The sequence below is a fragment of the Ixodes scapularis genome, unplaced genomic scaffold (assembly GCF_016920785.2).
Source record: "Ixodes scapularis isolate PalLabHiFi unplaced genomic scaffold, ASM1692078v2 PGA_scaffold4__175_contigs__length_147842914, whole genome shotgun sequence".
In the NCBI taxonomy this organism is placed as follows: Eukaryota; Metazoa; Arthropoda; class Arachnida; order Ixodida; family Ixodidae; genus Ixodes; species Ixodes scapularis.
Window position 1 is genome coordinate 67,342,768 of NW_024609879.1, and position 72,089 is coordinate 67,414,856.

Below are 72,089 nucleotides of genomic sequence, written 5' to 3' on the forward strand. Positions count from 1 at the left end.
GCGAAAAAATAATGCTTTTGACTTTCTAATACCTTTATTTTGGCTTTCTAAGCGATGCGCGATTAGTAAAATCCCCATCTAAAATACATTATCCCAAAATTAATTATGTAGTTCCTTTAACACCGCTGCTTGGAATGTCGATGAAACGTTCAACCATGCTACAATTCTCAAGGTGAACGCCAAAAGAACGAAGTGCAAGATCTGTTCAAATTTTTCGACTATTCTTCTAAACCAACTTGTCTCCTTTAAAACTTTAAATTGTACAGTCAAAGGCCGCCGTTAAATCTCCAACTTCATTCTCGGTGCAGCATTAATGCTTTCTAGCACTGGCGACAGCAGCAAGCTGAAGAGACTTGCAAAGACGGAGTGACCGGAAGTCACTTGGGACGCAAGCGGCAGTTCATGTTTGTTAACAGCGAAGGGGTCTATACTTTGTCACACCTTAGCATCGACTATTGTTATCCGCGCATGCTAAAAGCGCGAGCTAGTTACTTTAGATGAAGCCCCTGCAGCAGCACGAGTGCTCGTGCAGCATGCAAGGGCTCCAGTCAAGGCAGTCAGGTTAGCTGCTCGCGCTTGCACAGCCTTTGCAGTGATACTCCGTTGACGCATAAGCTGAGACTAGAAGCTCCGCTGGCTTCCGTGAGCTCGCTGGCTTCCGCAGTGCTTTGGTGGCGCATGCCTGCGCGTTCGCAGTTGTGTTAGCAAGAGCAGAAAGCTTGCGCAGAAGGCGGAGCTTCTAGTCTTAGCTTAAAGGGCCCATGAATCGATTTTTGGGTTGGGATAAATCATTTTAGATTGGGATTTTACTAATAGCACATCGTTCAGTGGACCAAAAGTAAAAAGGTAGAAAGTCAAAAGCCTGACTTTCAGTGCGAAAATTTGAAAACAGAGCGGACTATTTCGTACCTCCTCCCCTTTGCAACCTCTCTGCCTTTTCACTGTGATACATCCGCGGTCCCAAAAGCGCGTCAACGGGTCCAAACTGACGTCACACGTAACCGGACCTCACTTATTCCCTTCACCCCTAAGCTGACATTGTGGTGGAAGCTACGGGCTTGCCGGACCAATCAACCGCCTCCCTTTCATCACCTGACTTCATTCTCTGCAGCCACATTTGCCACGCTCACGTGGCAAGTGTGGCTGGCCCAACGAGCACGTAGCTTCAACAGCACTGTCAGCTTCGGAATGAACGGTCTGGGGAAAGCAACTTTTGTTTGAATTTTGAGCGACGGGCTAATCTTCTAGGGGAGAATGGATGTGTCCGGATTACACAAACGAGAGTGCGAGCAAGAGGGGACTCCCCCTTTTCGTCTTCTTTAACTGTTTGGTGGAATGCGCGATTTATGAGTTGAGGAGGAAAGCTAAACAGGAAAAAGTTGGAAAAGCGTTTCATGACCCCTTTAAGGGTGAAAGGAATATAGTCTCAGCTTAAGGGTGAACGGAGTATAGTCGATGCTAATGTTGGGCGAAGTATATGTACATGCCTAAGACTAGACAGATAAAAAACAAACAAAGATAAACGCGATGTTGTTTAGTTTTATGATTTATCCGCAAGGCCCATTGAAGCTTCTACGCTAATATGAGACTTCTGTGGCGACTTAATTTTATTTCAGTGTCGCGAACATGCACATTAGATCGGCTTAAGCGAGCATACGTTCGCCCATTCTTATTTTCAGGGACACCAAAAAGGGGGCCTACGAAATCATGGAGCGAGCGCGTCGTGCAATCAGCAAGGTGGTCCCCTGCGACGTCCTGGAGCCGGGAGTGCTTCCAGAGGAACACAGGAAAGCATTCGACGTCGTTCTTTCGTGCAACTGTTTGGAGGCGGCGACGGCAGACCCAGAGTCGTTCGGGCGTGTACTGGCAAATATGGGTTCCCTGGTGAAGCCTGGAGGTTTCCTGGTCATGGTCGGCACGGGAGGAATCACCTGGTACGAAGTGGGCAAGGAGCCCCTTCCTATGATGGTGCTCACCATAGAAATCGTCAAGAAGGCAGTGACGGATGCAGGATTCGAGATCAAGAGGTTTCGCACTGGAGAGTATGACGGTCCCATTTTACAAGACCGAGGCAAGCGATTCGGATGGGCCCTGGTGGCCCGCAAGCCTTAATCGTACCCGGGAAGAAAGAGGAGAGCGGGTGCCTCCCATTACGTGCATCTTCAATGTAGGATTGGACAGTTTTATGAATTTGCCTCGTATATTGCAAGATAAAGACCGCCTCAAGCCGTTCGACGACGATGATAGTAACGATGAAGAGGATGAATAATGTCCTTACGTTGATGCTTGGGGGCTATGGAAGAAGTAGGTTTTCGTTACAATATCTATAATAATTTGTATTTATTGACCGTTCACAGGTGCCTCATAAAATCGTGTAAATCCAAGTTGATTGGGTTCTTTTTTTGACCTTTGGACGGAAGCGGAGCATTTCGCGTTTCTCGAATATATTTCCGACCTTTAACGTTGCTGTTGACTACTCGGAAAGAGAGAGCGAGAGAAAGAGAGAGAGAGAAAGTTCTATTTACTCCATCCATGTCCGGGCGGCAGTATTGTGCCCGTTACTTAAAATAAGTAGTGGAATAGCGTTACTCATTAGCTTTGAAAAAAGCTAACGCGTTTCAGAGCTCCGTCAGCATTTTGCAGACGTAACGAAATACCGGTGTCGTGATGCCATGATGAACGGGCGTTACTTTTATGTTAGTTTGTCATGACTTTGTGTTTCACTGTTAGTATATGACAGCTGTTTATAATTAACCGGCTCTATCAACTTCGGCAACGATACACTTCTTCAGACTAATTATTTATTTATTTATACTTCGCAGCGCCAAAGTATTCCAGCAGCGGAGTGGGATACAGTCACATTTGCACGTTGGAAACTCACACGAACAGCACAAGCAGACAGGAATTCTAAATGATGGTGACGTCCTTCTGATGACGGTCGCCGTCCAATGTTGCGATAACCATGCCACTTGTTAGCTGGGCGAGCTTGTTTGTCTGGCCTTGGCGGGATGAGTAATGTATATCCTCGAACACTTGACGCTTCGTCAGCGCGACTCGGAGAATTGAACCTTGCCCATAGCACCTGCCTGGGAAGAAGAAACCGCTCTGTAAAGAACGTCCGAATGCATGCCACGTAACGGACGCGAAGAATTGACCTCTTCGTGTAATCAAAGTGATTCCGGTAAAATAGGCGTTAGTTTATCCGTTCACAAACCAACATCGTATTTCCAATTAACGACACGTCAGCACCCGGCCACACTTGTTTTGGTTCAAAGCGTGGGACCGTCAACGCTTCCAAACCTAGAGTTTATCCTTTCTGTTGTTGACAGAACGATAATTTATTTGTTTTAAAGAGAAGCATTAAAAAGCTGGAGTAGCTAGGGACGCTGAGGTAGAATCCTTCGAGCGGCGGCAGGCTGTTGCCTTCTGAACGGATGTCCCTTTCCAGCGACACGGCTGCTCAGGGTACGGCGATGGTGATGGTAACGCGCAGCGATAATATCGCGGCTTCTGGGCCCTGTCGTGGGAACGTTAAAAGCGTCTTCCAGAGTTTGAAATGTTGACGCCGCTTATACATAGCTTTGTTGGGTTTCCTTTGCCAGTTTTACGTAGTGTACGGTATAAAAATTATTTTGTTTTCAAACAAGCATGCGGCCATTTTTAATCAAAAGTAACGAATAACGGGTTACGTAGTTTGATAGAATATACCGTAAAAAGAGAACGGCATTCACTTTACTCGTTAGTCATTTGGGATGCTAACGAGTACGTTAGTACTTTCGTCAAAAGGCTAACGCGTTACCAGTAACGTCGTGACTTGTAACGCGTTAGTTCTAACACTGCCGGGCAGTGCGGACTATACTCTGTCTCGCTAAAACTGTGTAGTACAGTGGAAGCAATGAGGTGTCAACAGTCGGGTTCTTTCGGTATTTTTCCGTGTCAAACTATTTAGGCGCGCAAAAACATTAAAACAAATTTTAAATGGTCTTAAATTATGTATTTGTTTACTCAAATAGCGTGTAATCGGCTCAATATTGTTTTTCATTCAAGAATATAGTTCGGTTGCTAAGTCGCCAGTTTGCCACCGTGGTTCGGATCTGCGAAAGCATTTCAGCGTGAGTTCAAAGAATGCGTCACCAAAAGGCAAAAATAATAATTACGGAAGTGGATATACCAAGATAGAGATCCGTCGACGGACCGTATTTGGAGCGCCGCGGAGGGCGCATTTCATCGCGTTCCTCACCGCCATGCCGCCATGGCTGACATCGGATCTCCCCGCGCCGTTATCGCGGGAAAGCATCTTTTTATCCCACGCGAGCCAAGCAGATAGCTTTAAATAGCTCAGTAAGTGAAAGGAAGAAAACGTGAAGAGTGCTAGCGCCGATTTCCGAAGGGCGGCAGCGCTGAGCGGTGTCAACAAGCGAGCTCTCTACATGTGGGCAAGTGAGTACAACGCGAGAGGCAAGGTGGTCTCACCAAAAAAAAAAATCATATCGAGCTGGAGCCAGGGCTGTGGGAGAAAAAAGAAATTTTACGATTTTGACCTGGGAGTTCCAAGAAGAATTGTTCACGCTTTGTTTCCGGGGTAATGAAATTCCGACGGTCGCAAAGATTAAGCGGAGGTTCGGCGACGAGGACAACCTACCTAGTGTGTCCAAAGCAACCCTCCATTGGATGGTCAAGAAGCTGGGCTTTAGATTTAAGTGCCGCTGTCGCAACAGCCGTCTGATCGATACGACATAGATTGTGCTGTGGCGATGCCAGTACCTTCGACGGATACAGGCGTTTAGCAGGGCAGGGACGGCCAATTTTCTACACTGACCAGACGTGAGTGAACGCCGGGTACGCCCTCTCGAAAGTCTGGGCCGACGTAACCCTGCTAAGTGCGCGTGAGGCCAGGCGCTCCGGACTCTCCACCGGGTTGAAAAAGCCCAGCGGCAATGGTGGGAGGCTGATCGTGAGCGATGTTGGCAACGAAAACGGGTTTCTTGAAGGTGCGGGGGAAGTTTCTCGCACAAAAAAGGCAAGTGGTGTCTAGCTACCATAACAAGATGGACGGAAAGCACTACGAAAAGTGGCGTGTTGACATGCTGCTCGCTCTCCTACCTCCAGCGAGTGTGGTGGTGATAGATAATGCTCCCTACCATTCAAAGAAGCTGGAGGAAGTGCCGAAGATGTCAGCTCTCAGGAGAGACATTTTTCAGCAAAAGGTGAAGCCTCGAGCCCTGACATCATCAAGGCAGAGCTGCTGAAGATTGTGGCTATGACCAGTTGAACCCGATCGAGTTTGCATGGGCGACATCAAGGGTTATGTTGCGTCCCTTGAAAAAGAATTCAAGATGGCCCAACTGGGACCTCTAGTAGATGAAGCTATTAATCAAGTGACTGCAGAGAAATGGGAAAATTTTGTGCGGCACGCGGTTGGTGAGGAAGCGGCACTGAGGGAGGTTGACACCGCATCATAGATATATCTTTCTCTGATAGCTTCGACGATGACCTGGGATGTTGGCCACTGTAACGGGGTCAAATTCAAAGTGTACTGAACGTCATACAAATAAAGAAAGTTTCTTTTAAGGTGCAACCTCACCCCTGGTTAGTGTGATTCTGAACCAACAGATGGCGGTGGGATCGCCTTCCAGGCCTGTACATTAATGCGAGAAATCGTGTGTGGTGGCGCTTCGATACAGTTAGATATTCTTCTATATCCAGAATTTGACATCCCTGGTTCCTTGCTTGGTTTTCTCTGCACGAGCTTCCTTTGGAACGCGCACGGCTGCGCCAGTTCTCGTGCAAGGGGGCCAGTTGCCACGCTCCGAGCTCACGTCTCCAGCAAATGTAGGCAAAACAAAACGCGAAAATCGTCCTGAGCCAAATGGCGAGACACATGCACAACAAAACTACCGACGCGTTGAAAAATATAAAATTGCCTGTGCGCCGTTATCCGGAGATTTCAGAGGCCAATGACACATATTACAATGTGATCAGATTTATACTAACACGAATGAAGGTGACGAGAGGACAAACAGTGAACTGAAAAATAAAGGTTTAATCGGCGAACTTGTTACAAAAAAAAAAGACTAAACAAAGAGCGTCGAGGCAGCAGAAAAGAAGGCGGCGATTCGGCAGCGTAACAAAGAGCGAGAGCGAGACTGACTCGACAAGGTCGCTGGCAGCTGCTTATCTAGAGTGCGTCACGTCACCATCTCGAAAGTTCGGCAAAGAAGGTTCGAGCGTGAGGATGAACTGGCACTTTCGAGGACAAAAAAACAGGGCGAAAGTTCCGTCTGTGCAATAATGAACGCGAATCTTCCAGAAGTCCGTGACCGAGCGTTGCTTTCTCGGCTCTGCGGGCGGCAATATGACGGGCTGGCCCTTTTATCGTGCATATGTTTGGATCTTTGTGGATTTCCAGCAAAACGTGATGACGTCATAGTTTAAATTCCAAAAATCTAGCTTGAGGAATTAACTACATAAAAGAAAAGACTATTTTTGGGCGGTCAGGTGTCTCATTTAGGTAGCTGGGAGTTTATTTTGACCCAAACCACGAGACTGAAAAACACAAAAAATGACACTCAGGTTTAGATGTTGAGTTTGGTAAACCCGAAGTAGGACTGGTGCGGGGGTCATAATAAAAAATGCCTAGGTTAAAAATAAACTCACAGCAATAAAGAATAATTATTAATTTTAATACGAATTCGGTGATAAATGCAATGACTGACCAGGCAAAGATTCTGGGTCTGTTGATAGCTTTTCCACATAGTTTAGGCAACTTGCAGGGTGTCACAAAAGAAAAAAATAAGGGTTTCTTTTTACCGCAAGAATAAACTAGGCATCGCCGAAAGCTCATTCTCCGCCCATAGGCAGCGCTAGAGGTACAACCAGATGTCAAAGTTTCAGCCCAATACGATACCTTATTCAAAAATTATAGGTGATTTTCTGAAAAGTTCAATGGGAAAATAGCGGCCGACGGAGTTTTCGAATACATGGGGCTCTATGGGCACCAGAAACGAAAAACAGGCCAAAAATGGGCTCCAGTTTTCACATTGGAATTTTTAGAAAATCACTTATAACTTTTGAATAAGGTGTCCATTCGGGATGAAACTTTGGCATCTGGTCGTGACTTAGCGCTACCTTTGGGCGGAGAATGAGCGTTAGGCAACGCGTAGTTTATTTTTGCGGTAAAAAAAAACAACCCTGTAAATTGTTTTTGTGACTTCCTGTGCCAGTCTTAATTTAGTGATTCACGCGCGCAAGTAGTGGTGTGCAAAAATGAAAACGATGCAGACGGGTAGGCTTTGACTTTGTATAAAATATAGTGTAAGCACGCACATGGCTACGCTGATTAAGAATGAAACAGCCCTACGTTTTACACTAGCGTTGAGCGTGTCGAAAGTTAAGGGTGCATTAAAAGCTAAAGCTTGTACACATATACTGCTCAGGCCATTGTGTTTGAATGCTCATAATAATTTATTACCCTCAGATTTGCTGTAAGTTGTCTCCTGATTGCTTACAACAGAAAGAAGGAAACACTCTAACTCTGGGTTGGTAGAAAAACTCCACCTGCTGACGGCCACCTATCATCTCGGCGCCGATTATGAGTATTCACTGCATGCCAACGGTCGCGTGCTCAGAAAGAGTTTTTCACACGTGATTTCATACGGTCGCAATTGTTCTTGACAAACAACAATGTTTAGTCAGGCAAGCGGTCATATGTGAAGCTTAGAATACTTTCTATTGGTTGTGGCACACGTGGCAAGTGGCATAGGTTTTTTTTTGTTTTTAGAATCCGCGAAAAAGAATGCTCTTGGGTTACCTTGGTCGCTAATAATTCATGTAGCACACAAAAGAGCACGAACTGAATCGCCGAGGGAAACGAAAACAATAATGATAAACAAGCATGTAATCACGCGAAAACTGAGGGCATTGCACATATACAGAAGGTAAGCTTTGTTTCACTAAATACATTACCAATAAAGTATTTGGTTTTATCTTGCGAGCGAAGCGGAACATACAAGTGCGAGCATACTGTCCTGAACTACACTTCCAGTGAACAAGCGCACCATCCAAAGCACCGAGCTCGCTTTTATAGCGTTTGGTGCGCTCAACGATCCCCCACTGGAACCAGCGCACCATTCAAAGCACCGAGCTCGCTTTTATAGCGTTTGGGGCGCTCAAACCTTTGAAAACAAAATTATAATAAATTCTATTTTTTAAATTATCTTTATTAAGTGCGCCTATGCGTTTTTTTTTTGCGTTTACGTTTACGTGCCATTTTCTTAGTTATATAATATGTTTCCAGAAGTCTGACAACTATAGTCTGTTTCATTATAAGTAAGAGCCACATAATCAAAGATGTATACAAAAAATAAAAATAAAAAAGAACGGGAACACACATTAAAATGCGATGTAACTGCGTATTCAAGATTAGTCGTTAGTTTTTTAGAGAGCAGCAATTTCGTAGGACGACATTGTTACCCGATGAAGGTTATAAAAAGTGCAGTGCAACTGTTAGCTCGGGGTCTTTAACGTGCATTGCGCAGTATATGTGATACACGATCGCACGACGGTAGGATGCAGATGGGCGACTGAACCCAGGGTCCCTGCTAAAGCCCCTTGATAAAGGCGTTTTTTACAAGTACCGCCAACCATTATTGTGAAAACGCGCAAGACACATGCCACGAGCGGGCGCTCCGCCGCCATTCGCTATCAAGGGCCACTTATTATATACCCGTGCCCACGGTGCCCGTGCCACACGGGCAACTCGAATTCCATTTACAACGAATGACATTTGAAGGATCGGACAATCAGCGCGCGACACTGCGAGCGTGGGGCGTTCCACGCGCGACAGATCGCGAGCCGATTCGTTGATCAGATGAATGTCATTCGTTGTAAATGACATTCGAATTGTCCGTGTGGCACGCGTGCCACACGGGCAACTCGAATGTATTAGTGCTGCGTCGCCATTTGTGTCCAAGGGCCGGTCGAGACACGGGCCTCGTGCACTGGCACCTTTGAGGTTATTTGAAAGACCAACGCAAACACATCGAGGGGATTTAGTTCCTACACGCTCTGCAGCGTGAGCTCCGTGCTTTGAACGGAGATCGCACTCGTGCATTTCTTCACGTGCTCTGATCTGCGGTGCCACAATACACTCGGCCAACAATCCCCCACCGCACTTGATTTATCCTGTGAGTTAGACCAAATGAGCTACACTTAAGGCCTGTTCACACATGTAGCGGAGCGCTACAAGCGTAGCGCTGACCTCGCGCTAAGCGCGTGCTGACGGGAGCGTTCACCAGCTTTGTGTGGCACCGTCAACGCTGTTGTTCATGGCAGACAATAGGTAGCAGAAGACACGTGCGAAGCGCTACATTAGCGCTTCGCTGCATGTGTGAACCGGCCTTAAGGGTATCGGCAATTTTTCTCCCGATATGGTTTTGGGAGCCGCCATGTTGGTGGTTAGGGATAAATCAAATGCAACTTCCGGTCGTCATGATTCAAAAGTGCGACTTCCTCGGCAATAGTTTTGGTGTCAGGAAGCTCACGTAATATTGCTTTGCTTTGTCGCCAACTGTTTAAACATTTGTGGAAGACGGAAAAGCGTTTCCTGTGATTTCAGATAAAGCTTAAGATAACTGAAAAGCATTAGGTATCCATATCTGTATGAAGCGTAGCTTATTTAGTGGGTCTAGTTTAGCCCGACCGCATAGTCACAGAAAGAGAACGAACAACTTATCGCGCTCTTGGCGCTGCTTCAGTGGATTCATCAGCCGCAGCGTTGGTTGCGCTCCGAACTATGGTAAAGCAAAGCAAATATTCAGATCTTAGGGTTTCACAAGCCAAACCAACAAAAAGCACTTAACACGCCCCCCCCCCCCCAAAAAAAATTATTCCGGGTTTATTTTGACTAACCGTAGATCTTTTGACGTGCAACCGAAATCTCAGATTGGCCTCCGTCGGATTGCGGGCACCTCGGTCGATATTTAAACCCGACAAATATAGATTCATGGGCCAGCGCGTTGGCTGAGAGGAACTGAGACGTTTTAATGTCATTGCCACTCAAAAGCCATCGAGGTGCTTTTTGAAACAAAATATGGTCGAACCATTCCGACCAACATAGTTTGATATCGTAAATGATTTATGCAAGTAATAAAAAACATTAAAATGTTTTCGCATACGTGGCGGAATATGAAATGGCAGAATGCATTTCGTGTCGCCCATTTCATTTGGATCGCGTCGGGCATGTGTACCGACGCACAGTAGAACGCGCGCAAAAGTAGCTGTGGTGCACCCACAGCCTCGCGCTTGTTGTTCTAACATCTCTGGCCCGCTCACTGCGGGCATCCAGGCAACTGACACCCTGACATCTAGCGCTTTTCCTGTCTTTCACGTGGCGTTCCAAGCGGCACACGACGGAAAATGCACATCAAGCTGTTCTTGAACACGTGTCGCCATCTGTACTTTATATTAAGAAACTACAATTCGCCGTAACTGAATGGGAAAAGTTTGAGGTTTTATAACATTCTTAACGTGTAATATATCGATATGGAAGTTCTGGAAAATATAATATCAAAGGATGCTTAATAATTTAATGTCTCGTTATTTTGATTAGTTGACGTGATTCCGTTTTTATAGCGCCATAAAATATTACAATTTTAAACTTTATTTTTTATTTTAAAATATACATTATCTGTACAGTTCGTTGCTTACTTTTTTATTTTCTTACATCTAACCGAACGCTCACATAAAATATCGTGGACGATGGGACGTTATAACTCGAGAAATAATTTTTTCAATATTAGAGACTGGTCTATTAAAAGCCAAATAATTAACTAACAACTGAAAATAATCGTGATATCAAGACATTAAAGCATTGTTGAAAAACTGCTCTTTAATTTGACACTAACTTTATAATTGTAAGATACACAGAAAGAAAGTTATAAGCCGTCGGAAAAGCACCAAAACGTCGTGCACGGTGGGGTTGCACCTTAATGAGCCAAATGCCAGTACGAATGCTTAACCAAGTTTTGCTGAAACTGCCTAGCGTATGTGGAGATGTGTTGTTTCCAAAAGCTATCAGACTAAAATTATTCCTTCGATGAGATAAAAATTACTGTGAAAGTGGTCGCCTTAGAGGACTCAAAACTAATTTAATAAACGAACAATCGCCTTTATCTCAGTTTCTCCTGAGGTAGACTTGGCTTACTTGGAAAATACTCCTCATTAACACATCACTACCATGTAAAGTCATGCTGCAGGCATGACAAGTGTGGAATGCATTGCTAAGGTGCCAACAAGTTACGTCCAAATAGCTTTATTTTTTGTCTGAATAGTAATTTTGGCTCTGAGAGACGTGTATATTTACACAATCATTCTTCTATTTTAGCACTGGCACAGAAACACCCTGTGAACTAAGGCCCTCTTCTGCATGTTGCCAGGTGCAATAAAGTTTGCTGCTCTGTGATTTCAAAGAAAATGCAAAACCTCTCGGGGCAGATAACGACAGGATATTTTGGAACAAAGTCTGCTCAGCTTATGTTGCTTATCGTGTTGAGCTTCCGTGCGCACATGAAGTCCCATGTTGTTAAGTGAAATTGTCTACTGAATTGCCTAGACAATGTTTATGAATTTCCGAGGTCCTCTTCTTTCAGTGAGGCTCACCATCCACATCAGACGGGGAGTCCTGGCAGTTCTACTTGGCTAACAACTGACGTGAAGAAGAAAGATACGAGCATCAGTCGCATGAAAAGTAGTATACGAAGGGCTCTTTCAATTAGTTATTTTTTCATGCGGCCAAGTCGCATGTCATAGCACGAATTTAACTTTATGTGACAGCGATTTTAGCCAGATAGTCAATTCACTTCGTTAGTTCATACTGTACTACGAAATGGAAACCTTGTTGTTTTGCTTTCATCTCATTAGTATATTTCACCGCACCTGGGGACTTCGTATGGTTAACAGCGATATTAGTCCCCTGCAACACATACAAGGTGCAGTTGACATTGAAGCTATATGATTATTTGTGACCAGACTCGCACACGTTACTGAAAAAAAGTAAGGTATCACATTTACAATTACTCAAGGCTAAAATGAAATTAATTACAACTACAATTAAACTTATATAAAAGTAAGTGACCGTTACTTCAAAAAGTAATTCGTTACTTTCGTGGCGTTACTTCCAGCATTGCTGTGCTGAGGAAAAGAACAATGGGAAGAGCGTTATTTAGGTGTTTATTGTTGCCACAAGTCCCAATGATTGTCCTTGAGTATTTTTAGCGACTGCTGGCTCTGAAAAGTCTCGCTATTCATCTTGACTTATTTCTTTGTGAAGATGTTGACTGCAACGCTGAACACCCTTTCAACTGAGGTACTAGATGGGAGTACTACCATATATTGTTCCTCATGAATGCTTGAACCAGTGCATTGTGCTTCTCCAGCGAAGCGATGGAAGTGATCTTTACCCTGAAGAAAGAGCAGCTTCATCGTTGCAAAATATTCGTGAATCACGTGAGTCTGAAAGCCTGTGCATATTTCTGTATTTTCTCCCTTTTGGGACTCGGACGAAGGAAGGAAGGGGGCGGAACTACTTCTGGACTAACATCAAAAAGATTTGAAGGAAACCACAAAACACACAAAGATCACGACCCTCGAATCATGATGAAATTGTGCCTGCTCTTCACAAAATTCGGTGCTGTCGGTTAAGCAATTTCAAAGGCATCATCCTCGATCTAAGTACTCCGCCTTACTTTCTATCAAAGCCAAGGGCACAATTATCAGTGCTCGGCCCGGTTATAATCACAATCCCCCTCAACTATGTCTTTGTTAAAAATTAGAACTACGAGTGTACGGCACATATTTTTTCGCGGGATACACGTGAATTGCGTCAGGTATATATCTAGAAACAAATATAGAAAAAGTTGAAAGAATCGTACATTTGAGTGCACGATTTAATTTTTTCTGATTTTAGGTGCTTCTCTTAGGTTTCTGTAATGTTAGAAAGATGTAGACGGAATTGCTCAAGACCTGACGAAAAATTGCTAAATTAGGATTCTTTTTATAAAATCTACAACGATGAATATGGTTTAAACAAACAAATTATACATTTTGCCACCTCCTCAGCGCTTAGAAAAGTTAACTCACTAAAAAAATATTAGATAATACATGCCTTAAAATAACACATTTAAATACTCATTTTTTTTTTTGTAAGACTGTCAACGGTTGGAATTCACTGCCGTCTGACTGCGTACATGCTCCAACTTTTGATACTTTTGACTCTTTTTTGAGAAATATGATGTCATCCTTCCCTGCTATGATCGTTAAAAACCATTCGCAGTATTTGTTAAATAAAAAAAAATTGATGCAGTCTCTTAAATTAGTGTCACAGTAAAGTCAACAAAGCTGTAGAATGTTTGTGTTTTGATTGCACATGAAGGCGCTCTTGCTCCTACCGTACCGCTGGCCGAGCAGCCTATTTTGGTTGTTGCGTTCGCGAAGTCCCTTCACAAAGCAACGGGGTGGGGGGTCAGTGAGGCAGTATTAGCAGGCGTTAGCTGGGGCCCTAAGGAAAGCACAATAGTGTTTTCTTTCTATTTTTAGGAGTCCACTTTGTCCCCCCTCCCACCCCCCTCCTTCTTCGTACTTTTTGAGTCTCCTAAGGTGGCAAAGGCAGGCTGCACGGGCCACGGTCGCGTCGTCGAGTTGGATCTGTTCGGGTGCGTCGGTTGTTTACGTTGGATTGTGACGACTCAAACGCTTCTACCTCGCGTAGATCAGGGATACAAAGCCGGGACTGTGGTGCGCGGTAAATCGTAAGCGCTGACATCTGTTATCGTGATAGGAAAAACGAAAAAAAGAACGACATAAAATCCGGAGGCAGACGCAAGGTTAGGCCTGCTCATTCTGCAGCCAATGATTGTTTATCTTTTTACACTGCATTCCGCCAGCGTTTTCCCGTTCAATAAAGCAAGAAGAGAGTAGGCAACGACTGTGCAAGTGATGGTTTGTTACCTCTGTGTTTATTAAAGTCGCACCAGAAATCTGAACTCCACCGCTGGCAATCAATGTCCGCGCGTGCCCCGCCGCTTCAAGGCGGCCGAAAGGTATGTGACGGTGCCGAACGCGGACGTCTTCGTTATTTGTGACATGGACGCCGTGGTACGTATAATTTCGCCCGGCCTGTGTAGCGTGTTACTTCTGCAGCTAAGCAGTGACAGTTGTCACTGGTCGTCGGAAAGATTAGTTGGCTGAGGCGTTGGTGGGCTTGTCAAGTTCAAGCAGCGGCCATTTTGAACGGCGGAGGGGGAAGCGGTGGGGAGGGTGTGGGGGAGGTCGCTCCAAAAAGGCGAGTTTATCTTCACCTTGTCGATTCGGAGTGGGTCCCACGGAGCGGAATTTCGCCTCCCTCGCGGGTTTTGAAAAGCGCTCCGGATCTACGACCGGCATTCACCATAAGATCCTGACCTGTCCAGAAATCCTGACCTTTCGTACAAAGTAGGTTTTCTGCACAGAAAGGACCAGACGTCATCGCGTTACGAGGTTACGTGCGCCACGTCACGAATGCTTGTCAATTCCCATACTACGCCAATCCGCCGAGAGCTGGGGATAGTCCGGCGAGAAAATACCACGGCGTCGAAAGACAAGTTCGATGTTGTTTGTAAAAAGCATATTGGGAACTTAAAGTCGTCGCCTTCTTTCACCAACAGCACCAAGGTTGATAGTCTGACATTGGGATTAATTTTTTTTTCATTGACGGAAATAGAAGCCGCATTAGACTGTCAACTTTGACGTTGTTGGCTTAAGAATGCAGCAACCTAATGCATCTACAGTACTTTTCATGCACATCATTAAACTGATCGAACTCATCGTTCAACGCCATCTTCCTTTCTCGCCGGATTAGCACTAAAAATGTCAGAAACGAACCATCACTGTACTTCACATGGGTGTATGCAAGTTTTTATTTACAAAAATATAAAACAAAGATAAGAAGTCTTAAACGAGTCATTAGGCTTAGCGTGCGTGGAGAAGGGGCAGTTGGAAAAGTGCGAAATTCCAAGATAGGTACAAAACGAGCGTGTTGGTAACAGTAATTAAACATGAGGAAGATACATAGAAAGGGGGGACGGACAGCGAAGACGGACAAAGAAAGACCGTCCTTCCCCCCTTTCTATGTATCTTCCTCATGTTTAATTCTAAGATAGGCTTCTCGGCGTAAGCTTTTTTTATTATCATAAGGCAATTTTACTAGATGGACTTTTTAAACTCAAATGAAGGCGCGGGATTGGGCAATAAAGTCAATGCGCAGGCGAGCGTAACAGTTTACGATGATGATTTTAACGTTGTCTGCCCCTGCTATTTTCTCTTCAACTGTAAAAAAAAATATGTTTCCTCCTCCTGTTCGAGTCTCGGGTTTGGAGTCGAATTTTCAATAAAAAAAAAGTAATGCTCTGGCGGAATTCATATAAACGACTGCGCAAACGGTAAGCTTGGTGGCTTCTTTTTTTACCCTCATTGATCATTAAAGCGGTCAAGGCGAAAAGTGGGGTTCCTTCCATCTGTGGGAGACCGCATGTTTGATCGCTCGATATGCTTTCACTTCTCATACTACTGCACTATAACTCATTGTGATACTTTCAAGATAGGCTTTATGAGGCTTAATACACAAAAGAAAACTACTATTTAAAAAATATTGAAAAACACAACTAACTTTCTTCTTTTGATGACTTTTGACATAGTGTGCAAGCTCTTACATGGGACCTACAGAAGGTATTTAAATAAACTTGATACCACGAAAAAGCTCAAACTAAGCTTTTTTGGTGCTCATAAATTCAATAACATATGTGCAAAATAAGGTCCGTTAATAGGCGTCCACCCATTAAAATCAGTTTTTTTCCCCGCCAAAATAAACTAGGCAATGCCGAACGCTAATTTTTTGGCAAAATGTAGCGCCAGGAGTTCCAACCAAATGCCAAAGTTTCAGCACTAACCGATTTTTTAATAAAAATCGATCGAACATTTTATGAAATACTTGAAGAAAAAAATGGCTCCCGACAGAGCTTTTGAACACATGGACCTCAATGACGAAAACGGGCGAAAGTGGGCCTTACTTTCCCAATTAAATTTTGCAAAAATCACATATTTTGTTAAATAAGATAACGGTTAGTAACTTTGGCATCTGGTTCGGCCCACTAGCGCTACATTTGGGCGGAGAATGAACGTTCAGGGATTCGGAGTTTATTTTTGCGGTGAAAATGACTATTTTGTTTAGGGGCACGCTGTACGTTTGAATGAGCAAATGTTAAGGAAACTTAGCAAATTTAAAACATATTGTTTTTTAAATTTTTTTTGTAGGCTTCGAGTTTTACTAGTAATGTCGTATGATCGCGTTTTGGCATAAAATATGAATAGAAAGTAAATATAGTATTTTCTTTGTATGACTGCAATTGAAACTTGAAACCTATAAGTGGTTCGTTGTGACAGCTTCCATAGGTGATATTATGGACAATATTGTGCCATTAATATAGCTATTTACCTAAAACTAATACCCAACACGTAAGATTAAACATACCTTAAATTGTGCGCAGTGCGAAGAAAAAGTGATTTTACTCAGCATACCGTTTCCCGTTTTCCAGCTCACATTTAAAATATATTCGAGCTTTATTTCCGTTTATATACACAAAATATTATGCATTTTATTTATATTTTGTGATAGAGCACGATCATATTTGCCCACGACATCAATCTGTTTCGCTGTGTTCGGTCGTGCTTGGAGTGAAAACGTTTTCAGGATGACGCGGTGGCAAGTGCAGGGTAATCTTTGATATACCATCTTTTTCTTAATGACAAAATTAATGTCCCTGACTAGAAAGGGAGATTCACTTGTGTTTCTTTACACAATAGACAACAGTGTCATCTCCCGACTGTCTGTTATTCGTGATCATGGAATTTTGGTTGATTCACTGATTTCAATAATCAAGTTTCAGCTATATGTAACACCTCTTTTAAAACTCTTGGGGTGATACCACGTTTTAAGAATCAATTTTCTTCGCTTAGATTGTCTTGTGCGTTTATTTTTTGCTTATTAGTTCCTACAAAGTTGTAGTTTGCTTCAATTGTTTGGAATTATATCAACCACGCTGCTTCATGCTCTATTGAGCGTGTTCAGAGACGCTTCATAGGCATAAGCTATGACAGGCATTTCGTACGCAAGTGTTCTACAAATTAAAAAAAAAAAAAAAAACTAGGGTTGCGCACTTTGCTCGATAGAAGGCGTTTACACGATTTTATGTTTTCACATAAGGTTGTGAACGAAAGAATTCGATTCATCACTTTTGTTAAGGACTGTTTGTTTCCATGTTCCCTTCCGGTTTAGTCGGTTTCAGAGCCCGTTCTACCCCCTGCCTTTATCTGATACGTCTCCCTTAACAAGAATGCCTCTGGAACTTAACAGGGTTGACCAATCTGCTAAAGACATTGTAGTGACGTGAAAACTTCTCGACGTACACTGGAGTCCATAATTTGTGCATAATTTTGGATCTATGCTACTGTCTGCATTTAAATTCCAATGACGAACTGAGCACCACTATTGAACGTCTGGTTGTCTTTTATTTGAGTATCAATTATTTTACAGTATTCGTAACAACGGAAAAATATCGCACAGCGCTACATTCCTGTGCTCCGCACGCAAACGCTAACTCGCCTGCTGCGCGCAGCGGCCTCTTATTTTCACTGCCACTCTGTGCCGCCCTTCGCTCCCGGCCGCCACACTTCTTCTTCTAGACACCACATAAAACGGATGGGGCCAATGATGAGGAGGGGCTTTTGTAGCGTGAGCTACACTGGCCGAGGTCGAGCAGTTTCGCGTGACTCCTGGAGAGCCGTGCTGCGCATGCGCGAGGAGCAGTGACGTCACACGGCGCACAGCTGGCGCGCCGGAGCCGCCGCCGCGGACGCCTTGCCGGTCTACGCCTTCCAGAGGAGTGACGTCATAGCCGCGGCAGACGCACTGGCGCCACCGCGTGCCCAGCTGTGCGCCTCCGTTGCGCAGTAGCCAAGTCTGACGCTGCACCGGAGCCGCTTGATAGCGCCTCTCATTTTTTTAGACGGATCGAGGCTCCTTGTGGGGGTCTTGGAGGACGGAAAGTGTCAGGCGGCGATGTCTGGTCGCGCTCCACCACTGTCAGAATACTATATTAAACAAATCTATCTAAGTGAAAGTCCAATGCCATCTGACTGAACTTGACTTCGCAACGTGTTCGACATCAGGCCCCTTGTTACAAATGACCGAACATCATCACATCAACGACCTTTTTTGTAACTGTGCCGCTCGTCTTCAGGCCATGCAGACCTCAAATTAGCAACATACCTATCTTACATAATTACCACATAACGAAAAGATGCAGCACATAATTGATATATATCTTGTTGTCCATCATATATCCGACCAAATGTAAGGAATGCATTCAAACTTTTATTGCAAAGTGCTGCGCAATTCTATTGCATTCGTGAAACGTTCTAGCATCACGGGACATCAGGTGACGTGACATCAATTTTTACGCGGAATTTGTGGGGAAACTGAACTGGTGTGTAAGTCACGTGACGTTAATTTTCTTCCTAAATTGAGAGGAGAAACTAAATTGCCGTATAGGTCATGTGACATCAGGTCATGTGACGTCAATTTCTCCGCTAAATTTAGTGGAAAACTAAATGTGTACGTAGGTCATGGGACGTTAATTTTCCGGCTAAATTTAGTGGGGAAGTAACGTGACGTGACGTGGCGTGACGTATACGGCAGTTGAACTTTCCAACTAAATTTAGCGGAGGAACTGAATTGGTGTAGGTCTGCGAATCCCCTAATGCATTACTGTGCGTATTGCATCATGGGACGACGTCACAGGCCATGGCTTCACGAAATCTAGAGCACGTTAAAAAATAGTGTCTCCCTCTGGTTGGCAAAAACTACGTATTTGACTGTTATCCCTCTATCAGTTTGACTTTACTGGAAGCGTGTGACAAAACAGTGGTGGAACGGGTGGTTACGGGCCCGGGGGGGAGGGGGGGGGTTAGAAGGAAGGAAGGGGGAGTGGGTTCTTGAGAATTATATGTAAAGGCATCGGGTATATCGACAAACCTTATTTTCTAACCAATGTCAGCTTGCCAGAGCACACAACCCTGCAAAACGTTCAAAACCACAGCCGGGGCTAACTTTCCTTTTTTTTTTTTTAACAAATGGCTAGGAAAACGAGCACACATTCGGTCCATGCGCTGGTGAAAACAGCTGCGCTGAAATCATCTCAATCCCGGTACGTCTACTCGACCCGTGTCAGTGAGCGAATAGCCATCTGATAATAAAACAAGAGAGAGAAAAACATTTTTTTTTTTTGAGTCTCAGAAAATTGTGAGCGTGAGCGTGCTGTCGTGTGAGCTTGCGTTCTGAGAACTCATGAATGTGATTGTGGTGAGTGTGAGCGTAAGTGTGTGAGGGTGAGTTTTGAGAATTCATGAGTGTCTCGCGGCGAATCTTTCACGAGTCAAAAAAGTTATATTGGACATTTGAGTGATTTATGCAGCGTAAGGTTGGTCTGCCAGTAGGGGCGACACTGGTTTACACTGTAGATGAGCAATTTAGCCAGTGCAGTACAACCGCTAACCCGAACACTGGTGCGCACACCAATACGGTGGAGGGCACCTAGGCCCACGTCAAAAACTCTCTTCCATCTGGACGGCGCGAGAGCCACCATTTCACTGGTCCCCTTGCAAAGTTCATGTTTTGGAGGAGAGAGAGGGCGCGCGGAAACACTGATAGATACCAGTCGTTCGTCGCCGCGGCCGCCAAAATCTACAGCCCCGACGCAGAGAGGGACCTTCCGCATTGCGCGGAGGACGAGGATTCTGACGGCCCCGATGACTTCGAGTGATCCGCTGCGCTGAGCCCGTCGCCCGCCGGCGTGCATAAAGATGACTTATGCGCCAACCGCTCGTCAAGTGCTCGTTACGTCAGTTATAGGTACTGGTAGCGGTCTAAACGGCCCTTTTCAGGGCCCCCATATTTTGCAAACGGAGCTGTGTTTTGAATGCGGCTACCCGTGTCTTTGTAAAAAGTTCACAGGAAAGACCCAGCAAAGATATGTGGTCCCCAACTTGGATATCGCGTGTTATGATTCAAATAAAAGTTGTTCTTGCTTATTTCGCTCCTTTGATCCCAATAAATGCCGCAGTTGCAGTCGTCCCGCGGTGCTGTTGCTCGCCCATTCGCCGTCGGCGTGTCTCAGCTTCGTCGTCTTTGCCAGCGGCGCACCGGCGGAAGCGGTTGATCTGACACACCGCGTTCGGCTTTGGCTAGCAGACGGCGTTCGTAAAATGGCGTCAGCTGTTGCTGGCTTCACGCGGCGGTAGTGTGCGTGCTTCTATTCATTCGCCGTTCGTTGCCACGGTGACGGCGAGGAAAGCAGACGAACTTTATGGTGCGGAAGAACGCTGCGGCGCTCAGCGATACCTGGGGTGCTATGTTGCGCTTTTTGCACTCCCAGGAGACTTGGAAGAGGGAAGTGACGTCAACGACACAGCAAATGCAGATTGGATGTTGACAGAAGAAAACAAAATCAACACCCAATCTGCGTTTGCTGTGTCGCTGACGTCACTTCCCTCTCCCTAGTCTCCTGGGAGTGCAAAAAGCGCAACATAGCCCCTCAGGTGCGTTCTAAGGCCCTTCCCGCATGCTTTTCAATGGGCGGAAGGCGAACAAAAAGAGTTCGAAATAAGGACTTAACGCAGAAGGCTGCATTTCTCCAGCGCCTCATAATTTGACGAGCCTTAAACAAAAAACGCGTTTTTGTGGCCATCACGGGTCCTGTTTTTTCATCCGTAACATGTGTCTGAAGTATCAAACTGCCCTGCTCTTCGTTATACTCTATTTCACTTTATGGTGTACCAGCTACAAGCGCGAGCTCCTTGCTCAGGGGCATATCTCGGCGGCACAAGCTATCAGCTCGCGCTGTAGCCTTCGCATCCGGTACAAGATAAGGTGAAACGGAGTATAGATACTTCCGTTTCGGCTCTCATCTTTCGCATATATCAGCATCGAAACCGCACTCGCTGCCTACATGGTAAAAGTCCATGATGACTGTGGTGATTGTTGACTGACCCACGTGCGACGTGGCTGGCACGATAGACACGTGCGGACGGCTCACGAGATAAAGACGTTCTTTCTGCCTGGGAGCCTGGACTGGATGGTCGCTCATTTCACAACTGTTGTGGGCACCCCAACCTAGGAAACTCGACATGGTGTCAGAAGTGGCCACGTCACGCCAAAACTGAGGACCGATGGCAGAAGCCGCCAGACAGAATCCGTGAGGATTCTTCGCCTCCCTCCAGCAGCCGCCGCCACTGCATTTCAATAATTCGTCGGAGTGGCCTAGCTCGATACAGCACTTCAATGACTATCACTACGCATCTGGTATCAACGAGCGAAGTGAAGAGGCGCAAGTCCGTACCCTGCTATACTCCATGGGCAAACAGGCAAGATACATTTTTGCAACGTTTGACCTAGCAGAAGCAGACGCAAAGAAATTTGACATCGTAAAAAAGAAGTTCGATGAATATTTCGTCAAGGAACGCAACGTCATGTTCGAGAGCGCGTGCTTCCACCTTCGGCAACAAAAGAAGGGCGAGACGGTCGATCAGTTCCTCACGGCGCTGCACGTGCAGGCTGAACGCTGTGACGTCGGCGAAATGAAACAGCGGATGATTCGAGACCGATTCGTGGTTGGCCTTCTCGACGAGAAGCTGTCGGAATCCCTGCAGGTGGACACCAAGCTTACTCTTGCCACTGCGACAGCCAAGGCGAGACTGAAAGAAACAGTGCACAAGCAGCAACACACTCTCCGATCAGCCGATCCGCCGCCGTCCAAAGATACGCAGGACTCTGACCTTGATGTCGACGCTGTGCGCCGCCACTCTAAGCTGCCGGGCAGGAAGAGCAATATTCCGGACGAATCTTCTCTCCAAAAGTCGTGTCAGCTCCGCGGTGGAGACCAGCACCAGCGCTCCCCGTGTCCTGCGAAGAGCCAGAAGTGCTTCAACTGCCAGAATAAGGCACACTTCCGCCAGTTCTGCCGAAAGACATCTCGCATACCTAAAAAAAGGGTACCGGTTTCGGCCATCGACGAAGAGACGGGACACTTCTTTCTCGGAGCCCTAAACACAGAAGGTGCGAAAGCTAGGTATACCCAAATAGTTTTTCTCAATGGGGTACCAGTTTTTGCAAAGACTGACTCAGGCGGCGAGGTAACCGTAGTACCATCAACCTTCCCAGGCATTTCAGGCCAGCTGGAAAAAGCTGACGTAGCCTTAACGGGTGTGAGCGGGCAGAGCCTAAATGTACTGGGAAAGTTCAGGGCCAAGTTTCAGTGGAAAGAAAACCTTTCATTCCATACCGTGTACGTCATCAGCCCACTGCGCCGCATCTTGCTTGCGTTGCCAGCGATTAAGTCCTTGGGAGTCGTGAAGTTTGTAGACGACATTTCGGAGGATAAAGATCACTTTGAAGCGCTATACCCCCAGATGTTTAGTAACCTAGGGACAATTCCCGGCGAATACACTATCCGCCTGATTCCCGACGCTAGACCATTTGCAATAAGCACAGCTAAGCGAATTCCGATCCCGCTGCGTGATGCGGTGAAATGCGAAATTGAGAAAATGGTAGAGATGGGGATAATCCGTCGGGCTGAGAGGCCTACAGAGTGGTGCGCGGGAACAGTGCCGATGCTCAAACCGTCCGGAGATGTACGAATATGTGTCGATCTCACTCAATTGAACAGGAGCGTACGAAGGGAGAGATTTGTTCTCCCCACAGTAGATCAAACGTTAGCTTTGCTCGCCGATGCGTTTTTTTTTTCAAAGTTAGATGCAAACTCAGGGTTTCATGAAATCAAGTTATCAAAGGACTGCCAGGAGCTCACGGCTTTTATCACGCCGTAGGGAAAGTACTGCTTTACCAGGCTTCCGTTCGGAGAAGAAGCCGTAGCATCCGAACGTTTGTTTCCACCACTCTGTATATATTATCTTGAATAGCAATCCTGATGACTCACAAGCGACTTGCCAACTACACATTTGCGCCACGGACTCGACTACCGCTATTGTCATTCGGCGACCTCCAGTCTGGTGACGGACTTCTACCTTTCTACGGGATCACATTCGTTCTCAATATGCTAGGAACGACCCAGGTATCGCATCACTGAAGCTGACCGTCTGCTACCCGCACCTTCAAGAGCTGCGTGGCTCTCACCGGCAACAGTCATCACAAACGAAGACGTCTGCCTCAGCCAACTGCAGCAAGTATTCACACTCTTCGTTTGACACTTTACTATGCCTGTGAAAGAGTGCATAGCATGCTCAAAACTGCTGCCTGATGATTGACGCTTTCTAACCTGCGTGGGATGCTCCTTTCCGTACCACATGGGTACTCCTTGCTCAGGTGTGGCGGAATCTACGTTCCAGGTTATGGGAACTACGAAACGAGAAAAATGGCGCTGTCGGTCATGTCGCGCGAAAGACGGACGGGAGTCATGTGCCCCTGATAAGGTCTCCTCGCAGTTGGATATTGCGAACCTCTCAGCTCAGTTTGCTGAAGTGAACGAAAAGCTGGATCAACTTCTTTCACTTTTGGACAAAGTAGATAGTCTCCTTGGACTACCAGCTCAAGTCAATGACCTGTTGACCTTAAAAACAACATTCGAAGAAATGAAGGCCACTGTGAACGAGCTGAAGACCTCCGTGGAGTTCAACTCGGGCCAATATGACCAGCTACTTGTCGAAATGACAACAAGTAAAAAGGAAATAAAAGACCTGAAAGCAGAGATGACTCAACTGAAAAATATTGTGTCTGAGGACGCTGCATGCATCTCAGATCTACAGGTCGAGTTAAACGACGCTGAACGGTACAACCGCCTGCCTAATTTAGAAATCCATGGCATGCCGGTGTCAACCAATGAAGACCTAAAAAAATCCGTCTTTGACCTCGCAGACAAACTGTCAATCACATCTTTTCAACCTTCAGACATGGTGACTGTCCACAGGCTCCCAAGCAAAAAGGATAAGATGCCCCCGATTTTGGTTCGAGTTTCGTCATGAGCTGCACGAGAGATATGGATGAAGGCACGTGGCGGTCTGCACGAACTCGCACAAGCGAGAACTCTACTCGAGCTTTATTTTAACGATAATCTCACCCAAATCAACCGAAACCTGTTCTGGAAAGCTTGAACACGGGGAAAGGAGAAAAGATTTCAAGTATTTTTGGTTCGAAATGGCAAGATCTTTGCCAAGCGGCAAGATGAGGCAACCCCAGTGCGCGTCAGCTGTGAACACGATTTTGAACTGATAAACTAAAAGGATATTGGATTGCATCGATAGTGACAGATGGGCCAGTTGGTACATGACTACTTTTTCACAAAATGCGCCGCAAGACAAGGACAGAGTAAGTAACACAACACGAAGGGCTTCGTGTTGTCTCACTTACTCTGCCCTTGTCTTGCGGCGTATTTTGTGAAAAAGTAGATATTGGATCCAGAGAGGACCGTCTGATTATGGACTGTGATGACTTTCATACTTTTGTTTCCTTTTCAGAAGTACAGAACTTTTTTACAAGTTTCAAACGTAATACTTTTCGAATTACCCATGTTAATATCCGAAGCATCCGGAAATACTGGGACCATTTTCTCGCATTAATCTCCCCTTTTTGCTCTTGTTTTGATGCTTTTGTACTGATCGAGATTAACATTTCTTCGGACAGTTCCACTAAGTATAAAATGCCAGGCTATCAGGCGTTCTCTTATACTCGTCCAATGGGAAGAGGAGGGGGTGTGGCTGTGTTTATAAAAAATAGTTGGTCGGTGACCGAGTTAAAATTTTAATTCGAACATGCAGAAGTAGTCACGCTGCACTTAAGCGCTCCATTGTTATCCCCGGTCCTTTTCTCAGTCTATCGTCCCCCGTGCTGTAATGCACGGTTGTTTCTGGCCGAATTTGATTTAGCTTTGTCCTCTCTTTCATCTGAAGAGCTTGTATGTGTAAATGGCGATATTAATATCGATGTACTTCGTCCCACAGTGACCATAGTCGCAGACTATCTCTATGTTCTGTCTAAATGGGGCTTACAAGCAACAATTCAGAAGGCAACACGGGAGGAATTTATCTCTGGCCAGTTGGTGGTATCTAACATTGATCATATAAACGTACGAACTCAGAACGTAGTAATGCAGTCTGCAGTTATTGAAACTATACTTGCTGATCATTATTTTGTCTGTTGTTCGTTAGCACAGATATCTAAGCGGTTGACTTATGTTGGCGCAGTGAGGCAGTTGTTAATAGTTGATCCCAGGCACTCGAGAAACTCGTAGAGAAACACGATTGGAATACTTTCCTTCTAACTACATCTCCAGCTGACGGTTATGAACAGTTTGTAGCTCAGTTTAACCTTTTAAAAAGGCGGCTACACACACTGTAAAAATTAAACATAGTAACATAGACCAGAAATGGATGTCTTCAGAAATATTGGCAGCCATCAAAGAAAAAGATCTATGGGCACAGTCAAAACGCTCCCCCGGTAACACTATGCTACGATTGAAATTTAAGCAATACAGAAATAAGGTTAATGCCATGATTCGTCAGGCCAAATGCATGCACTTTAGAAATAAATTTAAGGACGCTCGTTCTGATATAAAAAAAAAACTTGGTGGCTCATCAACGATCTCCATGGTATGAAGAAGTGCATTAAAAGCAATGATAGCTACCTTCTTTTGCAATTCTCTACAGATGGACAGAGTATTGCTAATGAATTTAACAATTTTTTCTCTCAAGCATCAGGTATTGCAGGACAACACCCAGCTCCATGTACACTCTCCGGCAATATGAAAGACCCACTGGGAGCGCGTGGCCGAGGCGGTGGATGGCGGGGGCGCTGGGAGCGCTCCGGGCAATTCCATTCTGCTTCGAGGGGAGGACGCTCACTCGGGCTCAGCTAAAGCGAAACGCGCTTATCAGATTGTGCTGAGCCCCGAGTGAGCGTCGTCCCCTCGAAGCAGAATGAAATTGCCCGGAGCGCTCGCAGCGCCCCCGCCAGCCACCGCCTCGGCCAAGCGCTCCCAGTGGGTCTTTCATATTGCCGGAGATTGTACTTTAAACAAAAGTGTCTTAGACTCGGCTTAGCTTCATCTTCTCTCTGAAGAAGAGCTTAGGTCAATCCTTTTTAGCCTTAAGCCCTATAAATCTCCAGATATCGACGGTATTTCAGTTAATGACTTGCGCAGAAACTTTGAAGGGATTAGGGCTGTTCTACTTTTGATTTTTAATAACATTATATCTAATGGTATCATTCCATTAGCAATGAAAACAGCTTTGGTGATTTTATTATTCAAGGGAGGCGCGCGAAATGACGTAGAACATTATCGACCTATTTCCATTCTGTCTTGCTTTGCTAAAATCCTGGAAAAACAAATGTGGATAACCATGAATAGCTTTTTAGATAAACACAGTTTACTATCTCCTTATTAGTACGGATTCACAGAAGGCCGAGGTACTCAAATGCTCCTTGAGGACTTTTCTGACATGCTCAATTTATCTTTTGAACGAAATCAAGTTGCCTGCGCACTGTTCCTTGATGTCCGCAAGGCATTTGACAGTGTTAACCATCACATTTTGTTAACAAAGCTTTCAAAGTTAGGCTTTCGAGGTTCTTTTCTAAATTTACTGGAACACTTTCTACAGGCACGGCCGGACTGGAAGCCCGCGCTCTTTCTCTTCTTACGGCCTTTGCAATTGGGGCGATCGCCACCTCCCGCCGCAATTCGCGAAGGGGGGGGGGGGGGGGGGGGGCGCTGTCACCACACCCCAGGGCTATACTCTGTTTCACCTCATGATGTACCGCAGGAGAGACTACAAGCGCGTGCTCTGGGGCACATCTCGGCGGACAAGCTCTCCAGCATTAAAGGCAGCTGCCAATGCTATGAGCTCGCACTTCTAGCCTTCGCTGCGGTACAACATGAGGTGAAACGAAGTATACCCTTTGCACAGAGCGCGTCTGACAGTGTATTTCAGCGCTGTCACAACTTGCGGCCGAGATTTTTATAGCCTTTGACACGTGATCCTTCCGTTTAGACCTTCAGCCACTATCCAATGCGCTTCTGATGAGCCCAAAACGGTGAATATTTGACGCACATCTCCGAGAGATTCAGGCGAAAAAATTAGTAAGTAGAGACAGCTAGTGCAATTTCAGAAAAACTATACTCGTCTTTACCCCCTGGACTTCTGTTGCAACCCAAGAACCGGAGGAGACGGACCCCTTCTACGTGGAGGAACTTTAAATGATAAGTAATTTGTACACCCTCGTGAAATGTAAGCAGGCCCAATCTATCTATTGCCGTGCTCTGTATCATCATTTCATAGGCCGCACATGAAGTCGGTCAGCTGCTCTAGACGAAAGTGTAGTAGTCTACAATATTCGCCCAGTGCATATTACAGCCTAAACTGCTTCCTCGATGGTTTGTGCACATACACAGATGACACGCACAACACACACGCACAACACACACGTGACGACACACACGCGACGACACGCTATTGCAATCGTAACCCTAAAGCCTACCCATGCGCCTTTTATACTGATCATATGAGAGGAGTCGTTTTTTCAGTGACCATCTCAACCGTGAAAGATGTTACAAATATGGTGCTGCTTTCGCACCAATATTGTTCTCCAATATTATTGGTAAACTTTCCAAGGAGTATATCTCTTACTAAGAAGTAATGGTACACACCGTAATTATTTGCTACAGTAAATAAAACAGCGTCCCCATAGGCTCTTGGCAGCCATGTTCTCGCTTTCCCGAATAGTCTGCCGCGTCTCCGTGGTAACCGCATCGTCTCTTGCGAGAAAAAAAAATGTAAAGAATACAAAAAGAAAAGAAACCAGAATTTATCTTATCTATCTTTGGAAACGTTTTACCACGCCCTACGTGGTAGAAACATTTCTCTACGTTCCAGTTAAACCAAAAAGAAAATATAAACGCTTTGAAAGCACGTTCAAAAGTATGCAAAGGGGAAGGACGCAAGGACAATGGTCAAAAGCCGCATGGCCAGTGCATCAACAATGGCTGCGCTTGAGTCAGCGGCGGCTTCCACGACGAGCTGGTATGGAGGCTGCTATCGTTATAAAGTCAGCTTTAACCCTTAAACATGCCCACCTTGCAATTTTTGATGCTACGATTGTCTGTAGATACCTCTCGCTGCGTTCCGAAACAGTAAGTGCGTCGCAAACGCTGGCCATCGGCGGCGCAGCAGACGCCGCCATCTTGTCCGCCCGTCTTTTGGTCCCGCGCTTTTGCTCCCGCGCTTTTGCACCCGCGGTTGCTTTTGCTCCCGCATGCATGTCGGTTAGTCCTGGTCGAGTACAGTTAGTCCCCAGCATTTGCGCACAGTACCTAGCTCGAACCAGATGGTCTCTTCGGGGAGCAAATGGGAGTTCAGAGGACCAAATGCTGCCGTTAGTCCTAGGAGACCATTTTTTCGTAGAGTGTAGAGGCGCCCCTAGTATGTACGGCCAGCCGTTTTGTGACGTTTGTCTTCTAAAAATTGTAGTTCCAAAAATGCCTCAAAACGCGCTAAAAACAGTCAAAACGGCCATATTTCTGAATTTTATAAAAAAAAAACTCCAGCGCTCCAAAAGAAAAATCCAAGGGCCGTACAACCTTCATTACGTTATCATAAGTAACCCCCGAAAGAATGAACACTATCGTGCATTCCTCAAACTCAGGTTTGTGTAGCGAAATTCGCCCATTGAGTGACGAGCGGTTGAATCCCCCCTAAGTTTCTACAGGTTCCCTTCTGCTAGCCTGCGCCCGACGAAGCGGCGGCTGTGGATTCAAGCGATCCTGCCCAATAACCCGGACGGCTCGCCATGGCAGCCGTCAAAGCAATCGCGCGTTTGGAGTTGCCACTTCGAGAAAGGTTCGTGTTTTGATCCTTTTTTTTATTCGTGCAAGTTCAAGTTAGCTGATCGATTATGTTTGATTATGTATGCTGTCGTGTTGATTGTGTGCCACGCAGAGCGAGCGCCTAAGTTTGAAGCCGGAGTTCCCGCTTCTGTGATACGTTCGGCTTGCGCTCGTTTTTACTTGTAATAGTGACGGTCTAGCGCTGCTACGCAAACTGCCGGTGTATTTCCTAGTTGTCAAGTTTGCTGTGCTGCATGGTTGTTACTACGCGCATATCGCAGAGAGCTGGGAGCAGCTTTTTTTTTTTTTCTCTCGTCAACCGCGTTTGCTAGTTTTGTGACATAATAAAAGAGTAACCGTCTGGATGTGTCGTCTTCGTGGTTCTATCTAGTACACAAATTAGTTTGGAACATTATTTACAGGCGTGAACCTCGGACAGATGCGGCCGATTTAGTGATCTTTCTTCACGACTTACAGATAACCAGCCTGAAGTAGTTCGTCATTGAAAATTTGCAAGAAAAGAAAAACAGAATAAAAAAATTGCTTGTGATATAGAGCTGGCCTGAAGTGCAACTTGGTTTGCAACATCCCTTAAATTGATTGCCAATACTGCATGTATGATGAATCCTGGTTTAATGTAACAATTTTCACACTGTCTTTCGTGAAACGATGAGTCTACCACATCCTATTAAAGGGATGCTGAACCGAAATCTGGATTCCCCAAAACATGCAGCAAAAGCCTGCAACGGGATGCTACAAACACCAAAACATCACTCATACAGCGATATCTCGAACGAATGACCGTATTTTTCAAAAAAAGAGGCGCATTTGGCAGGAATGTTGACGTCATGTTTCTCCGAGAAGGAGAGGGAACGGCCTCTCGTCTTCTCCGCCTCGCGGCCTTGAGGGAGCGAAGCGAAGAGAGGAGGAAACTAGGTATCTTCACTGTCACGCGCCTCGTCGGCCTGGTTAAATATCGACTTTTTCCAAAAATACGGCCGTCCATTTGAGATATCGCCTTACTAGTAGTGTTATAGGGATTGTAGTGTCCCGCCTATATCTCCAGCATTGTTTTTTTTTATTGCAAATTTCAGTTCACCATCCCTTTAAGCTCAAGTAGCGGGTTATCAGCCTTTTTTTATTGCCGGCATTCCTAGTATAAGCTCTTTAAAATTGGTACATTTCCTGTTTTGGAAGCCTTCAATCTTTGACACCAGACGTTTTATGCACAGAAAGCAGTTATCCACAACTGAAATGCAGTGTACAAGACACAAGTGTACAATTCCAGGAACTCCATCGCGGTACAAAGAGCATCCCGACTACGTCCCATCTGTCTTTTGCCACAAGCCGAACCCGCAGACAAACTCGGTGGCACGGTGTGACAGGGCAAGAGCACGGCAGCTCCAGAAGACCCCTAGAGTGTCCACCAACGATTCTGATAATGTACCCGAGCAGTTATCCTCTTCGGGTAATACAAACGCTAGATTTTAAGTCATTCATTCTTACATAAAATGACCACTCATTTCTGAAGGGACATGAAAAATGAAATATTAAAGCCCTAATTCACTTCAGGTGCAGCTGCAGAACAGCAGGAGACCGACACCATATATGTGAGGTGGACATCACCTTACAAGCCAACACCACACTCTGGGGCTGCGATGCCTTTAGAACGCAGCAGCCAGCATCGCCTTCTCCAAAGCAAGCTACAGAGCAGGATTGTGGAGCTGGAACGACAGCTTCAGGCAGAGAAGCTAAAAACACAAGCGCTAGGCTCGAGAATCAAAGAGCTGGAGGAAGGGATGGTCGGGCTGAAGGTTTCGACACTTTCTCTGGCTAATGTAATGAAAACGTCCAAATTTTTTTTTTTTTTTATACGGGCCTGCTAAGCTATTTCTTGTTCAAAAACGTCTATGAAATGATTGTCACACGAAACCCCAAACTGTGTTCGGGGAATTTTGTGAGGGTTCACACAGGTGCAGAGGAGTTATTCATGGTTCTCGTAAGACTGCGCACTGGAATGTCTGCAAAGGAAGTCTCTAGGAACTGTGGAATTTCCATGTCTACTTTTAGCAGGCTGTTTTCATCTTGTATTGTCATCCTGAGACGTGAACTCAGTTATTTAGATAATTTACCAGCACTGAGTTATGTGCAACAGAACAGGCCAAGACATTTTGATGCATTTCCCGACACAAGGGTGGTGCTGGATGCAACTGAGATTCGAATACAGACACCGTTCAGCTTAGATGCAGAGCGCCAAACTTTTTCACCTTACAAACACCACGAAATGCCGGGTTGGAGTGACACCTGACTGCTACATTTGTTACTTGTCGCCCATGCATGGGGGTGTCATGAGCGATAGAGAAATTGTGCGACAATGCGACATTCCCGACCAGTTGGAAACGGGCGATGCCGTAATGGTCAACAAAGGTTTTAAAATCTCCGATTTACTGCCACAAGGCGTAAAACTTCACATTCTCCCATTTAGGACGGCACAGACAAGGCAGATGCCCAAGGCAGACGTTTACGACACTCGTAACATTGCTGGTGCAAGGGTTCATGTTGAGAGGGTGATCAGACGGATCAAAGATTTTCACATTTTTGACCGTCCCCTGCCTCTCAACATAGTAGACTTGGCTGACGAGATGTTCATATCGTGTGCCGTGTTGTGCTACTTCAGGGGGCCACTGATGAAGGAGAGGGAGGAGGAAAACGACCCCAGTGGATGAGTGACAAAACGTAGTGTATGGTTTAAGGTTATCTCTAAAATGACTAATGTATGCTGTAGAGACTTTGTAAAACTGTTACATGAATCACAAATTTAGTTGTAAATTTAATTATGCATGCAAGCTATTTTCGGAAATTACACATCACCTGACCAACATACCAAATATCTATGCTTGTTGTAAATGCACAACATAACCTTGTTTTATGCACATCAGAATGCTATTGTTCAGAAGTACAATTTTGAAACAATTTATCTGTGAATACAAATCTGTGAGCCCTTATTTACATTTGTAATACTCACAGTAGTTAGCATAATCATATGTCTGTCTTTTTGTTTCCTTTCTTTTAAAATCGAAATATTGTCATAAAAATTTTAGTTTGGTGGAATGCACATTTTTTGGGACAAAAATAAGGGGTAATTCCTGGTGCCCGTTAATAACTGTTTTAAATAAAATATGAAGAAAGCGATGATGTCGACTTCGTGCTAACAGTAATGTGCATGGTCTATTATAGACTGCGTGAAAGAATGTGTTAACATTATACACTCCATGGAAGAATGTGTTAACGACAAGAACAAAAGTTAATGGTACGGTTTTTGTCCAGAAATGTCACTACTGAATCCTTGCAATGGTGAGTTTCAGTGGGCCATCATAGCTGTGGGAGGAATAAAAACCTTCGACGCGCATCTTGTGCTGTACATGTCCGGGTTCAGTTGTGCGTAATTTACCAAAGCGGCGAATCCGTCGTGTGACTATCTCTGGAATCACCGCATTTTCGTAGAAGTACACTAGTCCAGGCAGGATCGCACTCCCAAAATGTTCTGTTAAAAGCGATTCTCTCTACACTGAAAGAGTCAACCACAGGTCCATTGTTCGTCCAAATGACGAGGTCGGCCCGCTTAAATCCAGCGACAGCCAACTGCCCTTGCACTTGGTGATAATGAGCGCTATCCCGCTTCAGCATCACTTCACCTTCAAGATTGTATGCATAAAACTTTTTTTTCAGTGCACCAGCCTTTGGTGTTTGCCCCTTCTTAGAAAGGAGGCACTTCACCTCTAACACCCAAACTTCTTCACCGTCATACACAATCCGATCTGGTGATGCTCCAATACACGGGTACTGGTTGTAGACATGCAGTCCGGATTCTTTCACGCGCACCTCCTTGTCGTAGTATATCATTAGCTCCAGGTACTGCTGGACAGCCTTGCCTTCGCTTTGTATGCCATAAAGGCGTAGATCCCCTGGCATGAGTTTTACAATCTGTGGATACAAGATATCCCGAACCAGACTTTCTGGTTGCTGGCAGTGAACCGCGCGTCTGAAGCTCGATGCCGTGATCCGGCCCACCCGTTCACTCTTCCACGAAGGGATTCTTCCCTGTCCACCAGTGGCGCTGTAGATGGCACTTGCTTCTGCGAGCTCCAGAGGACGGATGGCTTCCATTTGGGCCCTGAAGAGTTCACGACACTTCTTTGAATGAAGGTCCTCGATCGTCGTCCAGAATAGGGCACTGGAACCGGGATGGCTCGGGCTGACCAACATACGTGCACCAGAGCAGGCCAGGCTCCTTGCTTTTAATGGCGTCAACATAGTGCTTCACATCGTCCAGACATCCGCCCGAAGGAGCTGATACCGACAGCAACTGGTGCTTCACCTTCACTTCTTTCTTCTTGTGGACAACCTGCTTCTTGAACGTGATGCCCTTCAACGGAGCTGGGCAGGCTCATTTGGCATCTGCACATAAAGTAGTTTCACACATTCAATGTCTAAAACATAGGTTTCATTTTTTTGTTTACCGAGCAAAATCAGAACTTGTGATGGCCTGGCATATTCAGCATTAACAATAAGCTTCTGTTGTAGGTGGTAATAAAATATAATAATAATAATAATACTATTAAGAGTGAGCTGTGTTGCCAAATTCATGGGAAATTTAAAATAAACATGGTTCCAAGAGACAAAGGGGAACTATATAACTTTTAATACGTGTAAAACAAAATCTTTTTCAGAAAATCTTTTGCATATTTAACATGTCTTTAAAATAACTTTTTATTTGTCTTTTGCAGAGTATGTAAGTCACATATAGTTATCACTGCAAAAAACCAAAGGGAGCTTTTTTCTTTTTCGTTTTTTTACTTTGCCACATTTATTTAGGCTGCAGCTTCAGAAGTAGAACTATATTGGGGTTCAGTTGGGAATCCAGTAATGAGCATGGCTGTAGGAAAATAGGGTGATGGGATACGCAGCACTGCAAGGATTTGGAAGATAATTTTTCTGCTGATATCTCCATTCAGGGATTTGACGTAGTTTGGGAAGACACGTTACACAGACATCTGGATCTCGTGCTGGACGGCTGATGAATGTCGGCGACGTCGAAAAGTAACGCCGCTGCGTGCTGACACATTTCGCTGAGCCTGTAAAACGTTTTATATTCGGCGTTATGATCACGATTTTCACACATATTAAAGCGTACAACCTTCATTAGAAACAAACAAAAAAGAAAGACCTACCCTGCAACACATTCGCAGTGGACCTTGACAACGACGCTGTTTGGTTGAGAGCGGCGAGCTGCTTGTAGAGACCTGACTTCATTGAGGGCACGCAGATACGCCTGATGAGGATGCAGTCCGCGTACGGTGCTGACACATTCACCATCACCCTACGGATATACCTCTCCTCCGAAAAGGCCCATTCCTTGCGCAGCTGCCGTGTCGAGCATCGAAAGTGATCTTCAATCGTGCCGTTCGCCACGAGGGGCACCACGGCGAGGTCCGTCGCCCAACCGTTGGGTAAAATATACATACGTGCGAACTTGTCTGCAGTCAACGCATTCATTAATAAACAATGTTCGCGTCGATAGCGTAGGAAGGAAGGAAAACGAATATGCGGTTCCTTATCTAGTCGCGTTCAAGCAGCAAACAGTATGGAGCAGGCGGAACCGGAAGCAAGGCAGGCCATCAAAACGGTTTCGCCTGCTTGCCGATAGATGGCGCCCCACATCTGGAAGCATCGTGAAGGTGAGCGCAGACACCTTGCTCGCCCTGCCGGTGGGAGAGGCTGGCAAAAGATCGCTCAGTGATCACGATGAGGACTTCCTGTCAATCCTAAGCAGGGCTTCTAGTTCTGCGGGGAGCCAAGGCAGACCTCTCCAGGAGCCGCCGGAAGATACAACCGCCGAACACGCTTCGCAGCATTTCATCGAGCCGGTCACTGATGAACACCGTCAGACTACCAGAAGTCTGTCCCAGGTATCATGCAAGGACTGTGACTCTGTTGCTAAACTGCGGCGGATGCAGAAGCAGGAGATGGAGGAGCTGGAAGTACGCATAGGTGGTTTCGCCCAACGACTGCAGCAGGCGGCGACGGAGGGAAACATACTACGTGAAATGCAGCGGAAGTTCACGTTGATGAAGCAACAGCTTAAAGAGCTGTTGGAATGGAGGGGAGGCTAGGTCACTGAAATCAATGCCGTCAACTACTCTGCCAGCTCCACTGTCGATGTCCGAGGAGCATTCTAACGCAGCGCTCGTGGGTTTCGACATAAGCAACCTGAGCGACCGACGTAACAGCGCCGGTAGAACACAGTGCGAAGATCTGACGCAATCCGTGGCAGATTTCATGCAACACGGAGAGGAGCTTGAAACCGTCCCGAATAAAATACCCATTGTCACAGGACCGGAGTCTGAAGGACTGATTGGCATAGATGAGCCGAAGGATGATTCAACTGAAGATCTAAACCTCCTGCACATTTCAAACAACCCGGATGATTCGAAGAGACCTGGGATCCCCGACCGGGCGACCACGGGTTTGCGCCACACCAGTTTCATTAAACGACAGGAAGTCAGTAAGGGCCTCACAAGACTGGACAGACCTCCTCCTGGGGTCGCACGAGAGGTCTTGATTGTTGGGGAAAGCAATTAACGTGGAGCGGATTGCCCAACCTTTCGTATCTGCAGTGAATAACCCACAAAGTGTTGAGGCGATGTTCAACACAAAGGCGGCAGCAGAGCAGGTCCATACAATGATTGATGAGTACGGGGAAGGGACCAGGAAAATTCCTCGTGTGTTCATCATACATGCGGGGATTAATGACCTGCTGAAGGGACACCAGCCAGAGGGTGTTGTAGAAGTTTTCCGTAAAAGATGGAGCTCACGTAAAGCATCGCTGACTATCTGCTCGGCGCCAGAGGTCGTGAGCAACGGCAAGGCTGTACAGGCTGCGACGATGATGCTGAACGCTAAGATCAAGGGCTTGTGCAGGAAGATACGTGCACGGTAAGTTGACCTCAGTGCGGAGCTGACTGGCCACAACACTATATGAACAAAGATGGCGTGCACTACGGAGAAATGGGTGCGTGTGTGGTGTCCCAACTACTGGCACAAGCGGCAAGGCGTTTTTTAGAAGGCACTGTACAGAGAGGGCGTTGGAGGAACAGCAAGCCAATCGTGGAAAGCGCCAGAAAACCTGGAGCAGTGCAACCAATGGAACCGCGAAGAGCAGAGGGCGAAACCTCCTTTCGGCTTCAACGATGCTCACCAAAAGGGCCACCGGACGACTGCATTTCGCCTGCTCAAGCCATCAAGACATTCCTGTCGGCCAGACTCCAGGGCTCATCCATACGCAAAGAGGCCCCAACAAAGTTTCCCGCAAGTGCGGCCCTTAGGGAACACTGTACCAGACAGTCCCTTTCCACACCCCAGAAACGCGGAGGTGAAACAACAGCTGCCTTATCCTGCTGTGGCTGTGGTAAACTAGACTCCGACACCCGGGCTCGAGCAGCAAGTTCGGTACGTAGATCCGAACATACACCTGCCACCGGCGACTGGAGTTCCAGGGTTATCACCACTGAGGTCCACACAGGCCGCACACAACAATCTTGCAGCGTTCGGATGGCCCTCCCGAGATGCCCCCACTCCACCCTCAGCGCCAGACAGATTCAAGCGGGGGACTCCCGGTGCTTTCCTCGGGACCTTGGACTTCCCCAAAGACAGCACATGTCGCCCAGTTGTATACACATGTGGTGTCTCCCCTCCCCCTCCACGATCTGCGTGCAATCGTGACCGAGATGGTGAACCAGCAGCTGGGCTACCGCTGTCGACGGCAAGGGGTTTAAAAGCGCTTTCAGTGACGGGGTCAGGGGTAAGCGGACAAATGTCAGAATCAGTAGTATTAAAAAAAGACGAAGGCGACATAGATGCAGCAGACGACCGACAGAGGTGGTAGGGTTTCTCAATCTCCAAGGAGCCCGACGGCAGCAAAAATGGGAAGAGTTGTTCAGCCAGTTGGAGGACGAAAAAATTATACTTTTTGGACTATCCGAAACGCACCTACGTGATCTGGAAGAAGCTCCAACGAACGAAAATTGGTGTTGGGCTGGACGCAATCGTGTGGAAGGTCAGCGCCGAGGTGGAGGAGTGGGCGTAGTGTGGCGCAATACATCAGGATGGCAGAAGGAGCCACGAGAGTGTTGGGATCATATTTGGGTGACGGGAGATAATATGTATCCCTGTAGCCGTTTGCATAGTGTACCTGTCGGTAGGAACTGCGCGCAGAGAAGAGAACCAGCGTTTAATGGCTTGTGTGACAACCGATGCCAAGGCCCTTGCTGCTACAAGGGGAATTCTTATTATGGGTGACTTCAACGGACACCTGCATGAACTGGATGGACTGGAATGGACGAATGATGATGCAGGTGGCCGAAGATAACGCTCTGGAGATAGTCAACCTTAGAGCCTCATGTGAAGGGCAATATACGTGGAGTGCCCGTGGAAGCAAAACTTACATTGACTATGCCTTGGTTTCACAGAAGCAGGCCCGCTTCCTCGTCCACGCAGACATCGATGAAGCTGGTGACCATAGTGTTGGGAGCGACCACAACCGAATAAGGTTACAGTTCTCAAAGGCAACACAACAACTAAGAAAACAAAAGCCCCCTCGGGCAGGCGGTTTCCGGCTATCCCCAACGGCAGCTGAGAAAGTTGTGGAGAAGTTCGAGAAGAGCAGCAAGAGGGTGACTGCGTCTGGATACGCAGAATATGTCGACGAATTAAAGCGCCTCAAAAAGCACCATTTTACAAAAGAACGAGGTGGACGACGACAAAGAAAGCGATGGTGGGACGCGGAAGTACAAGCCGCCATCAGATTGCGACAAGAGCTGAACAGGGAGCACCGCACGGCCCTTCTTGGCGGCCACAGTGACCAAGTTCCTTTAAAGTGGCATGCGTACCAACTCCAGAAGCAAGCCGCAAAGCAACTTGTCCAAGAGAAAATGGCTCAGGCTGGCATGGTCACAATGAGAGAAATCAGTGCAAGCGGAAGAGATGCACGTAGAAAGTTCTGGAGGTACCTAGGAACTCTCAACGGAAGAGAGCAGTGCCTCACTATCCTGGACGAAGACACAGGGCAGCCAACAGAGCGACTGGGACAATGTCTTACGGATCATTTGGTAGAGGTGTTTTCACCTCCGGAAGCGGCACCGCTAGAGGATTTAAGCCCGACGGAAGGTACGACCTTTACGGCAGATGACGCTACCAGTGTAACAATCGGGAGGGTGTCCTTTATACGCGCACTGGCTAATATTAAGAACAACAGTGCCCAAGGCTTAGACAAGATTCCTGAAGTTTGCTTAAGGCGTTGGGGAGGGAGTCCAGGGATCAGCTGGCGGACATCTTCGAGAACATTGTCTGGGACAGAAGGGATTCCTCGAGACTGGAGGGGTGGTCGGGTCGTAGTGATTTCTAAAAAAAGATGTGATCGTCAATATCTACAACACTACAGACCCCTGACCGTAACAAGTACGGTGTATAGGACTTTCGTTTACATCATGAAAGAGCACATGACCGCATGGGCGGAGGAAGAGGGTTTACTGACGGAACTCCAAGGACGCTTCTGACGGGGGCGCCGATTGGAAGATCACCTGTATACCCTTACACAATGTATTGAGGTGGCCCGAAGGGAGAAAAGGAATCTTATCTGTTGCTTTCTAGACACCGCAAAGGCCTACGATAGCGTTCCACATGCCCGGCTCGTTCGCCAACTCCAGGATCTTAACATGCGACCGGAGTGGACAGCGCTCATCTACCGTCTATACGATGGTAACACGGTTAGAACCCAACTCGGTGAAGGTACGTCTGAGGAGGTGCTGGTGACGAGGGGCTTGCGGGAAGGATGCCCACTATCTCCGCTCTTGTATATGATCTACGTGACCACTCTAGAGAAGCAGCTCATTCGATCAGGGCTGGTCTTTTCTCTAACTCACCTGGAGCATGGCGAGACCGTCAACTGCGTTCTGCCGGGACTAACTTATGCAGACGATGTGGTACTGACTGCGGCATCAGTGTCTGAAATGCAACAACTTCTTGACATATGCACTCATGAGGCTATGGAGCTTGGCTTGAGATTCAACGCGGGTAAGTCAGCGGCGGTTGTCTTTTCAGGTCCCCCCAGCCAACAGTCGGCAGCCTTCGCCTCGGCGGATGCGACGTGCCAATACTCGACTTATATAAGTACTTGGGCATCACACTGTCAAATGCGGCAGACTATCTACAAAACCACCACGCTTATCTTCGCCACGCAGCCACACGAGGAACCAACATTCTCCGTAAGCGAAGCCTTTGGAGCTACAATTGATTCATTGTATCCCGGGAGCTCTGGAAAGCGGTAGTAGTACTTGGACTGACATTTGCAAATGCCGTAGTATGCGTTCCCGGTGATGTCCGAGCCCATATGGAACGCCGACAGAGAGAGATTGGACGCCAGGCATGGGGCTGCCACGGGGGGGGGGGGGGGGGGGGGGGGGACGCTAACGAGGCAGTTCAGGGAGATCTGGGCTGGTCCTCCTTTGAGGCTCGGGAGGCGACCAGCAAGATTACCTACTACGGCCGTCTTCGCCATATGGACAGCTTCAGGTGGGCCACGAGGTTGTTTATGTACACTCACCTGACGGGGCTGCGGAGACGCTGGCAGAAGCGCCTTCATCAACTTGAGCACAAGTATGCCCTTTTTTCTGACCCCGTTGAAGCGTCATCAGAAATGGAATGGGCGTCAGAGGCTAAGAAGAAAGTCCGTGACAACGAGGCCTAACAGACGCCGGTTTGATGCTACGGTGACCTCGAGCGCATGTCAGGTCTGCGGAGGCTACGACGAAACGGTGGAGCACGTTGTGCTAGATTGTGCGGGACTTCAGCCGTCCCGGTGCCCACGCCTGCAGAGCCCCTTATGGCGCATTCACACTGGAAGCGGATCCGCGTTCGCGAAGCGGTCGCGGATGCGGTTCGCGAGCGACCCTGTTCAGACACACCGAGAGGCGGTTGGCGGTCTCTCGGCGATCACGCGTGATCTTTTGAGACTTGCGTTTGGCAACCCTGTTTTACAATCCAAAATCCACTTTAATTCAAGATCCAAAGCCAAACTTTTGCTATTTTGGCACTCGGAATGTTTTTCTCCGGGATGTTCGCGCGCATCACGAGTTCAGGAAGCGAAAAAAGAAGCATGGACCCGCCAAACTCGCCTGTGATTCCCTCGACTTCGCCCACAAACAAGGCCCAGCTAGGCGCGCCTTGCTGACTCAGAACAGAATGCCCCCGACTTTTTCTTCGAAGTGGACCCTTCCCGCATGAATAGCTGACCTTGTTTTCGGGATAGAAAGCCAGTTTTCCCCCTCGTTGTTGTTCGCTCTTATCATTTTCGAAGCTGTGGGCGGTGGGCTGGACCGTGGTGCGGGGGAATGTGTTCGGTGCTAGCCGGTCGTGGCTTCGTTGGTGGCGGACTCTCCTCTCGTCACTCGCTCGTCGATCGAGTCTACTGTTTGTTTGACATTAAGCTCAAATAAACGCCGTATGGATTACCTCTGCATTGTCTGGTACGTACACTTTAATCCTTGAGTAGGTTCCCTTTATTTATTTTATTAGTAGCAAACGTTACAGGTCGAGCTAGCGCAGGTACCCTGCCCCCTCCCGCGGTAGTGCGTTGGCTACGCAATCAAGCTCACGACGTCTCTATCGGCCTTCGTGGTAGTCATGCACGGTGTCGAAAGCTTTCAATAGTTCATGCGACTATACCAGTGGGTAGAAAAGCTGACATTTCGGTCGATCAGGGGCGGGTTCCGACGTTCTACGGGCAGAGATTAACAAGGCAGCGAGCTTGGGCTTGTGGCACCCGGAATAATCAACAAACTCTTACCCGAACCAAATCACCGCTGCGAAGCGCGTTAAATTTATGAGTCAATTCTTTTCGTGGCGAATTCAAGTGACAGACGTGAATATGAAGTTTCTCCGTTGATTTGTCGAAAGCTAAGACTACATCGCTAGGACTACAGCGCCTTGGACGCCTCACCAGCGACAGGTGCCATCTTGTTTCGAAAGTCACTGACGTCACGTCAGCGTCTCGTTGTGATTGGTTGCCGCTTTGCGGTTCGTGAAAGCGGTTGGGAGAAATCGGTCCCGAAGCGGTTGGCAAAAACGCGCTCCGACCGCTCGATCCTAGCCGCTTTGCGGTTGAGAACGCGCGGATCCGCTTCGCGAACGCGGATCCGCTTCCAGTGTGAACGCGCCATTAGTGCTCGCTGAGTCGTTGGGCTTCACAAGTACTGAAATCGGGCGCAACCAAGCAGACTACTCTGATGCACAAAGCTCTGCAGCTACGCATAGAAAGGGGCCTTCTAGCGGCCTGCACAGGCTTGTAGTGGCCACTAAACGAAGGCTTGAAGATTGGTGGAATAAGATCCATCTCAGGGGGCATTAAAGGAGCGGTGCAACGATATTCAATTGGAATGTTTTTCACTTTACACGAGCTTACTGATACTAGTGGGACTCAAGGATACTCGCACGCAACGCCACTGGCCAAGAAACTCCTTTGTTGCGGTGTAATTTCAAGGACAAAATCGATAATTTTCATTCAATCTCTCCTTTGCAAAATTTGATGACGTAACGTGGGGAACGGAGTACACCCAAGTGACGATATTTGAATGCGGTTCATAGATTGGATCCGAGCATTGCGTGGGCACTCGACTTGGGCTCGTGATAATTGCTAGCTCGAGAAGCATTCGGGTAGTGACCCGTGTCCAATCGCTGCAACGACGACAACAGCCGAGTCATAACAATGTCTGGAACTCAGCGCGTGCCTTGCGCTTTGCCAACCCCAGCGCGTGGCTATGATCAACACTGGCGGCATATAATCGGCTCCAGATCACGTGGCCGCTTGTTCTGGCTGCGAGTTGAGGGGGTGAACCTGCTCGTTTTTCTCTAATTTTTTTTCTGGGACTTCTATTGCATGAGGTGAAAAACGAACGTGTGTTTCATAGGTCATTGACGTCAAGGATCCGTTTTAAGCGGTATTTGCGCAAAGTATAAAAATTGTTGCATCGCTCCTTTAAGGTGCAACCCCACCCTTGGTTAGTGTGATTCTGAACCAACATATGGCGGTGGGATTTAGTCGCCTCGGTGGCTCCGAGGCGAGAGCGCCGGCCTACGGATCCCCAGGTGGCAGGTTCGAATCCCGACCGAGGTGCCCGCAATCTGACGGAGGCTTATTGCGGAGAAGGCGCCGTGTAACCGAGCTTTCGGTTGCACGTCAAAAGATCCCCAGGTGGTCCAAATTAATCCTCAGTCCTCCGCTGGGGCGTGCCAGATGCCCTCGTAGGTTTGGCACTTAAAACCCCCAAATTTGACTTTTTGATTTGGCGGTGGGATCTCCTTCCAGGCTTGTACATCAATGTGAGAAATCCTGTGTGGTGGCGCTTCGATACAGTGGGGTATTTTTCTATATCCTGAATGTAATAATTGGGGTTGTGAGAATATTTATACAGCGTGTAGTTGGTCAGCCATTAAAGTTGCGACAAGTCATACGCTGTAGATGAGCAATTTCGCCAGCGCAGTACAACCGCTAGCCTCGGGTCTTTAACGTGCACCACACAGTAGTGATACACGACCGCACGCCGGTACATTTATCCTGAATTTGACATCCCTGGTCCCTTGTTTGTTTTTCTCTGTACGAGCTTTCTTTGGAACGCGCACGGCTGCGCCAGTTCTCGTGCAAGGGGGCCAGTTGCTTATACACTCCGAGCTCACGTCTCCAGCAAATGTGGGCAGGACAAAACGCGAAAATCGTCCTGAGCCAAATGGCGAGAAACATGCACAACAAAACAACCGACGCGTTGAAACATATAAAATTGCCTGTGCGCCGTTATCGGAAATTTGAGAGGCCAATTGCACATATTTCAATGTGACCAGATTTATATTCTCACGAATGAAGGTGACGAGAGGACGAACAGTGAACTGAAAAATAAAGGTTTAATCGGCGAACTTGTGCCAAACAAAAAAAGTTAAGAAAGAGCCTCGAGGCAGCAGAATAGCAGGCGGCGATTCGGCAGGGCAGCGTAACAGAGAGCGAGAGCGAGACTGACTCGACAAGGTCGCGGGCAGCTGCTTATCTAAAGCGTGTCACTATCTCGAAAGTTCGGCAAAGAAGGTTCGAGCGTCGAGCGCTTGGGGTGGTGACAAACTGGCACTTTCGAGAACAAGAAAGCTCGGCGAAAGTTACATCTGGTGCAAGAATGAACGCGAATTTTCTAGAAGTCCGTGAACGAGCGTTGCTTTCTAGGCTCTGCGGGCGAAAATATGAGGGGCCGGCCCTTTTTTCGTGCATTTGTTTGGCTCTTTGTGGATTTCCAGGAAAACGTGATGACGCGATAGGCTTGGGTATCCAAAATTGTAGTTTGAGGAACTAACTACCTAAAAAATCAAAACAAATGAATTATTAATTGGGCGGTAAGGTGTCTCATTTAGGTAGCTGGGTGTCGATTTTGACAAAAAACCACGAGACTGGAAAATACAAAAATTGACACTCAGGTTTAGATTCTGAGTTTGGTAAACTCAAAGTAGGACTGGTGGGGGAGTTATAATAAAAAAAATGCCGAGGTTAAAAATTAAGTCACTGCAATGAATGATAAGAATTAATTTTACTACGAATCCAGTGATGAATGCAACGGCTGTCCAGGTAAATATTCTAAATCGGTGGATATCTTTTGAACATAGTTTAAGCAATGTACAGTGTGTCATAAAAAAGATTACATTTTTTTTTTACAGCGAGAATAAACTAGGCTTCGCCGTACGCTCATTTCCCACAGGGTAGCGCTAGAGATCACAACCGGGTGTCAGATTTTCAGCCTGATCCGATGTCTTATTCAAAAGTTATAAGCGATTTTCTGAAAAGTTGAATGGGAAAATAGCGGCCGACGGAGTTTTCGAATACATAGGGCTTTGTGGCACCAGGAACCGAAAACAGGCAAAAATGGGATTATCCCATTGACATTTTCATAAAATCACTTATAACTTTCGAATAAGGTGTGCGTTCGGGATGAAACTTTGGCGTCTGGTTGTGACCTAGCGCTACCTTTGGGCGGAGAATGAGCTTTACGCAATGCGTAGTTTATTTTTGCGATAAAGAAACACCCTGTACATTTTTTGTGACATCCTGTGCCAGACTTGATTTGGTGATATATGCGCGCAATTAGTGGTGCGCATAAATGAAAGATGCAATCGCGTATAGAGTTTGACGTTCTATAAAGTATAGTGTAAGCACGGACATGGTACGCTGAATAAGAATGAAACAGCCCCACATTTTCCACTAGCGTTGAGCATATCGAAAGTCAAGGGTGCGTCAAAAGCTAAAGCTTGTATACATTGTCACGATCTTTCTCGAACGTGGACGAAGGGGGCCGAAGCACCCGCCGAGGAGAGACGACACGCAGCCTGGTTGTGAGGGTGGATGATGACTGGCCGGAGGGCGTGCGCTCAGCGGCGTTTATTGGCGCGGTGAACAATGTTGCCCGCCGAGCCTGGCGGCCGCAGACGGGCGGACTGGAGGGGGGCGCCACTAACTTGTTACACTCCTCCCCCCAGTTTGTTTTTCCTAAAAACAAAATACATGAATAAACACACACGGCCGACACCATCTCGGTGTCTGGTCATGCAAAGTCCCGGCCTGTCGACGATGAAGGTCACCCCGGCGAGTAGCGGTCAGGTGGCCTCCGCTGCCGTGCACTCGGCCTGGGCACTGGTTTCGACGGGCCAGGTGTGGCAACGCCGGGCGCTGCCTGTCCCGGTCGCGCTCCACCCGGTGGAGCTGCAAGGACCGGATTTGGGAGTGGCACATGTCTAACTGGTGCCACAGGAGTGGCGACGCTTGTCGCCTCCGGAGTGGATGGCGCTCCGCCGGCCGCTACTGGTGCTGTTGGGCCCCCTGCAGGCTGGTCCTCTGAAGCGACGGCCGAGGGTGGAAGCCAGGTCCCGAGGCGAGGCCTGACATGGTCGGCGTGCCGGTGCCAGGTGGTCCCGTCGGGCATGCGGACGAGCAGCGATGAGGCGCTCGCTGGTGAAACCACATGTCCGGCAGACCAGGGTGGGCCAGGACGGAAGTTCCTGGCGTACACCGACGCTCCCGGCTCCGGCAAAGGCCCGGGACGGCACCCTCGGTCAGCAGCCAGCTTCTGCTTCAGCTGCTTCAGGAGCGCCGTGGACCGGAGGTCTGGATGCAAGACGTCCAGGGGGGTCTTGACCATCCGGCCCAGCAGAAGCTCGCAGGGGGCACGGCCAGTGACCTCATGCGGTGTGGTCCGGTACTGAAACAGTACCCGGGCCACCTGCGTCCGGAAATCCCCGGGCTGGCTCCTCTTCAGCTTGTTCTTGAGGGTCTGTACCACCCGCTCTGCTGCACCATTGGAAGCGGGGTGGTACGGCGGAACCAGCATCCGGCGGATTCCATTCCTCTGCAGCCAGTCCAGGTACTCGGCGCTAGCGAAAGCGGGACCAGTGTCGGACACAATGATGTCCGGCAATCCCTGCGCCGCGAAGACCTGCCGCAGCGCCGCAATGGTCGCGCTTGCCGATGGACTGGTGACTGGCAGTGCCTCCACCCACTTGGAGAAGGCGTCCACTACCACCAGGAAGTAGTGGCCCTCGAAGGGTCCCGCATAGTCCACGTGCAAGCGGGACCACGGCCTCTGTGGGAACGGCCAGGGGGTGATCTCCACGGGGCGCGAGGCTCGCTGGTTCTCCTGGCAGACCCGGCAGCCTTGCACCTGGTGCACGATGTCCTGGTCCAGGCCAGGCCACCAAACGTGCGACCGTGCCACCATCTTGGTCTTTTCGATGCCAGGGTGCCCCGCGTGCAGCAGCTGCAGCACCTTGGCCCGCAGACTTTGTGGAATCACCACCCTGGAACCCCACAGGAGGCAGCCTTGCTCCAAGCTCAGCTCATCGGTCTTGTGGCTGAACGCCTGGTGACGCAGCTCCTCCCCTCGGGCAACCGCCTTGACCACCTGGGACAGCACCGGGTCCCGGCTGGTCGCCTGCGCCACCGCAGTCCTGGTGAGCACCCCCGGGTAGGCCCGCTCCAGCAGGAAAACGTCAGCTGGCTCTGGAACGGCAGCAGGCACCTCCGGCAGGGGCAGGCGGCTCAGGGCGTCGGCAGGTCCTAGGTCTTTCCCAGGGCGGTAGACCAGCTTGTACCTGTAGGCCGCCAGCGTCAAGGCCCAGCGTACCACACGAGGCGATGCTTGCACTGGGACTGCCTTGTCAGGTCCCAGCAGCCCTAGCAGCGGCTTGTGGTCCGTGACTGCCTCGAACTGCCGGCCCCACAGGTACTGATGGAAGCGCTGGACCCCGAAGATGAGGGCCAAGCCTTCCTTGTCGAGCTGGCTGTAGCGTTGCTCCGCCGCATGAAGCCGACGAGAAGCAAACGCCACAGGGTGTTCCTGACCATCCTGACCCCGGTGCGACAGGACGGCTCCTACCCCGTACGGCGACGCATCCACGGTGAGGACTACAGGCTTGGCCGGGTCGAAGTGCACCAGCACTGGAGCCTTAACGACCAGCTCCTTGCTGTGCTGGAAGGCCAAGTCCTGCTCCTTCTTCCAGGCCCACTGCTGACCGTCACGAAGCAGTCGATGCAGCGGCTCCAGATGCGTCGAAAGGTTGGGCAGGAACCTCCTGTAGAAGTTGATGAGGCCGAGGTAGCTCTGAAGCTCCTTCTTGCTCTTGGGCTTCGGCGCCTTGAGCACGGCCTCAATCTTGCGAGGTGCCGGGGCCAGGCCAGCCTGGGAGATGATGTGTCCCAGGTACTCCACGCTGGGGGTCAGGAACACGCACTTGTCCAGCCTCAGCTTGAGACCGGCGTCCTGCAATCGTGTCAGGACTTTGCGCAGGTTCTGCAGGTGGTCCCCGTCGTCGGTACCGGTAACCAGGATGTCGTCCAAGTACACCGCCACGTGCCTCATGCCCCTGAAGAGGTTGTCCATCTCTCTCTGGAAGATGGCTGGGGCTGAGGCCACGCCGAACGGTAGGCGCGTGTACTGGAAGAGTCCCATGGTAGTCGAAATGGTGACATACTTCCGGGCGGCATCCTGGAGCACCAGCTGCTGGTAGGCATCTCGAAGGTCGAGCTTGGAGAACTTCTGTCCCCCGGACAGAGCCGACCAGAGATCTTCTACCCGAGGCAGCGGGTACTTTTCGACGGTAGCGACGGGGTTTATGGTGACCTTGAAGTCCCCGCAGATCCTGACGCGGCCGTCTTGCTTGAGGACTGGCACAATCGGTGCGGCCCACTCGGAAGACTTGACGGGCACCAGGATTCCCTCTCGCTGCAGCCGTTGCAGCTCCTGGGTGACCCCGTCCTTCAGGGCAAACGGCAGCGGGCGCGGCTTGAAGAACCGAGGCCGGGTTCCCTCGGGTAGATGGATGCCGACCGTCGTGCCGGCGAAGGTGCCCACCCCCGGCTGGAACAGGGACTGGAAGTCGGTCAGGAGGCTCGGAACGTCTTGCACCACGTGCAGCGCAGCTTCTTGGTACTCCGGCAGCCAAACACCCAGCGAGTGAATCCAGTTCCGGCCCAGCAGCGTCGGCGACGACCCCTTGGTTAGATAAAGGGGAAGGATTGCCTCCCTGTCGCCAAGGCGAACGCTGACTTGGGCCCGACCCTGGACCTGGGAAAGCTGCCCGGAGTAGCTGCGTAGCATGACGTCAGACGCCTCGATGGACACGCCGGGGAAGGTCCGCTTGAACAGCTTCCCGGGCATGACCGACACGCTGGCCCCCGTGTCCAGCTCCATGGTGATGGGGTGGCCGCAGATTTCGACGGACACCAAGTATGGTGGCACGGACGATGGAGGCTTACTCGTCTGCCACACGTCGAAAATCTGCGGGTCCTCGGCCACGACGTGGACCCTGGCTGAAGAGGTACCCGGACCTTGTGCTGCTCGTCCCCGCCGCGTTCTCTTGCGACGGCCACCCTGGCCGCGGGCTTGGCTGGAACCCGGGCTTGAACCAGGCTGCTGCTGCTGCTGGCCGCCGCTCGTCCTCCCCCCTCGGCATACACGTGCGAGGTGCCCAGTTCTCCCGCACGTGAAACATTGTGCGTGGACGAACTGGCACTGTGAGGGGAAGTGGGCAGCACCGCAGCGGCTGCAGGCACCGCTCCTTGTCGCCATCTTGTGCACCGCCGCTTCCATCGACGGTGAGCCGACCGCACGCGCAATCTCGCTGGCGTCGTTTGCTGCGGCTTCCATCGCCAGCGCTGCCTTCAGCGCGTCGTCCAGCGAGGGGTCGGGGAGCTCCAGGAGTCGCGTCTGCATGGCAGGGTTGTTGATGCCGCAGACGAACCGGTCCCGGAGTAGTGAGTCCAACTGGTCGCCGAAGGCGCAGGTGCTCGCTAACCCTCGTAGCGCAGCGACGAACTGCCCGAGGGTCTCCCCGTCCTGGCGGCTCCGGTTATTGAAGCGGAACCACTCCATAAGCTTGGACGGCGCCGGGCTGAAGTGCGAGCGCAGCGTGGCGAGCAGCTCACCCAGCGTTTTGACGTGCGGCGTCGCCGGCTTGAGGAGGTCGAGCAGGAGGCTGAAGACGCGGGTCCCGCAGCTGGCCAGGTAGATGTCCCGTTGTTTCGCCTCCAGCGTGTCGTTCGCCCGGAAGAACACGTGGACTTGTTCTTCGTAGACTGGCCAGGCGGACCCATCTCCGTCGAACGGCTCGAGCCTCCCGTAGAGCGGCATGGCGACAGGAGCGGGGTGCGGTGTTCCGACTCTCTCGGCGGCGTGGGCCGAACCGTGCACGTTGGTGGCCTCCAGTGCCACGGTTCCTCGTCGCCAGTGTCACGATCTTTCTGGAACGTGGACGAAGGGGGCCGAAGCACCCGCCGAGGAGAGACGACACGCAGCCTGGTTGTGAGGGTGGATGATGACTGGCCGGAGCGCGTGCGCTCAGCGGCGTTTATTGGCGCGGTGAACAATGTTGCCCGCCGAGCCTGGCGGCCGCAGACGGGCGGACTGGAGGGGGGCGCCACTAACTTGTTACTTACATATACTGCTCAGGCCGTTATGTTTGAATGCACATAGTACTCTATTGCCCTCAGATTTGGTGTAAGTGTTATGTTCGTTCAACACAACATTTATTGCATGTTAGGTTACAGATAACCAGCGGGCCGCCTTGGCCCGCAACATAACTGACTCGAACCCCATGGCCACCGCCTTTATTACCATGGCCGCTAACGCCGCCAAGCGCCCGCCGCACCCGTGGTGGCGCTACCAGTCCGACTATAACATTCCTTACCCTCAAGAAAAGCAATACCCGGCACACGGGAAAGTTAAACGCGAGCTACGGTGAATAACGCGACACAGGTCTTCTGTCCCAAGTTGACCCTCTGAGCACAGGGGTAGATGGCCTAGTTACGTCCTGCTGGGCCCCCGGGGGTGGTGCACTGGTCACAACCTCGGCCGGCCAACTGGTCTCGCTCACGACAGTCTCTCGTTCAACTGGGGATGGCTCATGTGGCGCCGCAACCATTTCGTCTTCATTTGTGCCGGGGGTCGTGTCAGATGCCGCTCGGTGTCGCAGATGGTCCCCGTGGCGGTTCCAAACAGTGCCATTAGGTAGCGTTACCTCTGCTGATGATGCACTAGTGGCTTCACCCACCACTCCAGGCACCCATGGTGTTCCAGGCCTGAAGTTGCGAGCCCACACCCTGGCTCCAGAGGGGGGCAGGGGGTCCTTGCGAGCCCCCTGAGTCGGGACGCTGCTTCTGCTGTAGTTGCTGAAAACCGACCGGTGTCCGAAGGTCAGGATGCAGAAGGTTCAGAGCCGTCCGCAGGCGACACCCCATCAGCAACTCTGCAGGTGTCCGTCCCGTGAGATAGTGCGGAGAGGTCCGGTAGCTCAGCAACACCCTGGCGATCTTGGTCTCAAACAGGCCTGCCTCAGCCTTCTTGAGCTTGTTTTTTATGGCCTGCACCACTCTTTCCGCAGCACCGTTCGACGCTGGATGTAAGGAGGAATGAACACAGCCCTGACGCCGTTGCGCTCCAAGAAGGTCCTGTACTCCGAGCTGACGAACGCCTGCCCATTGTCACTAACCACCACGTCCGGTAGCCCATGGGCTGCAAAAATAGTACGCAGACACTTCACAGTGACTTCAGCCGATGGAGACAGCACCCTCACCACCTCCACACATTTCGAGTAGGCATCCACCAGCACTAAAAAGTACACTCCCTGGAACGGCCCCCCAAAATCCACATGCAATCTTGACCATGGGCGCTCAGGAAATGGCCAGGGCACGAGCGGCACAGACCTCGGAGCTCGTTGATATGCCAGGCACGTACGGCAAGTGTTCACTTTCTGTGCAATGTCGTTATCCATCCGTGGCCACCAGACGTGGCTCCTGGCCACCATCTTAATTTTTTCTATTCCAGGATGCGTCTCATGCAGCAGGTCCAACACGCCCACCCGAATAGATGCCGGCACCACAACCCGGCTCCCCCAAAGCACGCAGCCATCCTGAACGCTGCATTCCTCCCGTCTTGCCGCACATGGCCGCCACTCCTCTGCAGCCGGCAGGTGTTGCCCTGTCGTCAAACTCTCTCGCAGGACCGTCAGGACAGGATCTCGGCTTGTAGCCCTCGCCATCGCTGCTGCAGACATCAAGTCGGGATAAACCTTCTCCAAGAGAAAAACGTCGCCCACCACCTGCTTTTCCATAGAAGTCGCTGCCAATGGAAGGCGGCTCAAGGCGTCCGCGTTCCCCAAGTTGCATCCTGGCCTATACTTCAGCCTGTAGTCGTAACAGCTGAGTTTCAGAGCCCATCGCAATACCCGTGGCGAGCACTGCTGACGAATGCCCCGGTCGTGACCCAGGAGACCGAGTAGCGGCTTGTGATCCGAAAAGATCTCGAACTGCCGTCCCCACACAAACTGGTTAAACTTGGATACTCCGAAAACAATAGCAAGGACCTCTTTGCCGAGCTGACTGTAATTCTTCTCGGCCACCGTCAACCGCCTCGAGACGAAAGCAATCGGCTTTTCTTCTCCCGTTGGTAGCCTATGTGACAACACCGCTCCTACCCCATACGGGGATGCATCGCAGCACAGAACCAGTGGCCGGGTCGGGTCATAATATTCCAGCACCGATGCTGATTACAGTAACTGCTTACTTGTCTCAAATGTTTGACGTTGCTCGTGGCCCCAATGCCATGCCTCTCCCTTCTTGAGCAGCACGTGGAGTGGTTGGAGCACCGATGACAAGTTTGGCAGGAATCGCCGGTAGAAGTTCAGCAAGCCCAGGTAGCTCTGCAACTCTTTCACGCCTGTTGGCTCAAGAGCCCCGACGAAAGCTTCAACCTTCCCAGCCGCTGGATGAAGACCCGATGCATCAATGACATGGCCCAAATACTCGACACTGCCTGCGAGAAAAGTGCATTTTTTTAGTTTCAACTTCAACCCGGCACTGTGTAGCCTCTCCAGCACTGTCTCCAGGTTCCTGTAGTGTTCCCTGTCGTTCTTGCCAGTCACTAGGATATCATCAAAATGTACCACTGTCCCTCGGCAGTCTTGTAACAGACTGTCCATCACTTTTTGAAAAATTGCAGGTGCCGACGACGCCCGAAACGGCAACCGGGTGTACTGAAACAACCCTTTTTGCGTGTTAATTGTCACATATTCCCGCGATGTGGTGTCCAACTCAACGTGCTGATAAGCGTCGCTCAAATCTAGCTTCGAGAACTTCATGCCCCCCGACAGCTTAGCCCACAACTCATCAACCCTCGGAACAAGGTATGTCTCGGTTTCTGCGGCCTGGTTGACTGTGACTTTGAAGCCTCCACACACTCTTACCCGGCCGTTCTTTTTAAGTACGGGTACATTGGGTGCAGCCCACTCGGAAACTTGAATGGGCACCAGTACGCCTTCTCTCTGTAGCCGCTGAAGTTCCTGTGCCACCAGGTCTTGTACTGCAAAAGGCACTGGACGTGGCTTGAAGAATCTCGCCCTCACTCCCTCTGGAACACATATCTTTGCTGTCACTCCCTGTAGCTTCCCCAGACCCGCCGAAAACAGAGCTGGGAACCTGCTCACCAGTTCGTCCACGCCGCCCACTTGGTTGACGTTCAGCAACTCCTCCAGTGGCATGCCAAATGCTTTGGCCCAATTTCGCCCTAACAGGGCTTGAACGTCCCCTTGAACCACAAAAAGTGGCAGCCGTGCGTGCCTTCCGCTGAATTCCGCATCTACCACCGCCTTTCCAACGACCGCGGCAGTATGTCCAAAATAACTTCTCAAACGGACATCAGACGCCTCTACGGTGACATAAGGAAAACGCCTCTTGAACTCAGCTGCCCCCATTACTGAAACCACGGCTCCTGTGTCCAGTTCCATTCTGACCGATTTGCCTTGAACCTTGACCTCGGCATAGATGGGTGGTACCCGCTGTTCCACAAACCGGATGACCCCGACGCTGGACAATGGAGATGTCTCAGGATGAAGCGACCACAAGTTCTCGACCTCCGCCGTGTCCGAATCGCCGTCGCTAGAAGCTACGTTCACTACGCGTACCTTGCCGGAGTTCCGCCGCTCTTCCCCAAACCGTTCCCCGGCGCTATCTTCAACACGGCGTTCCTTGCCCTTCGGTTGAGCCCCCGTTGGCTGGGTGCACACTCGTGCTAAATGACCGCGTTCTTGACACTTGAAACACCGTAGGTCTCGGGCCCTGCACGTAGCGTCGCTGTGTCGTTTTCCACAGCGACGACAGCGGGAAACTGCCTCCCTGGGCCCCGTGACCCGGTTCACCTCTGAGCCTCCAGAGCGCTGCGTTAGCTGTTTGGCCCCCTTTGCCGCTGCCTCCATGCTGGTCACGATCTTTACTGCTTTGTCCAGTGTTAGTTCAGGCTCTTCTAGCAACCGCTTCCTCATTGCGTCGTTGCCGATTCCGTGGACCATCCTGTCCCGCAAGTTATTGTCCAGCTCACCACCAAAATCACAGGGCGCCGCCAACTGACGCAGTCCTGCCAAAAAGTTCTTGACTGGCTCACCTTCCTGCTGTCCTCTGGAGTAGAACAGGTAGCGCTGAACAATAACCGATGGTCTCGGCGCGTAGTGGTCAGTCAGTACCGCCAAACATTCGCCAAGAGGAACCTCGCTAGGCTTCTGTGGGGCCAGCAACCTTCGCAGCAGTGAGTACGTTGCTCGCCCACAGTGACTCAGGAAGACCGCTCGCCGCCTTGCCTGCTCGGCTGGGTTTGCAATAAAGTACTGCTCCAGGATCTCCACGTATTCGTTCCAGTCCTCCCCGCCGTCACCGGCGAACGGCTCCAACTTCGGCATCCTGGGGGCGGTGCTTGGCTGTTGCTCACGAGCCAGAAAAAAAAATATACGAATTGGCCTAACTCATTTTAGTGGCCAGGTTCTCGTCCTCGTCGCCAATTGTTATGTTCGTTCAACACAACATTTATTACATGTTAGGTTACAGATAACCAGCGGGCCGCCTTGGCCCGCAACATAACTGACTCAAACCCCATGGCCACCGCCTTTATTACCATGGCCGCTAACGCCACCAAGCGCCCGCCGCACCCGCGGTGGCGCTACCAGTCAAACTCTAACAGTAAGTTGTCTCCTGGTTGCTTACAACAAAAAGAAGGAAACATTCTAACGCTGGGTTGATAGAAAAACTCTACCTGCTGACAGCTACCAATCATCTCGGCGCCGATTATGAGTATTAACTGCATGCCAACGATCGCTTGCTTAGAACACGTTTTTCCCACGTGATTTCATACAATCACAATTGTTCTTGACAAACAACAGTGTTTACTCAGGTGAGCGGTCATATGTGAAGCTTATAATATTTTGTATTGATTGTGGCACACGTGACAAGTTGCATAGGTTTTTTTTACAATCCGCGAAATAGAATGCTCCTGGGTTACCTTGGTCTCTAATGCATGTAGCACACAAAAGAGTACGAAATAAATCGCAGCGGGAAACGAAAACAATAATGATAAACAATCGCGTAATCACGCGAAAACTAAGGGCTTTGCACATATACAGAAGGTAAGCCTTGTTTCACTAAACACATTACCAGTAAAATATTTGGTTTTATCGCTCGAGCGAAGCGGAACATACAAGTCCGAGCATACTGCCCTGAACTACACTTCCTGTGAACAAGCGGGCCATCAAAAGCATTGAGCTCGCTTTTATGGCTTTTGGTACGCTTAAAGGGGCACACAAGTGGTTTTTGAGTTCGTGTTTTGATGATGACAGCTGAATTTAGACGCCCTAAGTATCCCTAAAAACCGAAAAGTATAGTCATACGGTGATTATTTCTTTAATAAAAATGTAATTGAAGGCCGCCGAACCTCGGATCCATCCGAAAACGAAACCACTCTCATTGGTCCTCGCACGCTTATCAAAAGGATCTCGAGCCAATGGCGTTGGACGACGTTCCGTCGCGCAGTGATGCCGAGGTAGCAGCATCGGCCGAACCTCTTTTTCATTCGAGCTTTTATCATGGCGGAGTTCTCTACGCTCGAGGGCCTGACGCCGTTAGGGGTTGAAATTCTTCGGCGGACAGCCGCCCTGGGGATGATTTCCTATGACGCCACTCCGACGTGCGATGTACACGATAGCAGCGCTTCGGTGTCATGTTCGGGTTCCGAGGACGACGAAACGCAAACCTTTTCGGGCGTTCGTCGATTTGCGGTTGGGGCAAGTCGTAACCAAACCAACGTTTGACATCGCAGCGTTACCTCTGGTACGTGATGTCAAACGATATCGCCACGTTGACTTTCGCCTCGGGAGGACGGGGGGAAGGCTGGTTTAAGGCTAGCCCACATGGCGCGTTTTTCAGTGCGTCTAGACGCGTGTCTCGGCTTGGCGCGCGCGCTAAGCAGGACGCGTGCGCCCAGTCAAACCACACGCAGCGCTACCGTGCAGCGCTTCGCGTCTGCGTTTCCGAAGCGTCTGCTTAACGTAGCCAGACGCGCTTAAGAAACAAAAGCAAATATTAAATAGAAATCGCGCGGTAAATGATGGCTACATGCCGTAATATTTAATTCTAGTAATAGTAAGCACTCATTTTTATTACAGCAATCGCAATGAAGCTCAATTTCGCTAATTTTCATCCTTTTTAGTGCGTACGCCTCATCCACGTTTCGATACGCCATTGGCATCACCATCGCCCGCGCCAAAACATTTACAGCTGGCCGCTACAGAGGTTACGTTGTTGCGGTTGTTGCTGGTAGTATTAATTTTGTACCTTTGTCTCTCGGTGTCCTTGTATTCTTTACGTTTGGCCTGCCAGAGTGCAGGACGCTTTTCTACTTCGCTAGGTCCTCTCTGTTCCGCTGAAGCAGCGTCAGCCTCTCCCGCGGAGCAGAGAGGATTCGCTGGACTTCTGTAAAAGGTATGATAAACTGATATCCGCGGGGGGAAGGACGTAACTACCCATGTTCGCCTTGCTGCTAGCGTTGGCGGGGCCTAAAAGCCGTTTTTATTTAAGGCCGCGAGCGTGCAAATTTTGTAAACTCCGCGCGCGCGGGTGTGTGTGTGTGCGTGCGCTCTGCCTCGGAATGGCACAGGGCTGCTACCCGTTTTTGTGTGTGTATCTTTCTATTTTGAGTGTTTTTATTTATTTTCTTTTCCCGTATCCCTTTCCTTACTTGGCGGCGGGCTAGCAGGCCCACCTGCGTAAGGGTCTCAACCTTTTTGCCTAGCCTCGCACGCTCCCGAGTGGGTATCGCAATATGTGCAAATAAAAAGTATTATTATTATTATTATTATCGCCTTTGTCGCGAGGTCCGTGGCGAAAACTACAGTCCTACAGTGGCGAAAACAGTGGAGAAAATTGAAACGCTCCTTGCAACTAGTGAACACGGCGGTTCATTGGTTGTTGCCTTCTGGACGCAGCGCGAGACGCGACGCGTGGACGCAAAATATCTGGCTCCTCCAGATACGCCGGAATGCGCCAAAAAACGCTGCGTTTCGTCCCGGCGCCGGAAGTGACGTCAAAGCGCAGGCGCAGACGCGACGCAGACGCGGAGAAAAGCGCACCATGTGGACTAGCCTTTAGACATGTGCAACGAGCGCGTACCTACGACTGCGTCCGTTGCAACCGGAGCGACCGGAACGACCGCTCTGCGCCGCGCGTACACACACCTGCAACCACTACAACAAGCGCAGCGGGTCGTCAGCACGGCGACCGCTTCTGTACGCCGCCGCCAGCAGTGTCAGCGGCCCCTCTAAAAAAGGAGACGCACTGCTACTCAATGCCGTAACAGAATATAGACAGACAGTTTTCTAGTCTAAAGCTTTATTATTTTTTCTTGATAGGCTTGCAGGGTACAGTGGGTGAAAAAAAGAAAATAAAAAGAATCAGTCCGCCGTCTCGGACGGTCACGACTCTAATACACGACATTGCAATAGTACAAATATTGCCACACGCCTTTTCTACGATTAAAAAGGCAATGTAATCTTAGCAGCGATATAGCGACGCAGAAATATGATTTCGTGATCAGATAGACATTGCAAGCGTTCAGGATTGCTAACACTAATCACTTTTCTCCGGTGATGAAAACGCGTAAAAAGTCGCATCCTTTATACAGTAGGCGCCAGTAATACCTTGAGCTTGAGCAGACGCATGATATGCGCCAAATAAAAAATCCGGGCGATGTTCGAGGACACAAATGCTTAGAAAGCACCACTGTAGTCGAAGTAAACAAACACGACGGCACGGGCGTTTCTGCTTTCTTGAGATTGCCGCCACGACATCGCGGCACGCATAAGTGGATCTTCCCGTCTAGTGCGTGCTGGGTTATCATAGCGACACACGACAAAAATTTACAGTCAAGGAAAGCGCTTTTGCGCGGAACGATGAGCTTTCACCACGCCGTCCATGCCGACGATCACCACCGACGCCATGTTTGCGGATAGAAGGAGCCAGCCTGCCCGCGACCGGCACGACCGGCCTGCAACGCGCGGAGATACGTGCGCTTCCGCGCATCCCTGGGGAACGGGAAATTCACTCCCGCGGAGGAAGGCAAGGAGAAAACGTAGTCCCTTGTTTGTGAAATGATAATTGCAGTATCGCGTATTCTAAGCTAGAAATATTTTACGTCTTGTGAAATTATCATGCACAACATATTTAAATGAACTAAAAATTGTTTCTTTAGCGAAACTTTGCAAAGACCGCCAAAATTTTCAAACATACGATAATTTCATTGGTCCTCGCAAGTACAGAAAAGAGTCCGCACGTATTTTATTCCTGCGTGATTAATAGGCGGTTCTGCCTTCTAAAACTGAAGATACTCATTCACTGACATTCCTTAACGCCATCGCATCAAAAAGTAGCTTCTCCAAAAACCGCTTGAGTGCCCCTTTAAACCTTTGAAACACAATTATATTCAATTCTATTATTTCAATTATTTTTATTGAGTGCGCCTATGTGTGTCTTCCATTTTTGTCTTTTGCGTTCACGTGCCGTTTTGTTAGTTATATTTTTCCAGAAGTCCGACAACTATAATCTGTTTGATTATAAGTAAGAGCCGCATAATCAAAAATGTATACAAAAAAAAAGGAACGCGAACACGCTAACACACATTAAAAATGCAATGTAACGGCGCATTCAAAATTAGTCGTTAGTTCTTTAGAGAGCAGCAGTTGCGTAGGGCGACATTGTTACCCGTTGAACATTATAAAAAGTGCAGTACAACTGTCACCTCGGGGTTCTTAACGTGCATTACGCAGTATATGTGGTACACGATCGCACGACGGTAGAATGCAGATGGGCGACTGAACCCAGGGTCCCTGCTAAAGCCCCTTGATAAAGGCGTTTATTACAAATACCGCCAACCATTGTTGTGGAAACGCGCAAGACATGAGCGGGTGCTCCGCCGCCATTCGCTTTCAAGGGCCAGTCATTTTAGTGCTGCGCCGCCACTTACCTCCAAGAGCCGCTCGAGAGACGGGCCTCGTGCACTGGCACCCCCCCATTTCAGGTTACCTGAAAAACCAACGCAAACACATCGAGGGGATGTGTTTACCTCAACAAATGGACATATTCGCATCCTTGGCGCCCAGATCGCTAGCTGTAATAGCACACACAAGTGGATTCAAACATTACGTAAGAACTGGACACCCCTCCTTCACGCTGTCCGCCGCATATCCAACAAGTATGGCGGGGCGCGACAAAGCTCAACCGCAACCCTTGCGCGTGCGGTTGCAGTAGGCAGAGTCCTCTATGGGGCGCCGGTATACGAACTCTCTCCGAAAGACCTACGCGACCTAGAACAATTACACAGAGCCACCCTGCGTACAGTAACGGGGCTGCCCAAACACACTAGGATGACCCTCCTCCATCAGTTGGCACCAATACCTCCGATCCAGACCATCATTACCGAAGCCTGTATCCGAATGCAGTCTCGCTTGGACAACTCCTACCAGGGAAAGCTGACAACCCTATGGGACCAAAGGCGACGGTGCGATACAATGCCGGACGTCAGTGGGATCATTTCACCCTGGGAAACTGCCCCGCATGGAAGCTTCACCAACCGCCCCATGCTCAGATTGGCCGCAGAGGCTAGGCGCAGCCGAAGCTGCCGGCACGCTAGCAGTGCAGACATTTCATTTCATTTCATTTCATTTATTATACCTTAAAGGCCCCTGGGGGCATTACATAAGGGGGGTAACATAAAACACAATATAACACTTCAAGGGTTGAAATCAAATGTAGGGACAAATAGGTTGAAAGAACATCTGTTATTTTACAGTGCAATATCTTCATTATACAATCATATGCTTAGTAAGTTCTGCTAAAAACAAGGTATGATCTGTAATTGTTACAATGGACTCAGGTAGCGCATTCCAATCCCGTATACACAAAAAAAGGGGAGAGTTTTTTAAAATGTTGGTTCTGGCAAATGGCATTTCTATCTTCTGGCAATGATCACGGCGTAGGGAGACATGGCTGGCTGAAGAGAAGAATTCATGATCAGTCCAGGGCTTGTAAAACAGGTTATGGAAAAAGGATAATCTATCTACGGTGCGTCTAGTATTAAGGAGAGGTAGTGATAAAGAAGCCTTAAGGGCAGAGATGCTCGTGGGTGAGTAGTCAGCAAGAATGAATCTAGTTGCGCGGTTTTGGATTGATTCTAACATGTCGGACAGGTAAGCCTGATGGGGGTTCCAAATGGTAGAAGCGTATTCCATCTTGGATCTAACAAGGGTGCAGTACGACAGCTGTTTGATTTTCGGTGAAGCTTGACTAAGATGGCGTCTTAGAAAACCTAAAGTTCTATTAGCACTGGAAGTTATGTGTTCAATATGAGTTCTCCATGAAAGGTCAGAGCTTAAGTGCACGCCAAGGTATTTAAACGATGAAACCTTTTCAATGGGCTGGAATGCAAGTTGATAGGTGTAATCTAATGGATTACGGGATTTAGAAAAAGATACACATTTACATTTATTATGATTAATGGACATAAGCCACTCGGCACACCAGGTTTCGATTAGGGATAGGTCTTCTTGTAATGTTCGGCAATCATCTTCACTGGAAATAGCGTGATAAACAACAAGATCGTCAGCAAACAGACGAACACAGCTTCTCAGGCGATAACCGATATCATTTATATAAATAAGGAAGAGCAATGGGCCCAGTACAGTACCCTGTGGTACGCCTGAAATAACTGGTAAGGATTGTGAAGATGTTTCACCTAGACGTACGGATTGGGTTCTAGTCGTGAGAAAAATTTTTATCCAATTAACTACAGTTGCATTAATTTTTAAGTTTTGTAATTTTACTATAAGTCTGTAGTGTGGCACACGGTCGAAAGCTTTCGAAAAGTCTATAAAGAGAGCGTCTGTTTGTTTTCGTAAGTTAAGATTACTGTGAATATCGGTTACTAACTCGAAAAGCTGTGTTGTGCATGATCGATTCCTACGAAATCCATGCTGGTTAGAAAACAATACATTATTGATATCAAGAAACTGCATTATGGCTGTAAAAATAACATGTTCAAGGAGCTTACTACATACACTTGTTAAAGAAATAGGCCTGTAATTGCTCAGATCGTCAGATGACCCAGACTTAAAAATTGGAATGACGTCTGCATGTCTCCAGTCATTGGGAATTATACCAGTAATAAGTGATTGGTTGAAAATTTTACCCAGGTACAGGGACGAGATGTGCTTAGTAATTTTTAAAATCTTACTGTTTATCCCGTCGCGACCAGGAGCAGAGCTGACTGGAAGTTGCTCTATTAATTTTTGTATTCCTTCAGAAGAAATAGTTATTGACCCCATTTCGCCAAGTGCGTCCTGAGAAGCTAATTGCGGCATGGGGAACGTTTCGCGAGTGAAGACGCTACTGAAGTATTCATTAAATCTGTCACATACATCACTTTCAGTCAGCTGCTTTCCAGTCGGATCTGAGATGATCGGACTTTTCTTTGAAGAAGGATTGATAATTTTCCAGAATCTCCGTGGATTTGACATAAGAATGTTATACAGGTCGTTCTCAAAAAAATTACGTTTCGCCGTTCTTATTTCACGTTTACAAGTTTTAGCAAATTCACGGAAGCGAGACCACGAGGCGTCATCATTACCTTTTCTTTTTGCCGACTGGAATAGCCTCTTTTTCTTCCTTAGCATTCTCTTCGTATTAAGAGTGAACCATGGCGAACTGGGGTTAGAGATTACCCGACACACCGGAACGTATCGGGAAATGAGGTTGTGAATACGTTCTTTGAATATGCACCAGTTTTCTTCCACCGACCTTGTATTAAAGTGATTCTCAAAGTTTGGGAATGAATCCAATAACTCGGCGTTAATACTCACAGTGTTGGCTTTAGCGTAATTACGAATTGTTTTCTTCGACGTTGCAGGAGCGGGAACGTCAATGGATAGGTTAATGTTGAAAAGAGAGTGGTCACTAAACAAACATAAATTGTTAACATCGCTTATGTATTCAGGGTGGGTAGTAAAAAATAAATCCAGGGTCGCGTCACCCCTGGTTGGTTCTTTAATAATTTGGTGGAAACCAAAACTATTCATAACATCAAGAAATTCACGACTTTCTTTCTGATTTTTACACGAGGGGTTGACGCAATCTGAAACCCAATCAATGTCAGGAAAATTAAAATCCCCTGCCAGAATAATGACACCATTTGAGTACTCAGAAAAGACCTTCTCAAGGCAGTCGTTTAATCTAGCCACAAATGTACAATCAAAATTCGGGGGTCGATAACACACACCTATGAGAAAATTCGAGTGCGTCATTTTCAGTTTAATCCAAATAATCTCGATGCTCGTTTCAATATCAACTACAGATGATAATAAGTGGTCACTAACAGCAATCAGGACGCCACCGCCTTTGTGAACCAATCTATCCTTGCGAAAGATAGAAAAACTGGAATTCAGGAGTTCACCGTCGGATATGTCAGGTGACAGCCATGTTTCCGTGCCGAGGATGACTTGACTATTGCACATTTTGGCATTATCTAGTAAGATATCTTGTTTTTTTAACACGCTACGAAAATTTGTAAACAGGAAAGAAAGTCTGGGTGCAACGCGCTTAGGGCGTGTGTTGCTGTGTGATAGCAGTCAATCGGCGCGTACTTCATTAGATGTCACCTCGACAACGCGGCCTTCAACAAAGTCATACGCAAATATTTTTTTGTCGGAGTACAATTTATCGATCCTCAATCTTGTTTTGATATTTTGTGACCATAGTTCTTTACCAAATGCCCACAGTTTAGAACGCGCTAGTCTAGTTCTCGGCGAGAAGTCCTCGTCGATCCAGATTTTATCGGGCCCGTGATTCTTAAGTTTGGGGGCGTTTTTTAAGATAGCAACCTTATCACGATAGTCAAGAAGCTTGATTATGACAGGTCGCCTGTAGTTAGGGCGGATGTATCCGAGTCTGTGAATGCGCTCAAGAATACCTACTTGAACACCAAGCACCTCCGAAAAGAAATCTTTTACACGAGATTCCAGTTGGCTGTGATATCAAGAAACTGCATTGTCAACGTCTATACGGACGCAACGGCAAGAAACGACAGAGTCAGCATGGTTTGGATCTGCGACACCGACCCTCGCATACAAGGACAGCACTCATGTGCTCTCCCCAACGAGGTAGAGGGCCTTAGAGTGATAAACTAGCATACCGTTCATCAGGCAAAAGTGACCCCCGATTGGCCGCCGCCATGTTGTACAATTTTGACCACTAGACACGTGACCAGGCCAAATCTATGACGTAACCAGACCAAATCTCTGGCGTCAACGAAAAGATGGCAGCGCCCAGTGCGTGTCGGAAGCGTTGTGGGCGTTGATCGGAGTGCGTGGATTTCGTGAGCGGAATTCGGTTTTTGAGGGTTTTGTGTGCTCTCCCGCGTAGGAATAACGTGAAGTACGAGGGAATGAGGCTTTTCTTTTTTATTTAATTCAGAGTAAGCCAGATTCGGTCGCGTGCTTCTCGTACGGGCTCGGATCACTACCTCGGACATCGCTCGGTCGTTCGAGTTTAATTAAAATATCCGCAATCGTTAACCACGGGAGCTCCTCCATAATCGCTGAGTCGAAGGATACGTCGAACCCATCCGGAACGCGGAGTCTAAAGGTATGTAGGACGTAACCAGAACGCGGAGTTCTAACGGTACGGCGGACGTGCCCGGGCAATTTTCTTAGCTAGACCGTCAAGATTCGCATTTGAAGCAGCGAGAGAAGTGTTGAAATCTCCGAACTGCTCGGTGCTGAGCTAAGTACGGACCACTTCACTGTGTGATCCGTAGTGACGTGAAAAAGACCGACGGCGGTCACTCCGGGCGGACGGCGGCTCCCGGCCGCCTGCCGGGTGCCTTCTGTGAAGGGGCGACAGTCGTGTAAGCAGTACTGTACCAGCTTCTCTTATAGTTATGTTGTTCTCAAGCAGCTTCCCGATCACTAAACCCCGCAAACGCGTGCCGAAATTTCAAAAGGTGTCTGCCAACCTGGAAAGCCTTGAACTCCCAGGGAATTTCGGATCATCTGGGAAAGTCAGGGAATCATTCAAAAAGTGGGCTAAATAAGGGGAAGACGACTAGTGAAAGCGGCATGGCGGTTGCTCGTCGGCACGGCCATGCTGAATGACATTGCCGAAATGTCATCCTTCGACTCAAAAACTCAAGGAATTTGATCAAAATAGTCAGGGAAAAACTTGAAAAAGTCGGGGAATTTGAAATCAGTAGTTTGTTAGACACAATGTTTGATTTTCTTGGCACTCCAGTTTTTACACACGACAGGCACACGCCCGTGTATCACACGGCAGCCAGGCCAAGCGGCTGCCAGCCACTTATGCAAGGTCGATAAGACGCAAGCGTGGAACACTTTCGGACTGCTGTAAATACACCAGCGGGAGCGTCCGGCCGCAGTCCGACTGCCCACGCTAGGACACCCGACACAGACTCCGCGTCCTGGGTACGTCTGACGTATCTTTAGATTTTGCATCCTAGGTACGTCAGACCTATCTTTAGACACAGCGCCTGGTAATAGTAGTGAATAGGGTCACGTTCAGTGCGCAAGTCACTTTATTACACTCGGAGGGCGGAATTCCATTCCCGTTGCGCAGGTAGTTCCCGAGCTAGGCATGCACTTGAAGACTATGTTTCACTCTTTCATAAAGCAAGCTTTGCGGGACCCCTCCGCCCTTGTGCACCCATTCGCAGGTCGTGTCGCCTTTCCTCACGTAACTCCCGCAGGTTCAGTGAGTTGCCGAGCCACTGCAGCCCTAGCGTCGCTCGGTACATACAAGAGGCGGCTCACGTCGGTCGTCCAGCAGCGTACTGGAGGGACGCAAAGCTAGCAGCCTCCTTGGTGCACGCAAGACGAGGCTGAACAGAGCTCCAAGCTCTTCTGACGCACATGTGCACTCCAATGAGACCGGTGTCGCACCCCGATTCCTAGAGATGTGGTCGCACTGGCAGTCTTGTCGGTCCCTGGGGGCCGTCGAGGAGTGCCAGAAAGCAAAATTCCATCCTTCTTGCGCAGGTAGTTCCCCAGCTAGTCACTTCCTTGACGACGTCGCACCCCCTCTGGAAGCAAGCTTCGGGATGCTCTTGTGCACCCATTTGCAGGTCGTGTCGCCTTTGCTCACGTAACTCCCGCAGGTCCAGCGAGTTGCCGAGCCGCTGTAGCCCCGGCGTCGCTGGTCGTGCATCCTGGTCCTGGTCGTGCATCAACCACCGCTGCCCATTTCCGCTGAGTGCTTGGGTGTGGTAGCTTGACGTGCTTTCGCAGAAGGCTGTATGCCTTTGCCGAGTAAAAATGGAGCGTGAAGGCAAACTTGCGCACATCCTCTGTACATGCGTTTTTGTTGCGCCTGACTCTTTTTAAGACGAGGTTGCGCATTGTATTGGTGAATGCTGGCTTAGGAAGTCGTGCCCTCAGTTCACGGAGCAGCGTGTTCAGCTTCCTAATCCTGGCCGTCTTCCGATTGATCTTCTTCTTTGCCTGTTTCAACGGTTTCCTCGCCTTCTGCAGCTTTTGCCTACTCGTGGCCAGGACCCTGTGCAGTCGTGGTGACACAGCTGCGTACGAGTGGTCACCGAAGGAAGTGTTGCGCCGCTTGAACACAGCTTCAGGGGGAGTCTCTGACGTCGTAGCCTGAGAGGGGGAAGTAACCAGCTTTACATTGCTTCCAGAACCAGCAGCAGCTTGGGCCTCTCCTGGGGTTGGCTGATCAGTCGTCGATCCAGGCTGCCTCTCTGGAGGGTGAGACCTGTCAGCAGAACAACGAGCGGTGACATTCAAGACTGCCTGTATTCCACAAGACTGTGTGCCGGGCATGCATTCTTGGCAGGTTATACTGTGCAGTGTGATATGTGACCACACCTTTTATGCGTTGGCCAGAACTGGCACTGACCCACAAAAAGGGGGTGCTGGGAGTTCTGGCTTATGAATAGGGTTCCATGTTTTGGGTGTTTTTTAATTTGTGAGTATTACCTGGCTCAGTGAGCAAAAGAAGAGCCGTGATCAAAGGGTGCAGCCAAAAGCTGTAACCAAAAGTTGTGTCCAAATGCCGTGACCAATGCGACGCAATCTAAGGAAAAAGAAAATAAGAGAAAAACAAACAGCTGTGCTCACGTTATCATTTTCGTCATGTGACTTAATTATTAATCACGTGATCAAACAAAAAATAAACCTAGAAATAAATTATCCCCTGCCCGGTTTCGAACCTAGGCTCTCATGATCGCAAAACTAGTGTGCTATTCATTGGGTCAACCTTGCTCATTGACGTCAATATAACTCGGCCAAAGGTAATGCTCACGCATTCTCACATCATAAAAGAAAGCTGAGGTGCTCTCGTAGTTTTATTTTTTTAAAAATGGGGGTGATTTTTTGGTGCTTATTTGTTCTCTCGAATTTTGAGCTTATCAGTGTCTTTTTTTGATATCGACTAAAACTCGGAGTGTCACGGTACTTATGTGGTAAAAGGAAATGCATATCTGTGGCGTTTCTAGGAGACACAACATGATATGCACTACTCATTGCTAAATGGAGCACATAAAAACAATTCCCAAAGAAAAAGAGCAGCCTCGCAGACAGTTCAGTGCGGTCGGTGTTGTGGTTCAACAAAAGTACAGACGTTTATCAAGGTTCCCTGCCGTGGAAAGTGCAATTTCTCCTCAAAGCAAGCTCAATTCGGGTTCTTTCGGTTTTTGCAGATTTCAAGAAAAATCGTTTGGAGGTCATATTTTTATGTATATCAGTATATACTGAAAACACGTAACCCACTTATGATTGAATGATTGTAAAAAGCATACAGCATGCCATGGAATTATTATAATGGTGGTGGTTAAAAGTGTTGCAAAGAACCTGAATGTTTTACTCGAACCTATCAACTTGATCCCAAAGATGCCACTTTTCTAGTGATTCGTTGACCACCACTTTCAGATACAAGAGACACACCTTTGCAAGTTGTGCAACTAGTCGCCCGAAGTACCTGAAACCTGGAGCTTGTTACTTCCCCCTCTCAGGCTAAGACGTCAGAGACTCCCCCTGAAGCTGTGTTCAAGCGACGCAACACTTCCTTCGGTGACCACTCGTACGCAGCTGTGTCACCACGACTGCACAGGGACCTGGCCACGAGTAGGCAAAAGCTGCAGAAGGCGAGGAAACCGTTGAAACAGGCAAAGAAGAAGATCAATCGAAAGATGGCCAGGATTAGGAAGCTGAGCACGCTGCTCCGTGAACTGAGGACACGACTTCCTAAGCCAGCATTCACCAACACAATGCGCAACCTCGTCTTAAAAAGAGTCAGGCGCAACAAAAACGCATGTACAGAGGATGTGCGCAAGTTTGCCCTCACGCTCCATTTTTACTCGGCAAAGGCATACAGCCTTCTGCGAAAGCACGTCAAGCTACCACACCCAAGCACTCAGCGGAAATGGGCAGCGGTGGTTGATGCACGACCAGGACCAGGATGCACGACCAGCGACGCCGGGGCTACAGCGGCTCGGCAACTCGCTGGACCTGCGGGAGTTACGTGAGCAAAGGCGACACGACCTGCAAATGGGTGCACAAGAGCATCCCGAAGCTTGCTTCCAGAGAGGGTGCGACGTCGTCAAGGAAGTGACTAGCTGGGGAACTACCTGCGCAAGAAGGATGGAATTTTGCTTTCTGGCACTCCTCGACGGCCCCCAGGGACCGACAAGACTGCCAGTGCGACCACATCTCTAGGAATCGGGGTGCGACACCGGTCTCATTGGAGTGCACATGTGCGTCAGAAGAGCTTGGAGCTCTGTTCAGCCTCGTCTTGCATGCACCAAGGAGGCTGCTAGCTTTGCGTCCCTCGAGTACGCTGCTGGACGACCGACGTGAGCCGCCTCTTGTATGTACCGAGCGACGCCAGGGCTGCAGTGGCTCGGCAACTCACTGAACCTGCGGGAGTTACGTGAGGAAAGGCGACACGACCTGCGAATGGGTGCACAAGGGCGGAGGGGTCCCGCAAAGCTTGCTTTATGAAAGAGTGAAACATAGTCTTCAAGTGCATGCCTAGCTCGGGAACCACCTGCGCAACGGGAATGGAATTCCGCCCTCCGAGTGTAATAAAGTGACTTGCGCACTGAACGTGACCCTATTCACTACTATTACCAGGCGCTGTGTCTAAAGATAGGTCTGACGTACCTAGGATGCAAAATCTAAAGATACGTCAGACGTACCCAGGACGCGGAGTCTGTGTCGGGTGTCCTAGCGTGGGCAGTCGGACTGCGGTTGGACGCTCCCGCTGGTGTATTTACAGCAGTCCGAAAGCGTTCCACGCTTGCGTCTTATCGACCTTGCATAAGTGGCTGGCAGCCGCTTGGCCTGGCTGCCGTGTGATACACGGGCGTGTGCCTGTCGTGTGTAAAAACGCGTGGAGTGCCAAGAAAATCAAACATTGTGTCTAACAAACTACTGATTTCAAATTCCCCGACTTTTTCAAGTTTTTCCCTGACTATTTTGATCAAATTCCTTGAGTTTTTTAGTCGAAGGATGACATTTCGGCAATGTCATTCAGCATGGCCGTGCCGACGAGCAACCGCCATGCCGCTTTCACTAGTCGTCTTCCCTTATTTCGCCCACTTTTTGAATGATTCCCTGACTTTCCCAGATGATCCGAAATTCCCTGGGAGTTCAAGGCTTTCCAGGTTGGCAGACACCTTTTGAAATTTCGGCACGCGTTTGCGGGGTTTAGTGATCGGGAAGCTGCTCGAGAACAACATAACTATAAGAGAAGCTGGTACAGTACTGCTTACACGACTGTCGCCCCTTCACAGAAGGCACCCGGCAGGCGGCCGGGAGCCGCCGTCCGCCCGGAGTGACCGCCGTCGGTCTTTTTCACGTCACTACGGATCACATAGTGAAGTGGTCCGTAGTTAGCTCAGCACCGAGCAGTTCGGAGATTTCAACACTTCTCTCGCTGCTTCAAATGCGAATCTTGACGGTCGAGCTAAGAAAATTGCCCGGGCACGTCCGCCGTACCGTTAGAACTCCGCGTTCTGGTTACGTCCTACATACCTTTACACTCCGCGTTCCGGATGGGTTCGACGTATCCTTCGACTCAGCGATTATGGAGGAGCTCCCGTGGTTAACGATTGCGGATATTTTAATTAAACTCGAACGACCGAGCGATGTCCGAGGTAGTGATCCGAGCCCGTACGAGAAGCACGGGACCGAATCTGGCTTACTCTGAATTAAATAAAAAAGAAAAGCCTCATTCCCTCGTACTTCACGTTATTCCTACGCGGGAGAGCACACAAAACCCTCAAAAACCGAATTCCGCTCACGAAATCCACACACTCCGATCAACGCCCACAACGCTTCCGACACGCACTGGGCGCTGCCATCTTTTCGTTGACGCCAGAGATTTGGTCTGGTTACGTCATAGATTTGGCCTGGTCACGTGTCTAGTGGTCAAAATTGTACAACATGGCGGCGGTCAATTGGGGGTCACTTTCAGCTGCCAGTTTATCACTCTAATGCCCTATACCTCGTTGGCTCTCCCACAGGGCACCGCACTCCATGCGGAACTCCTCGCCATTTGGGGAGCACTGGAGGATGTACAGAACGCAGCCTTCACTGACAGAGACGCGACCCTCCGACAGCAATATCGCATCTTAACCGACTCCTTCGCAGCGGTGCAGGAACTATCCTCCTCCACCACGGAAGACGCCACAGCGAATCAAATTAGAAAAAGACTGCAGATGCTTCAAGAATTTGGAATTAAGGTAACCATACTCTGGACCCCAGGACATACAGCGAATGACGGGGGTAATGCTGCGGCGCATGCAGCAGCCGTACAGGCACGCGGGACGGACCACACTTACGCCACCCCGCACCCCGACAATCCCACACTCCAGACACCTTATCACCTGGATCCGACCGAAACACCCTTGAACAGGCATATAGCGTACATGCACTTCATTCGCACCTCCATTAAGACCGCTAGCAAACAGCGTATCATGGAGGCTAGACCCCAGACGCCTGTCATCAAAGGACTCTCTAGGCAGCAAGAAGTTTTTATAAACAAAGGCTGACGTCATTTTGACCTTTGTAGGCATTGTAAAGAGGATATTTAGAACCATACACACATGATGATAACGTCATAGCACACTGACATTAAGGAGCACAAAACGGGCCCAGCTACAGAAAATAAATATTGCGCTCGTAAGAAATAAATACGTCTGTAACTTGTTAATCACAAAGACGAACACACCTCTGAGAATCCAAGTTTAATAGTATGTGTTGATGCATTGTTATATATCAGGTCATTTCATATACGTCACTTGAGCAAACGCCATTTTTTTCACTTGAAAAACAAACCAAAAAACACTGCGATCAAATGCAAGCTATTGCAACGAAAGCAAGTTATATCAAAACCTTCAGAACTGCCAATTCGTAAAATTGGCGATTAGTAAAAAATATTAAAGATCGCAGGAGCTTCCTCGCTAAACAAATGCTGTGAGTATTCGGTGACCCAGGGCTGAAACAATTTCCCCAAGGCCTTACATGCGCCGTATACCTTTCGATATGATTTTCAGAAAGTCAGACTTTCAAAGGAAGCTAGAAAAATGCGAACATTTTATCCTGAAAGCTATGTGGAGCGCAAGTTCGTCTGCTTCTTTTTGCAGGGGATGTGGTGACGTCAGAACGCCGAGATCTGAGTGGCTGCGATTGAAGGATAGCGGGTAGACCTCAAGGCAGCTTACTTTGAGGCCTACCCACTATTCTTTATTCAGAACCAACCAAAGCTCGGTGTTCTGGCGTCACCACAACCCCTTATAAAAAGAAGCAGACGAACTTGCGCTGCGCATATCGTAAAATCGTTGATTAGTATACTTGGGAGTTGTGTGAATATTTATACAGCGTGTAGTTGATCAGCCATTTCAAAGTTGCGACGAGTCACTCGCTGTAGATGAGCAATTTAGCCAATGGAGTATAACCGCTAGCCTGTGGTCTATAGGTCTTTAACGTGCACCACGCAGTAGCAACGTGGCAGGTCGGTATGGGGTCCGAGTGGTATTTTCAGCCCCGCAAAAAATGAGCAAAACTTGCTCCATAGTCAACTCGCAAGCCGAAGGTGCCACAAGACAGAGGTGCACAAAAAAACATGCTAAACCTTTTGTTCCGTGCACTTCAGGCGTGGTATACAAGATTCCACTCTCCTGCGGCAAGGTCTACGTAGGGCAAACAGGCAGGTGCCTTAACGACCGACTTCGCGAGCATGATTATTCTTTGAGAGCCACAGTGGGAGGCCATCTTGCAACACATTGCAAGGAGTGCAATTGTAATCCGCTGTTCGGGGAAACAATAACCCTAGAGAGGCACAAGGATAAAATGACCCGCGAAGTGGTAGAAGCCTTCTACATCATATCCGCAGCTACTAAATGCATTAGTGTTGCATCGGTAGCCTTGACAAGCAAGGAAACAGACTTTTTAAGACGGACACTGCAGAACTCGCATGAGTCACGGGTGCCGCGAGACATCAGGCACGACGACCCAGCGGCAGCCGACCATGGATGATGTGTTCGTCTTCCCCCCTGACACGGGTGACCAGGCGCGAGCGAAGACTGATGCAAACACACCCTGCACCACGACAACGAAGGCACAGCCAAAAAAGGTTTTAGGGTTTAATCAAAGAACCAGTGTATTAAGCCTGTGCGCGCGAGGGAACACCCGACTTTGTGTTTTATATTCCTGTTTTATATTTCTGCTTCCTCTTCTTCCTTTTTCATCTTTATGAAGAGCTGGACGATGTTCTTTCTTTTCTTCATCTCTGTAAATACAGTTGTGAGTAGCGCTCTTTTCTGTCCCTTCTCTCTTCCTCATACGTGTGCGCTAATGCCGTTAATATGTCTAACTACCAACTAGCCCAGTTATCAACCCTTTTACAGTTTATTTCTTTTGCATCGGGCCCTTCTCCTTTGAGTTCTGACCTTCCTTTTTTGCCTCCGTGTGTCCTTGTGGACCTGATAGCCAAGAGTGTGTGCAGTGCTCGGGTGGCCTCTTGGCACATTCGAAGGGGTACATGTCCTGTGGAACTCAGGGGACTATGCGGCTTCTTGGTTCCTTCAATAGGACATACAAGAAGAATTTGCCGTATCCTACGATCCGAATACTGGCGTCAGGAGAGGTTCCTGAGGGACTGCCTGAGAGTTGCCTGCTTTTCGGGTAATGGCAACGAACGACAAAAAAGAAGGTTCTACCATGTAATGAACAACACAGCAAAAGACTCTACGGAGTTTCTCTGGGAAAGGATCAGGCCACATCTCCCGACCAAAAAAGCAAATGAACCGGTGCCCTCCACGTAGGGTCTCTACACAACACTGGGGGAGGTAAGGATGCCACCGGATATTGGCAAGCGTCTAGGGTACTGTTTCGAACCTGTGGTAAGTACTGTTTCGAACCTGTGGTAAGCCCACCGGAGCTGATTACACTAGCAAAGCAAATCGCCCATAGGACAGTGGAAACGGACAGACCACGGTGCATCTCTGAGTGCGTTGACAGTCTTCACCCTCAGCAGAAGAAAAAACCTGTTGGGCATTTTAAGCCCCTGGTGGATTTTATGGGTGACAATGGACTGCGTGTCTTACTATCAGACAAAGAAGGACAGTTTGTGGTTCTACCAGAAAACATGTACAATGATCGAGCCTCAACAGCAATCACGAAAAATTTCAAACGGGTAGAAGTGGACACCAAGAAAACTCGGGATGCAGCAAAGCGTCTTTGTGAACGTCTGTCTCTAACTCAGTTAGCAGCGAGAATCGGGAAGGTTGACAAGTTTCATCTTGAAGTCTTCTTCTCAGTAAAGACGCATAAAGAAGGAAGCCCATTTAGAGCGATTGTCACCGAAAAGGGTTCCTGGCAAATACAAGTCGCGTCCTATCTCCAAAAACATCTGTCATCTTTAAAAATACAGGACCCCTTCAAAGTAGTGAATTCTGAGGAAATCGTCGAATTTCTCCGGTTAAAGAGCAATGAGATCGGTACGGCCTTCAGTATAGATGTGGAGAACCTGTTTTACTCATTGCCACATGCACAATTATTGGAGTCTGTGAAGACATGTATTGAAGCCAA

The 72,089-nt window shown here is 48.7% G+C and overlaps 1 protein-coding gene and 1 pseudogene across 1 annotated transcript in view; one reads left to right on the forward strand and one right to left on the reverse strand.

Annotated features, from left to right (window-relative positions):
- The window catches only part of LOC8038511 (nicotinamide N-methyltransferase), a 21,388-nt gene extending 19,004 nt beyond the window's left edge, over window positions 1-2,384 (forward strand). Inside the window, exon 3 of the mRNA XM_029972589.4 lies at window positions 1,680-2,384. Coding sequence (XP_029828449.2) covers window positions 1,680-2,112 — 433 coding nt within the window. The 3' untranslated portion in view covers window positions 2,113-2,384. The remainder of the gene's footprint in view (window positions 1-1,679) is intronic.
- Window positions 2,385-31,234: 28,850 nt separating this feature from the next.
- LOC120844760 lies at window positions 31,235-34,596 on the reverse strand (annotated as a pseudogene).
- Window positions 34,597-72,089: the final 37,493 nt, after the last annotated feature.